We start from the raw sequence: 62,616 nt of genomic DNA on the forward strand, positions 1-62,616 counted from the left end.
CTCTATATAGATCTTTAGCTATAACTAGAGGGATCACCGGCAGGAGGAAGGAGGTCCTGTTTCCTCTATATAGGTCTAGTTATCACTAAAGGGGTCACCAGCAGGAGGAAGGAGGTCCTGATTCCTCTATATAGGTCTAGTTATCACTAGAGGGGTCACCAGCAGGAGGAAGGAGGTCCCGATTCCTCTATATAGATCTTTATATCACTAGAGGGATCAACGGCAGGAGGAAGGAGGTCCCGATTCTTCTATAGAACGTTAGTTAGACCTCATTTAGAATACTGTGACCAGTTCTGGAGACCACTTATAAAAGATATTGCTAAGATAGAATGAGTCCATGGACGGGCAGCAAAAATAGTGAAAAGTCTGAGGGATAAGAGATCCTCAAGAAAAGAGTGGTAAGGAGGGGCACAGTTTTAATCTTTAAATTCATGAAGGGTATGAATAAGTTTCAGGAGGACAATATTTTCAATACACAGCTACAACCAGGAACACAGGGACATGACCAAAAAATAGCAGGAGGAACATTCAGGGGTGAGCTTATAAAGAATTATTTTACAGCAAAATTTTAAAAAGTTAAAAAAGCTAAAAAGGGGACAGATTCGATGGACCACTCATTTTTTTTTCTATGGTACAATGGAGACATCTGGTGACTAGATGCAGGAACTACAAACTTCATTCACACACCCGAGATTGGTAATGTGGACAGAGCGCATCATCATTTTTGTTAGCAAAGTAAATTACATTAACATTTTATACACACAATCCTGATGAAGCCATGAGGGTATGGGATGCATATTTCAAGAAAATTCTACTGCGAGTTTACTTTTGGTCATTATCCCCAATGGAAAATTATTATAGGAAGAAATCTATTAAAAAAAAGTTCAATGGTCTACAACAGTAGTGGTCAACTTCATTGATATGGAGGAGCTTAAATGCGGCCCCCGACATCACCAAAGGGCCACACATAAAATTCAGTGAATATTCATTATCAGAGACAGCAGACACACACCGGGATATAGTCAAAGACTATGGGCATAATACAGGAGATGGTCAGAGACTTGTAGTCATGGTACAGGAGATGGTCAGAGACTGTGGACGTAATGCAAGAGATGGTCAGAGACTGCAGACATGATATAAGGGAGGGTCAGAGACTGTGGATGTAATGCAAGAAATAGTCAGAGACTAAACTATTTCTAAACAAATAGTCTGAGACTGCAGTCATGATATAAGGGAGGGTCAGAGACTGTGGATGTTAAGCAAAAGATTGTCAAAGACTGCAGACATGATATAAGGCAGAGCTTGAAAAAGCCGCTCGCCCGCTCGCCAAATGCGAGGAGAAATTCTCTAGCGGCGAGCACAGATGATGGAGCAGCTGCGCTCCAAGCCTCATTGTGAAGCCGAGTTCTGGTTTCCAAGTTCCGGTTTCCAGCTTCTTTGGCACTGCCGCTGAGGGGACAGGTGCAGGAGAGGTCCGCTCTCCTCTACTGAGAGGAGACACCCTCTCCACCGCCGTGGGGGACTCGAGGAGTAAGTACTGTATACATGTCATATCACTATAATGGAGTACAGGGGAGGGGGGATATACATTACTGTATACAGTTTTATATTTTGGACTCAAAATTTTAGGTCTAGACTCAAAATTTTAAGCCCTGATATAAGGGATAATCAGAGACTGCAGACAGGCTACATGAGACTGTCAGGGGCTGTGGTCATGCATTAGAAGTTGTTGGAGATTGAGGACATGCTGCATCCTATAACAGGGCAATAGGGACATACAGATTAGTGCCTACAGGGGCTCTGACAGCTGCACAAGAAGTGCCAAAGAATCACATGCAGGTCCCGAGCCACAGGTTGGACACTAAAGGCCTACAAACTATAGGACAGAGAACTGAGGAAGATGGACTAGAGATGGTAGAATAAGTTGAGGAACAAAATGAGTAATACCCTGTAGAATACAGGATTGATATTGTTGAAAGCCTATAATCATTTCTGGAGACCAGAGATATGAGGTGAACCAAAAATGGAAAAACAATAAATCATCTGGAAGTAGAGAGCAAGGTTTAGGATAAAGGAAGAAGGAGGCCATCATCCAGTTCAAAAAGAAAATGTAAATTAGCTAATCAAAGGTACGTTATAAGAAAGTCAAGTGTGGAAAGAGGCATGGGATTTGGTTGTGGAAACATGGCACTCAATCAAATATTTCACATTTTCACATTACATGAAATAAATGATCAAATAAAGACCCACCCCAATGTGTTTCGTCTAGTGATCTCTGCTGTCCCATGAAGTCGTCATTAGATGAAATGCATCAGGGAGGAGTTTTTGTCATGGCATGCGAGTCTTGTGTCACATGATTGATACTTGATTGGACACTTTCCTCTCAGTGACAGTAGCATAGGTAGTAAGAGTCTGGGACTCTCTATGGGTACACAGCTGGAGACCAGGCAATGATATGTAGCACAAGAGGTAGTAGACTAGGGCAGTCTATAGGTGCACAGCTGGAGACCATACAATGATATGTAGCACAAGAGGTAGTAGACTAGGGCAGTCTATAGGTGCACAGCTGGAGACCATACAATGATATGTAGCACAAGAGGTAGTAGACTAGGGCAGTCTATAGGTGCACAGCTGGAGACCATACAATGATATGTAGCACAAGAGGTAGTAGACTAGGGTAGTCTATAGGTGCACAGCTAGAGATCATGGAGCAATATGTGGCACCAACATAAAAGCGCTACTCACCCAGTCCTGGCTCGCAGGTAGTCCATTAGTGCAACCTCCAAAGAGTAATCCACCATCCAGCCCAGAAGTTCTCCAGGGGCAGGTATCCCCCTGAAGCTCAGAAATCTATTTCCAACTGGGGAAAGACCATCTCCACAATGCTACAGAATGTTTAACAGCTGAACCCATGGTGCTGATTGTTGGGGCAAGGTCAGATGACTCTGGGCATTTAAAACCTTTGAGTTTGACATCACCTGGTCTTCCCAGACGATGATTGAGAACAATCCATGACACTGGCAGGTCTCAGCTTGGCAAAGGGGGCAGTGCATGCTATAAATTCTGCAGGGTGCCCAAACTTTTGCAGACGCCATTTTTTTGTTTTCTGTTATTTTGAAAGTGTAAATGATGGAAATAAAATCTAACTTTTGTTGACATATTATAAGAATGTCTAATCTGTAATTTGATGCCTTTTGGAGATTTTTCCATCTTTCCTTGGCTTCTTTATGCACATTAATACAAATTTTTAGCTGGGGTGCCCAAACTTTCGATCCCCACTGTATGTCTTTGAAATTTTACATTGAGGAACATTATTCTGAAATTATTCAACAATTTTTACACGCAGCATTTCACAGATTGATGAACCTCAACCCATCTTTATTTCTGAGACACTCTAACTCTCTAAGATGCTGTTTTCATACCCAATCATATTACTGACCTGTTGCCAACAGGGGCAGACTGACCATTTGGAAACTCGGGCACTGCTTGAGGGCCCCATGAGATGCCCCTGGTTACTTTTTCATAGGCTTTTTTGAGTTTGGCCAAGGACACAGGGGCCCCATGATCCCCTATTGCCTGGGGGCCCCATGAGTTGTCAGTCTGCCCCTGGTTGCCAATTAACCTAATTAGTTGCAAAATGTCCTTACGGCTCATCCTGGCTAGTATTTTATTTATTTATTTCAGGTACTTATAGAGCGCCGTCAATTTACGCAGCGCTTTACATATATATTGTACATTCACATCACTCCCTAACCCTCAAGGGGCGTACAATCTAAGGTCCCTAACCCTCAAGGGGTGTACAATCTAAGGTCCCTAACCCTCAAGGGGCGTACAATCTAAGGTCCCTAACCCTCAAGGGGCGTACAATCTAAGGTCCCTAACCCTCAAGGGGCGTACAATCTAAGGTCCCTAACCCTCAAGGGGCGTACAATCTAAGGTCCCTAACCCTCAAGGGGTGTACAATCTAAGGTCCCTAAGCCTCAAGGGGCGTACAATCTAAGGTCCCTAACTCTCAAGGGGCATACACTCTAAGGTCCCTAACCCTCAAGGGGCGTACAATCTAAGGTCCCTAACCCTCAAGGGGCGTACAATCTAAGGTCTCTAACCCTCAAGGGGTGTACAATCTGTTCTGTTAGTCGATCCTGCTCAGATGCTCACACACTGTAGTTAACAGGAGACATTTTATTAGGTGCTTCTAGCTGCCATTATACATGTGTCTGCCCTAGAACTACAACCAAAGAGAGGCAATAACACAGTTGTACCAGTATCTAAGTAGTGAGACCCCTAGAGGCCATACACAGCATATAACATATTGCTACAACCTTTCTCTTTTAAATAAAAGAACAATGAAATATAACAAACACAAAATGGTGAAGTAGAACATAGCTATAAATTAGATATAATCCTTGAGGTGAGCCGGCTTTCTGATTGTTCTGCCAGCTCGCGTAACATATGAGGTTTCTTCACAGAAATCTTGGTGTTCTTCTGATTCTGGCAGTCTATTTTCTGGGACTGTCTCTCTCTGCCTAGAGACCTCCCTATGCTCCTCAGCAGTCCCTGTTTCTTTGTTGCTGGTATTCATAGTCTCATCGCTTTGAGTGTCCATATACTGTTCCCAGGACCCTGTATCATCTCCTTCTTGTGTTTTTCTCAGATGTCTCCGATTTCTCCTCCATCTTCTTCCTTCCTCTGTTATAATTTCATAGGACCGTGGTCCCAATTTCTGTACAACCTTCGCTTTTTTCCAGTGTTTGTCATATTTCCCTATTGGCTGAATCCGTACATTGTCATTGCTCTGGAGAACAGGCAGATCTTTTGCAGATTTATTATAATAGAAAGCTTGCCTATCTTGATTCTTCGTTAGTTTGGCTTTAACATTGCCCACAAGCATTGGCTTTAGTAGTTGACCTGCAGTTGGTAGGAGAGTCCTTGTACGTCTACTCATAAGCCGCTGTGCTGGACTGGTGTCTAGGCCTTGTGTGGGTGTGTTTCTGTGGTCCAGTATAGACAGGTATATCTCTGTACCTGCCTGTTTTGCCTTTTGCATGAGTCTTTTGGCTGTTTTTACTGCTGACTCGGCTTTACCATTACTCTACGGATATCCAGGAGATGATGTCTGGTGCTCAAATTCCCACCTCTCCCTGAATTTTTTGAATTCTTCCGATGTAAATTGAGCGGCGTTGTCAGAGAACACAATATCCGGAATGCCATATCTGGCAAAATGGGCCTTGAGTTTTTTAATTACTGTTTTGGCCCTTGTGTCCTGTAAGTAGTCTATCTCCCAGAAGTTGGAAAAATAGTCCACAGTTACCAGATATTCCTTGTCGTTCCACGTGAACAGATCTGTTCCTACTTTTGACCATGGTCTGTTTGGAATTGTATGTGGTTGCAATGTCTCTTTCGGTTGCTTATCATTGCACGATGCACATATTTCACACTGTGCTATAAAGTTTTTTATGTGGTCATTCATTCCAGGCCAATAAACATATTCTCGTGCATGACGTAGACATCCTTCTACACCTAAGTGAGACGAGTGCAATCTTTCTATAATGTCTCTTCTAAGGGATGTTGGTATGACAGCTCTTTCTCCTTTAAAGATGATTCCATGCTGCACAGAGAGTTCATCTCTTATGTGAAAAAATGGAGAAACCTCCATTGGAGCATGCTGCTTGTGTTTTGGCCATCCCTTCAAGATGACAGGCGATAGGATCTGTAGAGTTTTATCTTCCGCTGTGCAGGTCTGTATTTGTTTCAGTCTGTCTTTTGAGACAGACAGATATTCACACATATTGATGCTTTCAATGTCTTTTTCTTCTTCATTTGTGATGGGTAAGTAAGCTCTGCTTAGGGCATCTGCAATCAGTAAATCCTTCCCTGGACAGTAACAAATGTTAAAATAATATTTCTGAAGCCTTAACAGCATACGCTGCAGTCTTTTTGGGGCATTCAGTAGTGGCTTCTTTGTAATACTTTCTAAAGGCTTGTGATCTGAATGCACCACCACTTGTCGACCGTAGGTGTACTGGTGAAATGTCTCTAACCCAAATACTACCGCTAGTAGTTCCTTCTCGATTTGAGCATATCCTTGCTCTGTTAGAGTTAACGCTCTGCTTGCATATGTGATTGGCTGTTTATCCTGCATTAGTGTGGCTCCAAGGCCGGTTTCTGAGGCATCACATTGTACTACCACTGCTTGATCTGGATCAAAATATTTTAGCGTTGCTGCGTCTGCAATAGCATTTTTCACTGACTGAAAAGCAGTTTCATGGCTTTCTGTCCATTCACAGAGTACTTTGTGAGTTAGCTGTCTCAGTGGCTCACACATGTCTGATAAATGCTTGCAAAATTTGGAAAGATAATTCACCATGCCCAGGAATCGTTGTACTCCACGTATATCTGTAGGTGTCGGCATGTCCTGTATCGCCCTCACCTTCTCTGGATCGACTTTAACACCATTTGAGGTAAGAAGATGTCCAATATATGGTACTTCTGTCATTTTTAGTTTGAATTTTTCCAGGTTCAGTTTGATTTGTTTTTTTCTACATCTGTCTAAGAATTGTATCATCTTTTTATCGTGATCCTTTTGTTGCGGATTCTAGATCATCACCTTCCCCAACTATTAGTATATCGTCTGCTATTATTTTTACTCCAGACAGTCCTTCCAAAGCTTGCATCAATTTTTGTTGGAACACTTCTGGAGCTGGGCTTACTCCCATTGGCATTCTAAACCACTTATAGCGTCCAAATGGGGAAGAAAATGCTGTTAATAAACTTGATTCTTTATCCAGTTCCACGTGCCAGAACCCATTTTTCACATCACATACCGAAAATATTTTAGCCTTTGATAGATCTGGTAGAATATCTTCTATTGTTGGCATTGGATAGTGATTTCTTTTAAGGGCCTTGTTCAGTGGCTTAGGATCAATGCATATTCTTAACTTGCCTGATGGTTTTTTCACTATCACCAAACTGCTTATCCAGTCTGTGCTTTCCTGTACTGGTGCTATCATACCCCTGCTGTGCAAATCCTGCAGTTCCTCTTTAAGCGGTTGCATTAAGGCTACAGGTACTCTTCTTGTAGGCAGTCTGGTAGGCTGTATTGTGTGATCAATTTCTAGTTTGTATTTACCTTCCAGGCACCCATCACCTTCAAATAAATCAGCATACTCTGTTTTTATGTGGTGAAAATCCAAAATGTATTCTGCCTTTTGTGTAGGATTTTGAGTATTGTCAGAAACTTCCAGAGCCATGATGTTATGGGACTGCACCTTTATTAAGTCCATAGCCTGAACTGCTTTAACTCCCAGCAAAGGAATGTGATCGTCCTCCTGCAACACAGTAAACTCCACTCTGTAGCTCTTTCTGTTACGTGGATTTCTTAATTTTAGCTTGCATGTTCCCATGGGTTTCAGAACACTTTTGTTGTACATGACCAGTACCTTATCAGTGGGCTCAATGGGAACCTGTTTGTTAAGCAGAGTAAATGGAATGACATTGCAACTTGCTCCACAATCCAGCTGAAATCTTATGGGCTGTTCATCCACCATAAATATGGCAAAGAGCTGCTTTGCATCATTGGCTACTGGCTGTTTGACTACATTGACGTTCTCTGTTGCAGACTGCAGCTGCAGCCATGTGATGCCCTCTGTGCTGTCCTCGTCTGTGTCCTGGGTCACTGTGTGGACTTGTCTGTACTGTTTGCTGGTTTTGAATCTGCACACAGCTGAAAAGTGGTTCATCTTGCCACAAGTCCTGCAGGACTCCCCATACGCTGGACATTTCTCTTTGTCTCTTTCATGTCTTTTGCCACAGTATTTACACTGGACTGAGCTCACAGAGAGCCTGGACCTTGCTCTGCCTTTCACAGATAGTGCATGTACTGAGGCATCACTGGTGCCCTCCATCATCTTCAGCCTGTCTTTAGTCAGCTCTGCAGCCCTGCAGATTTGTATACATTTCTCCAGCGCCAGCTCTTCCTCCCTCAGTAATCTTTCTCTGAGGTGAGAGTCTCTGATGCCACACACTATCCTGTCTCGGATAAGGGAGTCCCTGATGTCCCCAAATCCACAGGTTGCAGCCAGTCTCCTCAGCTCTGTCACATATCTGTCCACACTGTCCCCAATCTCCTGATTCCTTGAGAAGAACTTGTATCTCTCCACTGTCTCATTCTTTTTGGGGACACAGTGCTTATCAAATGCTTGCAGTATGTCTGTCAGTGCCATGCTGTCTGTGAGCAGGGTCTCGGCTAGTTCTCTGCCTTTTTCCCCAATCAAGTAATAAAACAGCTTTACTTCCCTCTGCTCATCTCTGGGTGCCACTGTCAGGTCCACATACAGAGTAAACTCTTCCTTCCAGTGTCTCCATGTCTGTGAGAGATTGGAAGAAGTGACATCCAGTCTCTGAGGGGGTTTCAGGCCACTCTCCATAGTGCAGTCTGATAGGGACTCTGTACTTACAGTTGCTGATTCTCTGTACAGTTCCAGTGTCACACAATCTGTATTTGTAGACAGAAGACTTGCTATTCAGAGGTTCAGTGCCCAGCTGCCACCATGTTCTGTTAGTCGATCCTGCTCAGATGCTCACACACTGTAGTTAACAGGAGACATTTTATTAGGTGCTTCTAGCTGCCATTATACATGTGTCTGCCCTAGAACTACAACCAAAGAGAGGCAATAACACAGTTGTACCAGTATCTAAGTAGTGAGACCCCTAGAGGCCATACACAGCATATAACATATTGCTACACAATGTAAGGTCCCGTAACCCTCAAGGGGTGTACAATCTAAGGTCCCTAACCCTCAAGGGGTGTACAATCTAAGGTCCCTAACCCTCAAGGGGCGTACAATCTAAGGTCCCTAACCCTCAAGGGGTGTACAATCTAAGGTCCCTAACCCCCAAGGGGCATACAATCTAAGGTCCCTAACCCTCAAGGGGTGTACAATCTAAGGTTCTTAACCCTCAAGGGGTGTACAATCTAAGGTCCCTAACCCTCAAGGGGCGTACAATCTAAGGTCCCTAACCCTCAAGGGGCGTACAATCTAAGGTCCCTAACCCTCAAGGGGCGTACAATCTAAGGTCCCTAACCCACATTCATACATAAACATACTAGGGACAATTTAGACAGGAGCCAATTAACCTACCTAACCTGTCTATGGAGTGTGGGAGGAAACCAGAGTATCTGGAGGAAACCCACACAGTCACAGGGAGAACATGCAAACTCCCGGCAGGTGGTGCTGGGGTTGGGATTCAAACCAGCAACCCTGGAACTGCCAGGTGGAAGTGCTAACCATTTAGCCACTGTGCTGCCCGTAAGTACCACTTACTTTGCCAGCTTTTTGCTGTCCTAACTTTTCTGAGACATGTTGCTGTCGTCAGTTTAAAAATTTTTTCTTAAAATGATACATATTCTCACTTTAAATATTCAATGTTTTCTATTGTAAATAAAATATGGGTTTATGAGAGCTGCAAATGATTTAATTCTGTCATTATGTAGATTTTACACCACAGCCCAACTTTCTTTGGAATTGGGGTTGTAAATGAGAGCGCTGCCATTAACGCACATTAACGTTCGTGCAACAGTGTAAATGGTCCCTTAGAAATTATGTGCTAAAGTTTTAATAATTATATACGTTATGATCATTATTTTTTTTCCTTCATTATATAGCTCACTTTAGTTTTAAAAATGATATTTCTCACAATTATTAACATAGTCTATTTTTTTCCCTTCGTTTTACAGCGCACCTCAGCCTCACCATGGTTGCTGCGAGTCCTGTATCTTATTTTGGGATCGTTGGTCTCCTTTTTGCCAACCAAGTCTCCTCTTCCTGTGTCACAGAGGATAATCATAGCAAGGGCATGAAAGAGACGTCTTGTGTTCGACTTGCCTTAACCAGCGTCCCCATGAAGGAGATACCCCAAGATACAGGCATTCTTATCCTGAGTTTCAATAACCTGAAGGCCATCTCTACCTCGACCTTCAAGGGGATGAAACAGCTGGTGGAGCTGGATTTATCAGACAATGCTTTGACTAGCTTTAAGGTGGATCTTCCGGTTATGTTATGGGAATTAAATCTGGCCAATAACTCATTCAAGAGTATCCCAGATCTGTCCCAACTGTCCAGGTTAACCAGGCTGGTCCTGTCCAACAATCACATTTCCACCATCCCTGACTCGACGTTTAAAGGGCTGAATAGCCTGAAGGTGTTGGAGCTCCAGAAAAACACCATCAACTCACTTTCAGAAGAGTTGCTAACATGTATTATATATATTTTATTTATATTTTATATATATTTTTATATTTATATACATGTATTATATTTATTTAACATGTATTATATTTATTTTATTTATATTTTATATATATTTTTATATTTATATACATGTATTATATTTATTTAACATGTATTATAATTTTCTGACCCTTTCCTTTTTTTCTGTTTGCTTCATGATGTCGTATGTGGCAAATTAAAGTGAACCTGTCATTAATCAAACCTTGAAAGTGTTCTGATTTGAAGTGTTTAGTTTTCAGCTGAATGTGTTTTGCAGGGACCAGGGTGGGGAAATGCCCAGGAGAGAACAGAAAGTGAACTTGTACTTTTAAGTAATGTAATAGGTTCACCTAAAGCAGAACTCCAACTTCAACTTTGATGGAGGTTTAATCTCTTAATTTCCAATAGATAATATACATTTAGGTGGGATTAACCTAGCCCTACTTTTCTAGAGTGGACTGTTCAGTACTGCTGTTTGGCTGTAAGCAGCCTAATCTGTAATAAATGTGGTCATCCAAACTGTGCCAAATTGGATCAATACAGGCATTTAGCTAAGGTCAGGATCCCCCATACCATGTGAGGGCCAGTAGAAGGGGATTCAGTAAAACTGAATCTATGTGCCATTGCAGGCTTGCATTACTAAATCTTCCATGCCAACCATTACACATCTGAACAGTTGTCTGCCATCCCAACCCAGATAAAGACCAATTATTTGCAGAGAAGGTCTAAAATTAATAAAAGTCCAGTAATTGACCCATGTGTCATCTCCTTCCACTTTCAGTTCAAAAACTAGCATCCACTAAGATATCATAAAATTAATTGGCAAACAAAAATAATTGATTTGCAGATTCAGTCCATGTTTGTGTAGTGACCAAATAAGGAAATGTTTAAATATTCATTTTAAAATTTTCTTTAAAAAAAAAAGTTCTCAAAAACGATTGTTTGTATTTATTTAAACAGGTTTTTAAAGACTTGAAAAGCCTAGACCATCTGGACTTATCGTACAATCAGCTGTGGGAACTTCCAACCCATCTCATCATCAACCTTGTCCATCTTGAAAACTTTTACTTGACGGAGAACAAACTGACAAACATTCCAGACAATTTCTTTGATGGCCTGAATGCTCTTGCTTATGTCTATCTTGACAAGAACCCGTGGAACTGCAACTGTGCCCTGCACTATTTTAAGGAATGGGTGGAAGAAAATGGGCATAATATCTATTATCTGTCTGATGGAACTCCAGTTAATGAGGAGAAAAGTGTCCTCTGCTCTGACGGAACCCCACTTATTGAATATAGTATGGATGCTTGTAATGGCAAGGACCTTGGTGATGTGGACCAACATATAATGACACCAGAAAAAAATACGCCAGTAAGTAAAGTCACACAAGTGCAGCCAACCACTGCCATGACCACAAAACCATGGATAAGGACAATGAAGACTACGACAGCATTGTTAGCAAATACAACACCTGTGCTGACCACTGAAGGTCATCCAACATCAGTTGCTTCAACTACCAAAAGCAGAAGACTGACGACACCAATTGTCACTTCAACAAAACAGCCAGAGGCAACTCCAACAGCTATGCCGTGGACAGCAAGAAACATGACCACAAAAACATTTAAGACTTCTATAATGACACCTACTGAACAAAGGAAAACAGTTCCACAAACCACAGAAGTGCCAACATCTGATATTTCTTTAACAACCACTTTGCACCCAACTTCTGCTCTTCCCACAACAGTGAAGGTGGAACCCAGTACGTTGTTGCCCACCTCCGTTGTCTCAACACAAGAGCATCTTACAGAAACATTGCTAATGTCTATAGAGAATCAGTTATACACCATGCCACCAGCAGAAAATTCCAGAGCAGAGGCCTATGGCATGTCATGGCTGGAGTACAAGATTCGCAAAAACAGCTGGAGCACAAGTTTCTCAAAAACTTCTGCTTCCTCCACTTTATCATCTATATTCTGGGCATACTCTCCTAAAGTAAAAAAAATATCCAAAATATGCCCCCAAAAAGCTGTGTTCACAGGGAGGGAAAACACTCACACAGTAAGGCTGCAAGAAAGTTCTCTTGTCTATTCAATAACTTACAACAGCTTTAGTACAGCTAAGAGATAAGGATAGATCATGTTACAACCAGTTAAGACAATGCATCTCTATGGCTATATACAAAAAATGGTGTAGCGCTAAGAAAATCACACACGTTTATAAACGCATAGATCAACAGATAAATATAAATACACACGTGACCATTCACTCAAAAATAAACCCCAATGTGGGGATCCACCATCCACCATCCGTGTGTCTGTGTTCCTGCACCTATTTGGGTGTAACATATGGACTGTATTTATCTGAATACACAGTTTGGACATTTTTCACGTGTGTTGTTTATATGTTCCCCTGAGAGGAATCACTTGTCTCACTTCCACTTGATCCCCACATTGGGGTTTATTTTTGAGCGGATGGTCACGTGTGTATTTATATTTATCTGTTGATCTATGCGTTTATAAACGTGTGTTATTTTCTTAGAGCTACACCATTTTTTGTATATGTTCAGTGTGCTTTATGGTTGAAGTTAGGGGTTAGCTGCTTAGGGTAGGGTTTATCCATTTGCAGCGGAGGAGGTCCTTCCTTTCTTCATCTCTATGCCTAGCACCAAGGTCGTAGCTGGCTATATGCCTAGAAATACAAAATGTTATCTTCTATTTTCTCATAGCTGAAGTAAGGAAACTTTAGGGGAGAACTGTACGTGTATAACAAATAGAAAATAAAGTATCTAAAGCAGTGGTTCTCAACCTTCCTAATGCCGTGACCCTTTAATACAGTTCCTCATGTTGTGGTGACCCCCCAACCATAAAATTATTTACTCAGTAATTATAATTCATGAAGTGTCGTTTTACCTCCAATACTGCTGCTTTCAACACACTAGCTGCTTTTAACAGAGTAGCTGCTTTTAACAGAGTAGCTGCTTTCTACACAGTAGCTGCTCTTTACACATCGGAAATATGTGTTTTCTGATGGTCTTAGGGGACCCCTGTGAAAGGGTCGTTCGACCCCCAAAGGGGTCGCAACCCACAGGTTGAGAACCACTGATCTAAAGCATAACTCTGAGTAAGGCACCACTTACTTTTTTTCCCCCTTTTTGTCCAAACCTGGACAACTATTAGTCTATTATCAGTTCTTCAAGGTGCTTTCCGGTGGGTGGACTATTGATCGAACCGACCCATGGCAGGAGAACATCCCGGTCTTGAAAGCAAAAGCTCCATCCCTTCGAAGTTTTATGAAACAGTTTCAAACAGTCTTTTCCATGGGAGGGCATTTCGTCAGCCAAATGGGCTTCTTTTCAGGAGGAACTGTAGTTTTACACATTCGGAGGCCCAGACACATAAGCAACCTCACTGCAAGGTAAATAAAAAGTGTAAGTGAAATAGCCACGAAGTCAGCATCCCTACTCTTTAAACCATGAAAATGTGCTAATTAAAGCGGAGCTCCACCCAAAAGGGGAAGTTCCGCTTTAAGCCTTTGTCCCCTGCTCCCCATTAAGGATTGGCACATTTGGGAAGCGGGTACCCAAATTTGACAGGTACCCACTCATACTTCCGCTGCGATCACCTAGGCAATTGGAAGTGGAAGTTGTCCTCCCTCCCTGTAGTCTTCTGGGACACGTGACAGGTCCCAGAAGACTACGGGGCCATTCACAAAGCACAGCGCTTCTCACACATGCGCAGTGGGCACCCGTCTGTGAAGCCGCAAGCTGTCATAGCCGGGTGCCCACACTGAAGATGCCAGCACCGGGGAGAGAAGACGGCCAGTGAAACCAATGGTGGTGAGGACACCGCTGGACCGAGGGACAGGTAAGTGGCTGTATTTTAAAAGTCAGCAGCTACAGTTTTGTATCTGCTGACTTTTTTTTTTTCAGAATACCTGGAAACCGTGAAAATGTGGAACTTAAAAATTTGCCAAGACCTCCTAGATCTGTAAAAGGATTCCATCCAACATCAGCAATACTTCTATTCCTAGTTTGAAGGAAACCAAATACCTCTTTCCCATGTTGTTCAATTTGTTCATAAATAGAATTGGATTTACACTGGAAAGGAGCCTGATTGGTTCACAGCACTGACACATTTTGTAAACTGGCAGATGGGGTACCGCTCAAAAAGGATGTGATATTTGCTGGTATTGCCACAAGGGGAATCCTGAATGTACTAGGGTGCAATTGGCTACAAATCCAGAATTGCCTATGGTCAGGCTTCTGGACATATCTGTGTTTGATCTGCAATAAAAACTGACTTTTAAAAAGCAGCCACTCACCTGTTCCAGGACCCAGCAGTGTGCTAACCTGCCATCGGTCCCCAGTATCCTAAGGGTGGGAACCAGGGGCGGACTGACCATTTGGAAACTCGGGCATTGCCCGAGGACCTGGGGTCAGTAGGGGACCCCATGAGATGCCCCTGGTACCTTTTTCATAGGCTTTTTTGAGTTTGGGCAAGGACACAGGGGCCCCATGATCCCATATTGCCCGGGGGCCCCATGAGTTGACAGTCCGCCCCTGGTGGGAACCCGTCTGCGACAGCTTGTCGCTTCACAGCCGGTGGCCATTGCGCATTGTGAATGGTGCTACAGTCCCTGCGGGAGGGGGGAAAGAGAACTCCACTTCCGGAGCGGATGTGGGAGCGGGTACCTGTCAAAATCATCGGGTACTCACTTTCCCCCCAATCCCCAAAGGTGCCAATTCTTCACGAGGAATGGGGGACCAGTGCTTAAAGCAGGACTTCCCTTTTGGATGGAGCTCCGCTTTAAGGCGTATCAAGTTTTCTTGTCTCAGGTTGACTTCTTTAATGTCTTTACACTGCAGTGCACCTGATTTTATATTTTAAAATTCTGCAATATACAGTACCTCTCATACACAGTGATAGTGTGTACCGGGGCGGACTGACCATTTGGAAACTCGGGCACTGCCCGAGGGCCTGGGGTCAGTAGGGGGCCCCATGAGATGCCCCTGGTACCTTTTTCATAGGCTTTTTTGAGTTTGGGCAAGGACACAGGGGCCCCATGATCCCCTATTGCCCGGGGGCCCCATGAGTTGTCAGTCCGCCCCTGGTGTGTACAACCAAACAGAATATAACAGAAACCATAAAAGACTCCCCATCCATTCCAAGTCCCATCCCTAAGATTTACAATCATTTTGCAAACCTTTCACAGCGGCTAGTATGGACCCAGGTGGACTTCCCTTAACCACTTAAGGACCGCCGTATAGCAGATATACTGTTACAGGGTGGCACCTGTGCGCAAAATTACGTGTATATACTGTATACGTGATTTTGCATTGCCAGGTAGGGAGCGTGCACAAGTCACGCATGCGCCCTACCCGCCCCGCCATTCGCGGCCGCGGATGTCAATCACCAGGTCCCGGACGGTAATTTCCTGCCAGCGCCCGGTGATTACTGAGCATCTCCGACGGGGAGGAAGGTTGTTTTGTTTGCAAACAGTCTTCCTCCCTGTCAGCTCGGGCACACTGCTCAGGATGGCTGTGCACAGTACAGCCATCCCGATCAGTGTGCTTACAGTGAAGCACACACTCCCTGCCCCCTAGTAAAACACTCACAGCACACAGTTAACCCTTTGATCGCCCCTCACTTTAACCCCTTCCTGCCCAGTGCCATTAGTAAAGTGTCAGTGCTTTTTATTTAGCACTGATCACTGTATTGGTCTCACTGGAGATATCAGTGACACCAAGTTAGTTCCCCCCCAGTTTCAGAATGTCCGCCGCGGTCCCGCTAAAAGTCGCTGATCACCGCCATTACTAATAGAAAAAAAAATCCCAGTATCTATACCGCCATTTGTAGACGCTATAACTTTCACGTAAACCAATTAATTTACACGTATTGGGATTTTTTTTAGCAAAGACATGGAGCAGAATACATTTTGGCCTAAATTTATGCTAAAATTTGATTTTTGAAATTTTTTGACTGGACATGTTTAATAGCAAAAAATATTTTTTTTTTCTCAAAATTGTGAGTCTTTTTTTGCTTATAGCGCAAAAAAATAAAGAATGCAGAAGTGATCAAATACCACCAAAAGAAAGCTTAACTCGTGGGAAAAAAAGGACGTAATTTTCATTTGGGTGCATGACCGCGCAATTGTCAGGTAAAGTAACGCAGTGCTGTATCGCAATTAATGGCCTGGTCATGAAGGGGGGGGGGAATCCTCAGGAGGGCAAGTGGTTAAAGTGGTTGTAAAGCCTATGCATGAAGGTAAAAAAACTTCAGTATGCAGCTCCCCCCGCAGCCCACCTTAATACGTACCCAAGCTCAATCCTGATCCAGCAATGTGCACGAGAGCGGCTGCTCTCCCGTCTCTCTTGCTCCTCCTAGTTTCAGAGACAGCAGCAGGAGCTATTTGCTTCTGCTGCTGTCAATCACAGCCAGTGAGGAGGTGGGTGGGGCCAAGCCCCGTTCTGTATGTCTTATGGACACACAGAGGGAGCAAACACACACGAGTGCCCCCAGAGCAAGTGGCTTGCTATAGGGGCACTCAGCAGGGGGGAGGAGCCCAGAGCGCCGACAGGGTCCCAAGAGAGGAGGTCCGGGGCTGCTCTGCTGTTGCACAGAGCAGGTAAGTATAACATATTAAACAAAATTACCCTTAAATATCACTTAATTAACTACTGCTACAGATTCTGGAAAACAATCAGGCCTCTGGGATGCAGGCTGTGAGTTCCTATTACAGAGGAAGGATTTGGGATGGAGGAGTAGATCAGCTTGTGCATGTCCTCCAATCTCCTGTGGAGGCTTTGAACATACAAATAAAGATTATTGTTCAGAATAGACATTTCTGAAAATACATCCTAACCTAAGTATTGTCTCAAAAAGTATCTCGTAGAGAGAAAGTCCTGTCTTTACCTTGACCTGACAAGCAGAAGAGGGAGGGAGAACCAGAGGATGATGGGACATGTAGTCCTCTGAGAAGTGCTGTCCATTGAAGGTAATGGGGCATGGACTTCAGCCCCCATCAAGCCTGGGTGACAGAGGAGGAGGAAAGAGAATGTTGCTGGGAAAAAGTCTACAGAGTGGGAGAGTATAATAGAGAAAGAGAGAGTAAAAAGACGGTGCTGCAGGGTGCCATTCCAAAGAGAGAAGGAGAGACTGCGACTGTGCCACTGGAAGCCAGACCAGACCAATGTGTGGAGAGCCGGAGCTACTTCCAGGATACAGCCCCTATCCACTGCCCTGGGCAACGCAGAGCGAGCAGATACCTACCCAGAGGGACCGCTACCACTGTATTGTCAGGTGTATTGTCTGGTGAGAGCACAATGTGGCCCAGGGGCGGACTGACCATTTGGAAACTCGGGCACTGCCCGAGGGCCCGGGGTCCGTAGGGGGCCCCATGAGATGTCCCTGGTACCTTTTTCATAGGCTTTTTTGAGTTTGGGCAAGGATCCCCTATTGCCCGGGGGCCCCATGAGTTGTCAGTCCGCCCCTGATGTGGCCACTAAGTTCTACCACCGCTTGAGACTGAGATACTAGGAACTACCTAACCAGCTATCCTATAGCTCTAATACTGCCTGCAGGTCTTGTTGATTGCTTTAAAACACGCCAACGGTTACTGGGCCCCAACGTTTAGCCGGCTGAAAAGTCAGGACTAAAATCTGCCCCTAACCAGGGGTGGACTGACCATTCGAGCACTCGGGCACTGCCCGAGGGCCCAGGGTCAGTAGGGGGTCAGTAAAATGCCCCTGGTACCTTTTGGGTGTATTTTGAGTGTGGGCAAGGACACAGGGGCCCCATGATCCCGAATTGCCCGGGGGGTTCCTTGAGTTGTCAGTCCACCCCTGCCCCTAACAATTGCTGCCCTGAGGTCCTTGTCCCTTTGCTTAGTTAAAGAGGTGCCTCTTAGAAGATGCCAATCCCTCGGAGTGCACTCCAAACCGGTGTAGTGCTGTAATCAGTTGTACTGCATTTAACGTTTATCTGCATTGTTTATCGCTGATTTGCTAATTCACGTGTTGATTTCAGTTAGAGGTGTAGCACCTGATTTTAGCCACTTTGGCATAGTTATTACTCTGTCTAGCAGACTATGGCATCATTTTCATGCTGTGTGCTCATTTATGTTCAAACTGCCATTTTTTCTAACCCATATCAATAAACGAAATTCATTTTTATCACTACACGGGTGTTTGTCTGCTTACTGGTAGCAAAGCACAGCCAGGTAAGAGGTATCTATACTTGAGTCTCTATACATGCTCGCAGTGATTTTTATTCAAACAGGCGTGTCAGAGGAGCTGAGGCTGAGGAGGTTCAGAGCCGAAGCACAGAACAGAGAACCCAAAATGACCTAGCGGCTCCTTTGGGGGTGGTGCCAGTGAAACTCCGCTGGCTCACTAACAGTACACAGGAAAAAGCTCCAGGCATCAATCACTGGCCCCCCACAGCACACAAGGACAGCTCGACTAGTACCTCTCCATCAAGGATAAATGTTGCTAAAAAGGATACAGTATGTTCCAACTTAAATGAAATGGCTCGCAAATACAAGCCACAACGGGAGTACTGATAGTGTAGTATTTTATTGTAAAGAAAGGACATCCACATGGATACAAAAGTATTGGCAGCACACTTGCAAAGATGGCGGCTGGCCTTCCATGAGGCCTCGGCGGCATGATGTCATTACGGAAAGGCTCCTTCCAGACGCGTTTCGTGCACATGCACGTTGTCAAAGGGACCCAGCTTTGCTGGGGTTTTTTTGCCTTCCTCTGGATCAACTGTGGGTGTAGGATTATAACTTTTTTTTTAATGGTTGAACTGGATGGACTTTTGTTTTTTTCAGCCCGACTAACTTTGTAACTATAGGTAAAACACTCTACTTAAGTTTTACCCGTCTCTTTAGTCAGTGGATTTTTGATCATCCCTTTTTTAAAACTTACCACTACTCTGAGACAGTAAGGGATGTGTAACACTTAATTGATCAAAATGACAGTCATGATTTCACTTACAAAGTTTGAGTTTCCAAAAACCTCAAGAATACATACAGACAATTTCTGAAAAATACCTTCTATCCAGGCCCGAGCTGGGACAAAAAAAAAAATAGGCATGGGCATTTTAGACTGTGCAGCCCACTCTAAAATGCCAGTGGGGGGAATTAAAAAAGAACAAGCATCAGGTGAATGGGAGGGGGGGGGAACGCACACAGACCTCCACATAAATTCCCCCCCCCTGCGCATTTCCGCGCACACAAACACACTCATATCCACATAAATATCATTGTTCTCTATGGGGAAGCAGATGTTACATAGTTACATAGTTAGTCTGGCTGAAAAAAAGACAAAAGTCCATCCAGTTCAACCATATAAAAAAAAAAAAAGTTATAATACTACACCCACAGCTGATCCAGAGGAAGGCAAAAAAACCCAGCAAAGCACGATCCACTTTGCTCCTGCAGGGAAAAAATTCCTTCCTGATCCCCCTAGGGGCAATCGGATATTCCCTGGATCAGACATGTCCGAATAGATAAAAACAGATAGATGGAGATCCAATCCCCACCTGTCTGGCAGAGCGGATCGCATGACAGTCTAATGTAGATGTACAGGTGGGCCATTTACATCCGACTGCCCCATAGAGAACAGCAGGCTGTGTCCATGTCTGCTCTGCACAAGTGGAGCAGACATGGACCCGTCAACCGCCTGCTCAGCAGGGATCAGCGGACAGATCCGCCAATGTGAAAGGGCCCTAAAATAGGAAATATCAGAACATTTGTTCTATTGGGAAACCCCCAGAATCAATGATCATTTTGTCTGTTATCCCCCCATTCCATCACACCTTCCTACCACAAGGTCAGCCATGGAAACAGAAAGTTAAGTGTGAACGTAGCCTTAAAGGGAACCCATTTAATGGTGCAATCTTTATGAGGTATTGTACCTGTGATAGTGTGCAGCGCCTGCAGCATTAGCCATTCATGTGCTGGGTACACACACAGTCTGACAAGGAAATCTTATGAAGATTGCACCAGTAAATGGATTTCCTTTAACTCCCAAACCTTCTGTTCCATAGCTGGCCTTGTAGTATAGAGGTGTAATAGGATTGGAGGGGGGGGAGATCACAGACAAAATGATCATGAATAATCTGATCTGAGGTTTTCTTATATCCGGCCTCACAGAATCTTCACCCCTCATGGGGACTGGGAATTTTTACTATTGTTGACTCCACAATACACTGTGAGATCATGATGGAATGGGATGGAATGGGAAGGGATGAAATGGAATGGGAAGGAATGTGTTTGAATGGGATGGGAAGGAATGGGATGGGATGAGATGGGATGGGGATGGGAAGAAATGGGTTGGAATGGGATGGGAAGAAATGGGTTGGAATGGGATGGGATGGGAAGGAATGAGTTGGAATGGGATGGGATGGAATTGGATGTGATGGGATGGGAAGGAATGAGAAGATCAGGTGTTTGCAGTGGGGGAAACAGTAAATGGATTTACTTTAACTCCAAACCTTCTGTTCCATAGCTGGCCTTGTAGTATAGAGGTGTAATAGGATTGGGGGTGGTGGGGATCACAGACAAAATGATCATGAATAATCTGATCTAAGGTTTTCTTATATCCGGCCTCACAGAATCCTCACCCCTCATGGGGACTGGGAATTTTTACTATTGTTGACTCCACAATACACTGTGAGATCATGATGGAATGGGATGGGAAGGGATGAAATGGAATGGGTTTGAATGGGATGGGAGGGAATGGGTTAGAATGGGAAGGAATGGGTTGGAATGGGAAGGAATGAGATCAGGTGTTTGCAGTGGGGGCAACAAACTGGCATTGTGTGTAAGCTGCTGCCTGCTAATGGTAGTCTGTGTCAGATGAACTCTCAGTTTTTACAAAGCCCGGGAAGTTACCGCTGTCAAAAGGCACATGGGCACAGATTAAAAGGCACCCTCAAGGAGGACTAAGAGCCACCTTCCCTTGTGTAGCTTACTATTGCTGGACTATTCGATGTCACTAGAGGTGCCACCCCCGTCCCTTTACAACTGAACACATATTAATTATACAGGTTGTTTGGCTGATTAACCTCTTCATGCCGGCGCCTCCCGGCCTTAAATCCTTGGTTCCCATCTGTGCAGGTGGTGCCACTGTGGGACCCACACAAAAGTACCTGCAGCCACACCACCCGCACAGAGGAATGCAGGACCCGCGGGCGGGTGCCATTCATTCTAATGGTTTCTGTGCGGGCTGTGTTTCCCGAATAAATGCAGGGACTTCTTCCCTGCATGTGTCTCGGGGCATGGGAGTCCATTTAAATGCATGGGCTCTCATGCCCATGCAAAATGCGGCCTGCACGGCTGCACAAATGTGAACCTGGCCTTAAGGGATTTCAGACGCTGGGAGGTGGGGCGGAGTTTTAGGGACATTTGACTGCCATGATTTGCTGTGACGGTAGTCACATGATCGGAAAAGGTCCTGATCGCAAGGGGAGATCGGGAACTTTCCGTGAGACACCGACTCATGTGCTGGGAGTGCGCAGGGCGTGCGCTCTCAGCACAAATATGCGGCCGCTCGGTGTCAAGGCCCAGCCTCCGAGCAGCTGCCTATTTGCGTACGGTCGGCGTCAAGGGGTTAAGGTGGTAATTACTTAGTGCCTTCTCTGCATTAAATTAGCATCGGAACCTGTGTCATTAATATGTGTTCAGGTTTAAAGGGATGAGGTTGCAACCCTAGATGCCGCCCCCACCTTGGATAAAGTCGAACATCGGTCCTGTCTCCCCCTACAGGGCAGGGTCCGTGGGGATCTCTGCAGCTCGGTAACTCCGGAGACCAAATCCGGATTGTGCACGGTTAATTGTGTGAAGGCGGCAGGCATCTAACTCCCTACTCCAGCATAGTGCAGATCGCTGGTTGTGGGAACGGCAACCACCACTTCACCACTCCTGGACCCCCCTACTGCCAGCCAAGGTAGTGATTGCAGCATCCTCCTCCATCGTCGCTCTAAGTATCTGACATCGTCGTATTCCCCATCAATTCCCATCCTCAGGCATCAGTCACCACAGAGGAAAGACAAGCCTGTGAGGCCCCTCTCTTTGCTATACGGACCCTGGGCTGGACAAATGCCCACTATACCGGATGGCCTGTTTCTAACCATGGCCTTGGGTGTTGCTTTTGACATTGGCCATGCTTTAGGCCAAAATAAAGAATGTATCAAATCCTTTCCTTTTTCGTTTTATATATTTTCCTGATGCCACAACATAATATATAGACACTACCATGTGGTCATACAGAGATGCCTGTAAATTTTAGTTTTCTCTTGAGTTTGCCACTGTACCCAGAAATGGAACAGATACACCCTTTCAAAGTCTACACATACCGCTTGGAATAAAAAGGTAACAAACAAAAAAGTATAGAAGCAAAAAAGGAAAATCATCAACCAAATCAAAAACTATAAAACAGCTGGCTGCAGGCGACATCTATCCTAATAGAGTGTGTGGACATGGCTCAATGAGGGTATGAACAACTCTCATTTATTACTCTCACACCCTGGACCACACATCAAGTTATTCTCAGACCTTCGTAGAAAATGTTCTCAATAACCTGTCCATCTAAGATCCATTAAGTATTATGATCAGAGGTGTAACTAGAACCTTCAGGGCCCCAGTGCAAGAAACTATGAACGGCCCACCTTACCCCCAGCCAGAGCCCGCTAGTCCCATCGTGGCACCCTTAATTATGGTCCTGCAGTGGGCCCAAATTTGTGCCATCTTGGGGCCCTCCCTTGGGGACGGAACACCAGGGCCCGGTTGCAAGTGCAACCTTTGCGACCCTTGTAGTTCCACCACTGGTGTCAGTAGTTTTTTATTTATTTTATTTTATTTTTCCATTATTATTTGTTACGGTTTTATTTTATTATTTTTTTTTACAATTTTATTTTTTATCTACCCCAGTTGGGGGGCTTTGGTGAAATATCAGGGGTCTAAACAGACCTCTGATGTTTCACCTTTGAGACAGAGAAAGGAGATTAAGGACACAGCCCTCAATCTCCATCTCTGCAGCCTCAGCAGCACAGAATAAATGGACAGGAAGAGTGCTGTACAGAGGCTTCCTGTTCATTCACAAACTGAAGCATAGTAAACAGCATTTACTATGCCTCAGTTCTAGATGAACAGAATCAGTGATCAACACTGACCACTGACTCTGTCCATTCAGAAAAGGAAGGGACCAGTAAATAACATATTTACCGCCCCCTTCCACGCTCTCCATCCTGACACATTCATGCAGCACTTCTGGTTTTCCCCCTCCCACCGGCTGCTGTGGGGGGGGGTGTAAAGTACAGGGGTCCTGGAGGCAGCAGGAACTGGATAGGAGGGGTGGCATATAAAGGAACCAATGCCTGCCATTTTCCTCCTGCAGCCGCTGAATGCCTGCAGGAGAAAGAGGTGGAGAAGCAGGCTTTCAGCGGCTGCATGAAGGGCATTGGTTCCTCTATATGCTACCACCTCTACTATTCCAATCACATCTAATAGCCATTTTTCAGTAAATGTAGAGGGATTAGAGCCCTCCATGTGTTGAGGGATTAGAGCCCTCCATGTGTTTTGGAAGGCCCACCAGCCTGATATTGTCAATTTTGTGCATGGCTACTTTGATGTCTATGCATAGACGGTGCACCACATCTTCCAATTCGCCAATGTGACCATCCATGGCTGATATGTGCTTTCTGGAGGTTGTGTCTATGAAGGGACAGTTCCTCCGTGACACCATGTACCTGGCCTGCCAGGGTGTGAATAGAGGCATTGCTAAACTGCTTGGAACACATCTACCATGGTGGGCTCAGCAGCCTTTCTAAGGTTCCAGGCAGAGGGAGAAGAAAGGAGGCAGTACTCACCGTGCAATAATGGTCTATAGCCCGGGCTCCAGGTACTGAAAAGGTAGCTGCTGTAGAAGGTCCAGAATCTGGTTGGGTATCAGGTGGTAACAGGGGAGCTGCATGATGAGAGGTCTATCCCTCCCTTTCTGTCCTCAGGAGCCAGATGAACTGCTCCAGCCTCCAGCTTGGCTGCTTCTGTCTCCCTCACTTTCTCTCTACTTGAGCGGCTGCTATTAGGAGTCTCCAGCACACTGCCGCCAACTTGTATGCCCTGTTAGCAGTGATGGAGCCATCCTTCCTCCTGGTCATGGAGGCAGATCAAGCACTGGAGGTTGGCAAAGGGTAAAGAGAGGGCTGTAGAGAGAGGGGTAGTAAGACGGAGGAGAGAGGAGTTGCTGTGGAGGCAGAAAAATCTACAGGATGGGTTACCAGAGCTCTGAGGTGCGCTTCCGCTCACATGTACCCCCCGGGCACATCCTGCCCCTCCTATCAATGTATAGGGGAGACGCACGGGCCCCCTGGAGCATGGGGTCAGGTTGAAATTGTGACCCCCTGCAACCCCTGTTGCTATGCCCCTGATTATAACAGTTGTAGTGTAACCACCTCATCTTAATCTAAAAAAAACTCATATCATAGATTTTCCTCAAAACCTATATTCCATTTCCTATAGAACCAAAGGTTGTACAAACCAATTATAATATATCTATGTCCTTAATACACCATGTTAGAAATGAATACTCAAGTGATAGTCTCAATATCGCACCCTAATTTCAGTCACACAGATACAGCTCCTTAAAGGAGGACACTTTACCTTAAAAAAACTGTTTTTCCGTTTTATTAACCCATTCTTGCTGCCTGTTCGACGTATTGGGATGCCTGCCTTTACACGCACATGACCTTTAATGGCCCCCCAGTCTTAGTCCGTAGGGTTCAATATTGAGTTGGCCCCGCCCTTTGCAGCTATAACAGCTTCACCTCTTCTGGGAAGGCCGTCCACAAGGTTTAGGAGGGTGTCTATGGGAAGGTTGGACCATTCTTCCAGAAGCACATTTGTGAGGTCAGGCACTGATGTCGGGGGAGGAGGCCTGGCTCGCAGTCTGCGCTGTAATTCATCCCAAAGGTGTTCTATGGGGTTGAGGTCAGGACTCTGTGCAGGCCAGTCAAGTTCCTCCACCCCAAACTGGCTCCTCCATGTCTTTATGGACCTTGCTTTGTGCACTGGTGCGCAGTCATGTTGGAACAGGAAGGGGCCATCCCCAAACTCTTCCCACAAAGTTGGGAGCATGAAATTGTCCAAAAATGTCTTGGTATGCTGACGCCTTAAGAGTTCCCTTCACTGGAACTAGGGGGCCAAGCCCAACCCCTGAATAACAATCCCACACCATAATCCTTCCTCCACCAAACTTTACACTTGGCACAATTCAGTCAGCCAAGTACCATTCTCCTGGCAACTGCCAAACCCAGACACGTCCATTGGATTGCCAGACAGAGAAGTGTGATTGGTCACTCCAGAGAACACATCTCCCCTGCTCTAGAGTCCAGTGGCGGTGTGCTTTACACCACGGCATCCGACGCTTTGCATTGCACTTGGTGATGGAAGGCTTGGATGCAGCTGCTCGGCCATGGAAACCCATTCCATGAAGCTCTCTACGCACTGTTGTTGGGCTCATCTGAAGGCCACACCAAGTTTGGAGGTCTTTAGCTATTGACTCTGCAGACAGTTGGCGACTTCTGCGCACTGTGCACTTCAGCATGCGCTGACCCCGCCCTGTCATGTGACGTGGCCTACCACTTGGTGGCTGAGTTGCTGTTGTTCCCAGTTGCTTCCACTTTGTTATAATCCCACTAACAGTTGAGCGTGGAATATTTAGTAGCCAGGAAATGTCACGGATGGACTTATTGCACAGGTGGCCACCTATCACGGGACCACGCTTGGAGTCACTGAGCTCCTGAGAGCGACCCATTCTTTCACCAATGTTTGTAGAAGCAGTCTGCATGCCTAGGGGCTTGATTGTATACACCTGTGTCCATGGAGGGGATTGGAACACCTGAATCACATGATTTGGAGGGCTGGCCCAATACTTTTGGCAATGCAGTGTATATGCGGCCTCACTGAAGTGGGTCCTTTTCCATAAGGCTGCATATATGCGTACTTTTGCATGTGATGGGTGCGTGCTGCACAGCGTGCTCCAGTACAGAGACCAGACTCTCACCGGGGGCCCCAGGTCTCCTACAAACGTTCAGGAACCAGGAATCCCAGTACCCAATCACCTGATTGCTGTAAAAGCCTCAGACTGATTATCACAGCGATCAGTTACTGTGCAGCCCCACCCTGGAGTTTTTTCTCCTTTGAATGGAGAGGAAGATACATTGTATACATACAGGACACATGATATTATACATTGTATACATACAGGATACATGATATTATACATCGTACACATGCAGGATACATGATATTATACATCGTACACATGCAGGATACATGATATTATACATCGTACACATGCAGGATACATGATATTATACATCGTACACATGCAGGACACATGATATTATACATTGTACACATGCAGGATACATGATATTATACATCGTACACATGCAGGATACATGATATTATACATCGTACACATGCAGGACACATGATATTATACATCGTACACATGCAGGACACATGATATTATACATCGTACACATGCAGAACACATTATATAATACATTGTACACATGCAGGACACATGATATTATACATCGTACACATGCAGGATACATGATATTATACATCGTGCACATGCAGGACACATGATATTATACATCGTACACATGCAGGACACATGATATTACACATCGTACACATGCAGGACACATGATATTACACATCGTACACATGCAGGACACATGATACTACACATCGTACACATGCAGGACACATGATATTACACATCGTACACATGCAGGATACATGATATTATACATCGTACACATGCAGGACACATTATATAATACATTGTACACATGCAGGACACATGATATTATACATCGTACACATGCAGGACACATGATATTATACATCGTACACATGCAGGATACATGATATTATACATCGTACACATGCAGGATACATGATATTACACATCGTACACATGCAGGACACATGATATTATACATCGTACACATGCAGGATACATGATATTATACATCGTACACATGCAGGATACATTGTAATATACATCGTACACATGCAGGATACATGATATTATACATCGTACACATGCAGGATACATTGTAATATACATCGTACACATGCAGGACACATTATATTATACATCGTATACATGCAGGATACACGATATTACACATCGTACACATGCAGGACACACGATATTACACATCGTACACATGCAGGACACACGATATTAAACATCGTACACATGCAGGACACACGATATTACACATCGTACACATGCAGGACACACGATATTACACATCGTACACATGCAGGACACACGATATTACACATCGTACACATGCAGGACACACGATATTACACATCGTACACATGCAGGACACACGATATTACACATCGTACACATGCAGGATACACGATATTACACATCGTACACATGCAGGATACACGATATTACACACCGTACACATGCAGGATACACGATATTATACATCGTACACATGTAGGATACACGATATTATACATCGCACACATGCAGGATACACGATATTATACATCGCACACATGCAGGATACACGATATTATACATCGTACACATGCAGGACACACGATATTATACATCGTACACATGCAGGATACATGATATTATACACCGTACACATTCAGGATACATGGTATTATACATCGTACACATACAGGATACATGATATTATACACCGTACACATGCAGGATACATGATATTATACATCGCACACATAAAGGATACACGATATTATACATCGTACACATGCAGGACACACGATATTATACATCGTACACATGCAGGACACACGATATTATACATCGTACACATGCAGGACACACGATATTATACATCGTACACATGCAGGATACACGATATTATACATCCTACACATGCAGGATACATGATATTATACACCGTACACATTCAGGATACATGATATTATACATCGTACACATGCAGGATACATGATATTATACATCGTACACATGCAGGACACACGATATTATACATCGTACACATGCAGGATACACGATATTATACATCCTACACATGCAGGACACACGATATTATACATCGTACACATGCAGGACACATGGTATTATACATCGTACACATGCAGGATACATTATATTATACACCGTACACATGCAGGATACATGATATTATACATCGCACACATAAAGGATACATGATATTATACACCGTACACATGCAGGATACATGATATTATACATCGTACACATGCAGGATACATGATATTATACATCGTACACATGCAGGATACATGATATTATACATCGTACACATGCAGGATACATGATATTATACATCGTACACATGCAGGATACATGATATTATACATCGTACACATGCAGGACACATGGTATTATACATCGTACACATGCAGGATACATGATATTATACATCGTACACATGCAGGATACATGATATTATACATCGCACACATAAAGGATACATGATATTATACATCATACACATGCAGGATACATGATATTATACATTGTATCTCTCTCCCTGCCAGGTGTGAAAAATGTAACAAACAAAATTGTGTAAAGAAAAAAACAAATAAAGAAAAAAATATGAAAAAAAAATTTCTAGATCAAGGTTTGATTCACTGTCAGGGTTAGTATTAGGGTCAAAGGTCAAGGTAAGGGTCAAAGTCAGGGCCAAAGGCAAGGGCAGTATTTTTTGGGATTTTAGGATTTTTTTTTAAGCATTTTTTAAATTAATATCAGTGTCAGTTGTTTCTGGACCATACTACAGGTACAAACAACAAAAAACACACACAAGTTGTATCACTGCAACCATCAGGAGCTGGAGAATTTATTTTGGGCTGTTCTTTGGTAGTAAGTTATGGTAATAGCAAAAAATATACAGCTAAATTTAAAAAAAAAATTATTGTTTCTGGCCAGTTTTCCTTTGATAAAAATAAAATTAAATAATAAAATTAAATTAAAATAATCAGGAGCTATCCTGGCTCAGAGTTATGCGTTAAAGACTCTCTCCTATATATGTTACATGTGGGGTTCTCCCTTAAACTATTTTCTAGGCACAAGCTGTGACCTTGTAAGGAAGACAACTGTTTTGTTTCAGGCAAACGACACATGATCTACCCTTATCTCTTAGCTGTACAACAGTCTTTGTCTATTGTAGAGTAAATAGATAAAATAAATATTATTTTTTAGATGTAACTGCCCAGAAATTAGTTACATAGTTAGTCTGGCTGAAAAAAGACAAAAGTCCATCCAGTTCAACCATAAAAAAAAAAAAGTTAGTGAACATTTTACTTTTTTATACATCCTATCAGGGGTGTATGTACCAGAAGGCAAACAAGGCATTTGCCTAGGGCAGCATTTTTCAGGGGGGCAGCAGCATTTTTCGGGGGGGGGCAGCGCCTCCCCCCAAAAGAAAAGCTGGAAGAATGGACACACGTAGCATGGGACCAGGCGGGATCTGAGAGATGCTGAGGGCTGCTTGATGGTGTATGTAGAGCCCGATTCTTGTTCCCGGGGATGTCCGGAGCTGTGAATGTAAGTGCCTTATCTCTTGCCAGGGTGGGGAGGGTGGGGTTGCCAGTGTATGGGGGGCTGGGGTGTTGTTGGTCAATGTCTCTTCGTGGGGAGGGGGGTGTTGGTCGGTGTCAGGGTCTCAACATGGGGGGGAGCCAATTTTTGTGTTGCCTAGGGAAGCATGAAACCTAAATACACCACTGCATCCTATAATACACTGACGTCACGTGATAATGATACTAAAATGGGTTTTTTTTCGGCCTCTTGCAGACCTTGTACAGCAGCGCAGAAGTGTGAGAAGAAGCAGCACAAGAGTCTAAACAGTTCCTGTGCTTATCAGCATGCTGATAGGAGGAGAGAGCAGAGTGACAGAGAGAGGACCTCCTTATTGTGTTGCTTCTCCATTCACTGTACAGCCACATCTTGGGGGGGCAGGTCCAGGATGACCTGGGCTCAGAGGAAGTGGGTTGAATGATGCTGGCCATCATTTTGAGGAAATCTAATAGCAGAAAAAAAAGTATTGTGGGGAAAATCTGTGGACTGAGGGTGAATATTACATCAAAAGCTGGATTTGGTATATTATCATGGGCTATTACATTTCACCCTGGTATGTAGAGTTCTGCCAGTTTTGGCTGCACATACATTTTATTGCCTTGATTTCAGTGTCCACATACTTTACACTATAGGGTGTACTCCTGGTATCGGGGACACGAATAGCCCTGGCTTGGGTTCTCTTGATCCTCAGGAGAACAAACTATTTCGGTTCCTCCCAAATCACGTTTACAAAGAACACAGAATGTGAGCCGTGGAATTTATGTCCACTCCCTGATAGACAGCGGCATGTGGGCAGCTGCCAGCGGCACGGCGAGCGGGATGACGTCTAGGATATAATGTGACGGGAGAACTGAGAGCCTTATGGTGTCTGTGACTCCTTCAAGGTCAATGAAGATGTAAAATATCGGAAAGCTGTAAGTGCCTCCCCCCCCCTGACAGCTATGGCAGGGGCAAGAAGGTGACAACGCCAAAATGAGGACACAAACATTGTTTTTCAATTTATATACATATACTTGTCCATAGTCATTCTTTATGGAAGATATAGGAGGGTTTACAGCTGAAGGCTCAGTCCATGCAGTCTGATACTTGGGTGTTAGAGAGGTAAGCTCCTCGGCTATCTCTTCTGTTTCTTAGGGACTCTATTGGTTAGATCCCTACACTGAATTCCCAGGTCTGCGCATCTGCCCATTATGAGGGGTTCACACCATCCCTGTGCTGAGTTCCCGGGTCTGTACACCCGCTGTGCCCATTATGAGGGGTTCACACCATCCCTGTGCTGAGTTCCCGGGTCTGTACACCCGCTGTGCCCATTATGAGGGGTTTCCACCATCCCTGTGCTGAGTTCCCGGGTCTGTACACCCACTGTGCCCATTATGAGGGGTTCCCACCATCCCTGTGCTGAGTTCCCGGGTCTGTACACCCGCTGTGCCCATTATGAGGGGTTCCCACCATCCCTGTGCTCAGTTCCCGGGTCTGTACACCCGCTGTGGCCATAATGAGGGGTTCCCACCATCCTTGTGCTGAGTTCCCAGGTCTGTACACCCGCTGTGCCCATTATGAGGGGTTCCCACCATCCCTGTGCTCAGTTCCCGGGTCTGTACACCCGCTATGGCCATAATGAGGGGTTCCCACCATCCCTGTGATGAGTTCCCGGGTCTGTACACCCGCTGTGCCCATTATGAGGGGTTCCCACCATCCCTGTGCTGAGTTCCCGGGTCTGTACACCCGCTGTGCCCATTATGAGGGGTTCCCACCATCCCTGTGCTGAGTTCCCGGGTCTGTACACCCGCTGTGGCCATAATGAGGGGTTCCCACCATCCCTGTGATGAGTTCCCGGGTCTGTACACCCGCTGTGCCCATTATGAATGGTTCCCACCATCTTTACGCTGAGTTCCCAGGTCTGTACACCCGCTGTGCCCATTATGAGGGGTTCCCACCATCCTTGTGCTGAGTTCCCAGGCCTGTACACCTGCTGGGCACATTATGAGGGGTTCCCACCATCCCTGTGCTGAGTTCCCAGGCCTGTACACCTGCTGGGCACATTATGAGGGGTTACCACCATCCCTGTGATGAATTCCCAGGCCTGTACACCCTCTGGGCCCGTTATGAGTGATTTCCACCATCCCTGTGATGAATTCCCAGGCCTGTACACCCTCTGGGCCCGTTATGAGTGATTTCCACCATCCCTGTGATGAATTTCCAGGCCTGTACACCCTCTGGGCCTGTTATGAGGGGTTCTCACCATCCCTGTGATTAATTCCCAGGCCTGTACACCCTCTGGGCCCGTTATGAGGGGTTCTCACCATCCCTGTGCTGAGTTCCGGGTCTGTACACCCGCTGTGGTCATTATGAGGGGTTCCCACCATCCCTGTGCTGAGTTCCCGGGGTCTGTATACCTGCTGTGCCCATTTCTGGGTTCGTAGATGGACAGTCCTGATAAAAAGTAAGTTGAGCCCATGAAAATGACTTGTTCCCCATATTTGTAGAGTCAAACATTAGATATTGATGCAAATAGTCCCTACAGATATAGTCGAACAAATCACACATACAATTGGGAAAAGTTGTGGAACCCTAAGAGTCCAGCAAGGGATTGATTTTGAAAGATCGTAAAATGATTTGAAATCAATCCTTCCACCGCAAGGAAAATAATCTACAAGTGGCATAGATTCCACACAACTACTAATTGGTCCAGGACAGGACTGAGCCAGCAAATCCAACCTCCACAGCTGATTGGTGCTAGAAGAAGTCTCCAAGAACCCCAAAAAGTCATTGTGAGGTGTTCAGGAAGCCCTTGCTTGGGGTCAAAGTGTATGTATCTCCAATCAGAAAGAGATTGTCCAAGTTCAACCTGGAGGAAAGGTGTGTAAACCCGTAATGACTGGGAGCAGTATGGGTTCTGTATCATGTGATCACTGTGATTGGCTCTTCATCACATGATTGGGAGCTTATCCTGCTGGTTCACGATCAGAAGCCATGACTGAGAGCTGTCGGTGACAACCAGGGCGGACTGACCATTTGGAAACTCAGGCAATGCTCAAGGGCCCGGGGTCAGTAGGGGGCCCCATGAGATGCCCCTGGTACCTTTTTCATAGGCTTTTTTGAGTTTGGGCAAGGACACAGGGGCCCCATGATCCCCTATTGCCCGGGGTCCCCATGAGTTGTCAGTCGGCCCCTGGTGACAACAGAGTGTGGAGAGCACGTAGCATGATCTAAGCACTCAGAAGCTCATACCACGGTGGAGCCATATGCGTGGCCGGCAATAAAGCCCACTTTTCTTACCGCCACACCCAGATGTCAGCAAGATGTCAAAAGCCAGCTTTTGTAGCCTATTTCAGCCTCGATAAACACCAGACCAGGGGCGGACTGACCATTCGAGCACTCGGGCACTGCCCAAGGGCCCGGGGTCAGTAGGGGGCCCCATGGTACCTTTTTTATAAGCTTTTTTGCGTGTGCTTTGAGTGTGGGCAAGCACACAGGGGCCCAGGGGCGGACTGACTATTTGGAAACTCGGGCACTGCTCAAGGGCCCGGGGTCAGTAGGGGGCCCCATGAGATGCCCCTGGCAGCTTTTTCATTGGCTTTTTTTAGTTTGGGCAAGGACACAGGGGCCCCATGATCCCCTATTGCCCGGGGGCCCCATAAGTTGTCAGTCCGCCCCTGCACCAGACTTCTTTACCAGGGGTTGGTCAACCTATCAGTCATGATCTGCCCATCAACTACTAGACCATCAGGCTAGTCCCGGAGGGTAGTAGCATAGTGCTGGTCCTGCCCCTCGCTGTCATCCTTACAGCAGAGCGGAGAGGGGGAGGCAGCACAGTTCTGGACAGAGGGTGGGAGCGGGAGCTGCCCCAGGTAACCTTTCAAGTTAACTAGCAGATGATTGGTTGCTAGGATGCAGGGCTGTCCTAACAACCAATCACCAGTTTGTTATTATGAAAAGTGAACTCCGGCAGATTCTGCTCCATCCAGAACTGTGCTGCCTCCCGCTCTCCACTCTGCTGTACACTTGATACTGCTGTGTTTGTGTGTGCGGAGGGGCAGATGACACCGCTAGGGCGGGAGAGAGGACACTACTATGGGGGGGGGTACAGGAAACTGCTAGGGAGGGACAGAGGACACTACTATGGGGGGGGGTGTAGAGGAAACTGCTATGGGGAGCAGTGGACACTGCTTTGGAGAGGCACAAGACACTACTGGAAGGGGGGAGGGGTGATGTGAAGGGGCAGAGGACACTGCTATGGAGGGGGGAAGTTGTGAAGGTGGCAGAAGACACTGCTTTGGAGGGGGGGGTTGTGAAGGGGGCAGAAGACACTGCTTTGGAGGGGGGGGGGGTTGTGAAGGGGGCAGAAGACATTGCTTTGGAGGGGGGGTTGTGAAAGGGGCAGAAGACACTGCTTTGGAGGGGGGGGGGGTTGTGAAGGGGCAGAAGACACTGCTTTGGAGGGGGGGGGGGGGTTGTGAAGGGGGCAGAAGACACTGCTATGGAGGGGGGGTTGTGAAGGGGCAAAAGACACTGCTTTGGAGGGGGGGGTTGTGAAGGGGGCAAAAGACATTGCTTTGGAGGGGGCAGAAGACACTGCTTTAGAGAGGCACAGGACACTACTGTGGAGGGAGGGGGGTGATGTGAGGGCGAAGAGGACACTGCTAGGGAGGGATAGCGGACACTACTATAGGGGGGGCAGAGGAAACTGCTATGGGGAGTAGTGGATACTGCTTTGGAGAGGCACGGGACACTCATGTGGGGGGGGGGGAGTAATGTGAAGGGGGCAGAGGACACTGCTATGGGGGGGGGGTTGTGAAGGGGCCAGAAGACACTGCTATGGAGGGGGGTTGTGAAGGGGACAGAAGACACTGCTATGGAGGGGGGTTGTGAAGGGGACAGAAGACACTGCTATGGAGGGGGGTTGTGAAGGGGCCAGAAGACACTGCTATGGAGGGGGGTTATGAAGGGGGCCGAAGACACTGCTATGGAGGGGGGTTGTGAAGGGGGCAGAAGACACTGCTATGGAGGGGGGTTGTGAAGGGGACAGAAGACACTGCTATGGAGGGGGGTTGTGAAGGGGGCAGAAGACACTGCTATGGAGGGGGGTTGTGAAGGGGGCAGAACACACTGCTATGGAGGGGGGTTGTGAAGGGGGCAGAAGACACTGCTATGGAGGGGGGTTGTGAAGGGGGCAGAAGACACTGCTATGGAGGGGGGTTGTGAAGGGGGCAGAAGACACTGCTATGGAGGGGGGTTGTGAAGGGGGCAGAAGACACTGCTATGGAGGGGGGTTGTGAAGGGGGCAGATTTTCATATATTGTTGATTAGTCACAAACTTTTTTTGCACGATTCACGTGTTATTCACTGTTGAATCTGATCCCATTTTGTGCACTTATTTTGCACGGATACATTTATACACGAGTAAGGTAGTTGATTTATGATTTAGAAGGCGATACACTATTGTAAGTTTATTTTTTCGAGGTATCACAAGGATTGGAATAGGAATTGGAAGGTCAACCTACTGGACTATACATTTTTGGAGGACTATTGTATCGTTTGGACTATTTTTATTTACATTTGGACATTTATTTATATTTATTTTATTTTACTTTGATCTATTTATTATTTTTGGATTATATAATTCTATTATTATCATAATTGTATTATCATCATCATTTATTTATCGATTTATTCATTTATGAAATTATTTATTATATATTTGGGATTTAGAATATTTATTTAGGTGGTTGGGATAGGTTGCAATCCTATCTTTTGGATTTTGGGAGATTGGTATAAGAAAGGTATAATATTGTCATAACCCTCTATTGCTTCTATTTGAGCCATTCCTTAGTGGAAATGCTAGTGTGCTTTGGAAACTTACTGTATTGTGTTGTGAGATGCATTTCTGGTTCAGCTTTAGCTTTTGGACAGATAGCCCCACATTCTGATTAAGCACACTTTGATTTGATGCAGAGTGTATAGGTGACTTGATGACTGCAAGCTGCTCAAACCCTAAAGCACAAAGCCACCCGAAACTATAATATTTTCACCACCATGTTTCAAAGTTGGTATGAGATTTTTCTGAAATGCCATCTTTGGTTTGCAGCAAACCTCCACTTTTACTTTGACCAAACAAACCTACCTTTTGATTGATCAGTATTCAGCATATTGTTTTAGAACAGGGGTAGGCAACCTTTGGCAGGTGGAGATCTACCTTGACAACATGGAAGAGTTTAAAGATCCCCATGGTGTGGCACCCTTTTTTGAAAAATAAATTAACTATTAAGCCCCCAACAAAAAGATGGCATAAAGAACACATAGGGCATAATAATTGTATTATCATCATTTATTTATCAATTTATTCATTTATGAAATTATTTATTGTATATTTGGATTTAGAATATTTATTTAGGTGGTTGGGATAGGTTGCAATCTTATCTTTTGGATTTTGGGAGATTGGTATAAGAAAGGTATAGTATTGTTGTATTTACTTTCAAGGGTGAAAGTGTCACTTTCTTTATGGGATGATTAGGGGGGTATTTTATGTTTGTAAGGTGACCGAGATATTATTAATTATAATAGAGGGTTATGGACCGTCCTAATCAAAGCCCTGACTTTATTCCCATTGATGTTTTGCGGGGGGAGTTGGAAATTGGAATTTCATGCAAGGAAACCCACAACTGAAAGAATTTTGCATGGAGAAGTGGTCAAAAATTTTGGGTTGAATAGTTTGTTTCTGACATGACATACAAGATATATATATATATTTTTTTATTTATTTAATTTTTTTTACATGGTTTTAACCGCATGCCGCCCAGCCACTGTAGATATACGGCGCAGGGCGGCACTCGCAGGCAAAACCACGTTTTAAAATGTGTGTTTTGCAAACAAATAGGGGGCGCGCGCGAGGCGCGCCGCCGCCCTATCTGTCCCGCCGATCACCGCCGCATATGTGAGTCGCCAGGTCACAGCCGGTCCTTAGCGGCTGTTTTCCGGCGATCGGCAAACAGTGACAGAGAGCACAGCTGCAGTAGCTGTGCTGTCTGTCACTTCCCTGTCAGCTCGAGGATGAGCTGATCAAGAAAGAACAGTTTCTCTTTCTCGATCAGCCTTGTCCCACCCAGTACACACCCCGCCCCCTAGTAAAACACTCCCCCTCACTCCTATAACCCTTCCCTGCAAAATAAAGTTAACCCCTTCCTCCCCATTGCCATTAGTACAGTGTCATTGTTTTTTTTTTTTTGCTCTGATCACTGTTTTTGGGGATGTCAGTGACCCCAATTCAGTACCCCCCAATGTCAGAATGTCTGCCGCAGTCCCGCCATAAGTCGCTGGTCACTGCCATAAGTCCCTGATCGCCCCCATTATTAGTATAAAAAAAAACCTAAAAATCCCAGTATCTTTCCCGCCATTTGTAAACGCTATAACTTTCACGTAAACCAATTAATTTACACGTATTGGGTTTTTTTTTTAGCAAAGACATGTCGCAGAATGCATTTTGGCAGAAATTTATGACTAAATTTGATTTTTGCTTTTTTTTTTACTGGACATGTTTTATAGCAAAAAGTCCAAAATATTGTTTTTTTTTCCTCAAAATTGTCAGCCTTTTTTTTATAGCGCAAAAAATAAAAACCGCACAGGCGATCAAATACCACCGAAAGAAAGCTCAATTTGAGGGGAAAAAAAGGATGTAAATTTCATTTATGTACCGTATTGCATGACCGCGCAATTGTCCGTTAAACTAGCGCAGCGCTGTATAGCAGAAAAATGGCGTAAATTGCAGTATCTATACCATAGTTTGTAGACGCTATAACTTCCACACAAAGCAATCAATATACACTTATTGGGATTTTTTTTACCAAAAACATGGAGCAGAATACATTTGGGCCTAAATTTATAACCAACTTTGAGTTTACTATATATTTTTTATAGCTGAAAGTAAAAAATATTGTTTTTCTTCAAAATTTTTGGTCTTTTTTTGTTTATAGCGTGAAAAATAAAAAGCGCACAGGTGATCAAATTACACCGAAAGAAAGCTCTACTTGTGTACTTGTGTGAAAAAAAGGACATAAATTTCGTTTGGGTACAGCATTGCATAACCGCGCAATTATCAGTTGAATTAGTGCAGCGCCGAGTAGCAAAAAGAGGCCTGGTCATTAAGGGGGGTAAATCCTCTGGAGCTCAAGTGGTTAATAGACCCACCATGAAATGTCCTAGAATGAGTTACGAAATACTGAGGCAACTTTCAAGTTTATATTATTTTTATCTTTATAAGTGTGGCATCAAAAAATTCTGTGAAAAAACAAGAGATACACAGTTTTTCAAGTATTGAAATTTTCAACCATTTCCTCTACGTAGGAAGTGAAATTAGGTCCAGGAAAGAGCTGGAAGTCAAGATAAGACACAACGCTATATGAAAACCATAAGTAGAAGGAAGAAGGACCATCAGACACTTTATGGCATTCTCTCTGGGAGGTGAGTACCTACACTGCTGATTTGCACTTTAGCAATTTAATTCTGCAGTATTTTTTGTTAAGGGTCAATCCATACAAAAATGAGATTTAATTTTAGGCAACTGCTGTATTTCTAAACTATATAACAGTTCTTTGTACTCTATTAGGCCACATTTTTTTGACACCTATCACATCTACCTCTATATGGTCAAACGGCAACCGTCAAAACGATGAAGTCCAAGTGTGTTCAGCCCTGTTTGGAGAAAGTCCTTATCTGTTCCACCATGACTATGTCACTGTGTACAAAACCGGCTCCATACGTGACATGGTTTGATGAGTTTGGGGTGAAGGGAACTTGAGTGTCCTGCACCGAGCCCTGACCTTAACCTAACATCTTTGGGATAAATTGAAACACAGGTCTTCTCATCCAGCATCAGTACCTGACTTCACAAATGTTCTTTTCATTAAATGAGTACAAATTTTCACAGACATACTCCAAAATCCAGTTTTCCTAGAAGAGCAGAGGCAATTATAGCTGGAAAGCGGGGGATAGTTCAGCTTGATATTAGGACCCATAATTTTGGAATGTGATGTCCAACAAGGTGTGATGGTCCAGCATCCATATATCCTGATTGGTAGACTGGAGGTACAACAGGGGGCCAACTCCATATTAATGGCTGTGGTTTTGGAATAGTTCACAAACTTTCATTCATAGAATGCATATTTTGGGGGTTCCTTTGGTGAGATAATTGCATTTGCACTGTGTTCCTGAGTCTACACATCTGCATCCATAATAAGGAGGGGATGAGGTGGTCCCACCTTGGAGTTGCTTTAGGTCCTTTGGTGGTTTAAGCTGGAAGGTGGGCTGCATTTACAAAACATTTTGGCTGCAACTATAAGGGTGTCCCCCCCCGTCAAAGGCTTTTGAATGAGTTTCCCTTTTTCTCAAATACCGTCGTAATTGCGTTGTCGTACCTTTATAGATTTTTACTGTTTGGTGGAGATGAGCAATGTTTCAAATGTACACCATGGTTTGGAGGGATCATATCTCCAGGGTACCCTGGGAACACGCTGGAAGTGCCATGGATAGGGCTTTTTTTACAGCAGGAATGCATGGGATTGCATTTCTGGCACCTCCAGTACAGAATGAATGCACTGGCAAAGGGAGTGGGATGCGCTGGAGGATCTATTGTAGCTGTAGGTTGTAGTCTTGCTGTGTAGTATCATTTGTTGCTAAAGAAATCTATTGTTGCAGGTGCTGATGGGGGATCTTTTGCTTGGGGGGTCTTATGTTGTTGGGAGGGGTGATACTTGGTTCTGTATTCTCTAAAAGAAGTGGTACTAAGTGGTGGACAGTGGGCAGAGACAACATACGGTACTCAGAGATAGGCCAGGGTGGAGAGAGTACCGGCACATATTCTTTGAGAAAGAAAAGCCCTGTGTGACTAAACGTGGTGTCGGACCACCGCCCTCTTCACCAACCTGTGACACAAGACTGGTCTACCTCACACCGCGCTGTCACTTATGCAACAATGCGACTCTCAACCCCACACTGCACAAAGATTCTCCAGCTTGCGGGACCATAATCTAGGTGGCAACAGACTGCGAGCGATTGTTACTGGGTTTAGTTAACTAAGCAATTACCTCTTTAAACTGCCACCACTGACTTTTACTGAAAATTTCACAAGATTAGCAATACAATTATGATTTTAAAATAAACGTCACTGTCACCCCAGACAGGTATATTCAGAGATTTATCATATACAGTAGCACTCTTCAAGAGACAGGGATGCTTTTAGTTTGCATTAAAGCCTTAGAGACAATTTCAACACTTTTCAAAATAGGGTTTAATAATGAAAAGGTCAAAATGGTGCAAATAATATATTTACAAAAAAAAAGATATTATAAAAAAACAGAGAGACAACAAGCAACAGATAGATAAAGCTGTGAAAAATGAAGAATAATTGCAAGTCCTGTTTCAGCTGATTTCAGTCAGTGAGCAAGATGTTAGATTGACTGCCATAACTTGACAGGGCTTCAGTTGCCTGATGGTTCCCGAGAGCTGCCAAAATGTGGTAGCATTCCACTTCTCTACACATCAAGGGGGTTGTTGACAGAGACCATCTGACCATCTAAGGGAAGGTTGCTGGGAGGATCAAGTCCCAGATACAGTTCTCTATAGGTATTACTATCTCTGAATACTTACAGGTTACAACCTGCTAATGTACATGCTATTGTCCAGCATGAAATTAGCTATGAAATGGCTATAAATACAATAGGTATCTGTTGCCCAGTTCCCCTAGGAAAGGAATTGGGCAAGTTCTGTTCCCGGTACTCCTAGGTTAATGATGTTTGGGCTCAAAACACTACATATTAACTGAGGGAGGTAAATACGTCTATATTCTGGTCGAGCTGTTATTTCGAGTTTCGAAATATACTAACGTTTTAGAGTTTTGGCTGATAACCATGCTATCAGGAATTGTGTATTTGTAAGGATGTCCTATGACGGAGACCGTAGGTCAGGTGATTTAGGATAATATGATTGCGCACTCACCAGATACGCAAATCAAATGCGCATAAACTGTAGAAATCACAGGTCATCCAATATCATCAGAAGGATCTGGTCAGATCTGGTCACTGTATACCACACTCCCTGACGACACTGCCACACTCCCTGACGACACTGCCACACCTGAGGATCACCTTGCAATGGATGTAGCTTGCTCTGTGTAGTCAGCTCTGAAAGGAGCTCAAAAGAACAAAGGCGCCCACATAGTGCAGTATTTTTAGGATGTTTATTCCGTTCACAGGTAAGTGGTACATATAGGAGTAAAATAAAAGATTACTGACCATAAACGTAAGCAAGATGGCCGCCGGGCCCCTCGTGGTGCCGGCGGCATGGCGTCACACCTGCTGTAGCTCTGCCCGGACGCGTTTCGAGCTACTGCTCATAGTCATAGGGGTTCAGCTGAACAAAATGGCTGTTACACACACAGCTATTCGTGTGCCCAGTACACGCAACCATCACACCCTGGTCATGAAATAGCTGATGCAAGGCAGGGGTAGTCTGAAATTCCCTTGATCGCTTCAATAACTTCAGTCTGGCAGCTTTAACTATGAGGGACGTTCAAGTCAAACCGGGACTTTTGAGTTTATATAATGAAAGAACAAATTTCAAGGAGTGGAAACTGCATTTATTTTTCAACATACTCCCCTGCTACATTTATTCACTTATCCCAGCGTTTAACTAATGCCTGGAAAGCTTCAGCATAGAAAGACTTGTCAGTACGCCTGAACCATCCTAGGACAGCCGGCTTCACTTCGGCACCATTGTGTTCACCGTTTCCACAGACAGATTCGTCTCTTGTACGATATCAGGACAGGTTATACATCGATTATCCAGGATCCGGTGTTGCACGAGCTGAATGTTCACAGGAATGACTGCTGTGGGCTGGGAACCACCACGGCCGGGATTGTCACTGATGGGCGTACAGACATCTTTGAAACATTTACACCATTCAAATGTCTTACCGCGGCTGAGCGTCTCATCCCTGTACTGTGCTTGAAGTCTTCTGTAGATATCCGCGGGTTTTACGTCTTCGTTCACAAGAAACCTCATCACCACACGCGGTTCCATGCACGCATTAACACTGTTGTCTGCCATCTTGATAAACGGTCTCTGGCCTGGCCGATGACATATGTGCTGCCTATCAGTAATAGGACACACGTGTCACTTACTACTGCATGTAGTACCGCCACGCTAGCGTCCCTTTTTATACCTGTCATGTTGAAAGTCCTAGTTTGACATAAACATCCCTCGTATTTTATATGGGTTGCTGCAAATATCTTGTAATGGTCTTAATCTCTTTCTCTCTCTTGTCCCACTTGATATTAACCCCCCTGGCGGTATTCCCGAGTGTAGCTCGGGGTAAAGTTTCAGTACCACAAGCGGTAACCCCGATCTACACTCGGGAATACACTGCAGCGCTGCTCCGGGATCCCTGGATCACTTACCTTGTCCTGCGCTCCCGCGATGTCCCCCCTGCAGTGTCCCCGGCTATGTAATCCAGCGGATGCCGGCATCTGTCAGCTGGATTCCGTTCCCTGCGAGCGTCGGGACGTACGGGGATGGAACGCGGGAAATTTGAAAATGACAAAAAGTGACATTCACTAAATACACTAAAATCACATAGTATAACATTCCTGTATCAAACCATTTCACATACATTTTGTCCCGAGTGCTTTGTCCGGCGCCCTGCCTGCATTTTTACTGTTCTTTCTGCCTGGAAACTGAGAAACGTCCATGGCGTCCAAAAAGCGTCCCTTTAGGTCAAAAGCGGTTTTAGACCGGCTAGAGAACAGCGATAGTAAATCAGAACCACTTGCAGAATTGAGTGATAATGATTCGTGGGGGAAATTCCTCATCAGACACTGAAAACGATTCTGCGACTGAGCTCAGTGATGTGAGAACTTGGCGCTCTATTTCACATTTCAGTGTTTTTGGTTTGATTATATTATTGAATTAAATGTATTATTATTATATTATTATTTTTATGATTATTTATTAAATTATAATTTATGATTTTGTGTCAAGTTTTATCATACCCGGGATGTTTACTAGACTCTTGTTCAGACAGATTTCAGTGAGTTATTCCTATATATTACAGCCTACAATAAAAAAAACAACATATTTCCATGCAAAAAAATGTACCGCTTTGAGCACAGAAATACTGACATAATCAGACCACTAGGGAGGTTAAAAGGCAGAACGAGAAGAGATTTTTGAGGGTAGACACTGGAACAAGTTAGCAGTGGCAGCTCCCATATTTCTAACCTGACAGGTCCCCTTTAAATTTATTAGAGGAGCCCTGTGCTGGAAGAAATATGGTGGCTGCTATTAGTGTTCTCAGTAGGAAGGTGAGCAAAAGCAGAATCCAAAGGGAAACTTGTGCTGAGAAAAAATACAGAAACTGCTGTTGCTAACCAATACTTTTGAAAATGCTGGCTGCTTGGCCTGCTGATCCATTGCATTCAATCCTTTCTGAGACACTGACCCAGACTCAGGAGTACTCACTTTAGTGCAGTGTTTCTCAACTCCAGTCCTCATGGACCCCCAACAGGTCATGTTTTCAGGATTTCCCTCAGATGAAACAGCTGTGGTAATTACTAAGGCAGTGAAACTGATCAAATCACCTGTGCAAAATAATGGAAATCCTGAAAACATGACCTGTTGGGGGTCCATGAGGACTGGAGATGAGAAACACTGCTTTAGTGTGATGTCACTTGTATACTTCTAGGTCAGTGCCCTAGGCTAGAGGTTCACACCTATACAGGTTGCATTTGAACCGTTTCTGTATTGCGTTGCATTTTGCACCCATGTTTTTGACGCATTTTGTGGTTTTTTTTTTTTCCGTTTTTTTAAATTTTTCTTGTTGCTAGGCAGATTTAAAATGCAATAACGCACTACATGCTTTTCTGCGGCGTTTCCATTGAAGTCTATAAACCCAAAAACGCAACTTTTTTGCGTTCAAAAAAGTCCCTGACCCTTTCCAAAAAACGCACCGGGTGAAAACGCGGAGATGTGATCATGTCCCATAGGAAATCATGTTAAATGGACTGTACTGTGTTCCTGCAAAACGCTGCAGAAAATGCTTAGGAGTGAACTTAGACTTAGAAAAAGGAAAATCTAGAGACAGTCAGACATTTTTAGAAGGAGGTTGGCAGTGAGGGCTTCTTTCAATCTTTTTGCTGCCAGAGCTTTTTTTTGCACACATGGTAAAAGGCTTGTTTCAGGCCTGAAAATTACTTAAAAAACCCAAAACATTAGTGTGCAGGATGGTTGGGTCTTACTGATTACGCCATTACTTTGGTTGGGGCCTACTGCGCCCCCCACTAGGGGTAACTCACCAAAGCCCAGGACCAGGTGGGAACTGCAAGCCTCCCAACTTAGAGATGAGCTGGCACTGCCTGTAGAATGAAACTGAATTCTGGAGAAAGTGTTGTCCCATAGTTCTACATTCCATGGCTATTATGTGTTGCATTCGGAGTGACGGGTAGAGCCGCACCACCTCCACCTCCTAGTGTACCTCTGTTACCTCACTCTCAGTAACAGAATTGGATTACGCCGGATACATAGCACAGATCTCATGCGTGTCCTATAATTATTCTTCCTCTTGCATACCATACAGTTAGGCTGAGCACCTCTGTAATGGTGGACCAGTCCCGGTTCCTATGGGAGACAGATAGCTAGGGGAGCGAGCCCAAATAGAAACTCCCTCATTACTGGAGGACACATCACCGTACAGAGGTAGCACACCTCGACTGGTTGCTTTGGGGTTTATTTACTAAAGCTGGAGAGTCCAAAATCAGACTCCCTTCTGCATAGAAACCAATCAGCTTCCAGGTTTCATTGCCAAAGCTTCATTGAACAAGCTGAGGTTAGAAGCTGATTGGTTTCTATGCAGAAGGGAGTCTGATTTTGGACTCTCCAGCTTTAGTAAATAAACCCCTTTGTGTCTTGAACCTAGTTATCCTTGGCAACAACCTGGCTCTTCTTTATCATACTGCATTGACACTGTAGTGTGGTGTTCTTCTTACCGAATGCAATAAAAGAGATTTTAGTGAGCGCTACCAAAAGAACAACAAAAAGTATATATATATATATGTAAATACATATATACACACATACATACACACATATATGTATATGTATTCAAATAAATAAGCAGCTGATACACCGAAAGGCAACCAAAAGAAAACCTCCAATAGTATATATGTTCAAATAAGTTGGTGCAGCGCTAAACAGTAATACATATTAATAAACATACTGCCATGCAATTTCAAATAAATGTGGATAGGTGATATCACCTTAAGGTGATTAATCGTGATATATAGTTCAAAATAAACGTGTGGATCAATCAGAGATCACAATTCCAAAGTGTGTGGACGTCCTGATCCGGGAGTGACAACAGGTGCAAGCCACACGAATGGGTAAAAAACGCACTCACCAGATGTGCGTTTAGAATGCACAATAATAAATCCTGCGTCATCAGGTTATAGAAAGGTCATCAGATCTCGGGTCAGGTTACCATACGAGTCACTATCCCAGCTCCACAGAAAAGGTCACCAGAAACCGCTACCAGGTATCACCATCAGGGTCATCTATCCTCCAAAAGGGCACTGTGAATGATGACACTCACACAGAGTGCCCAATGAGAGACCACATAGTGTGATATTGCTTAAGGTACCTTTTATTCAAGGATAATAGGTGCAATGGTAAAAACAAACTTTCAAAAAGTTCCAAAAAGTTACTGACCATGTATTCAGGGTATGCTGTGGTTAGATGTCCAGTTGCTGTTGCCCCCACTGACGCGTTTCGTGCATTGCACATAGTCATAGGGATAAGGGCTTACCTGACCCGAGATCTGATGACCTTTCTATAACCTGATGACGCAGGATTTATTATTGTGCATTCTAAACGCACATCTGGTGAGTGCGTTTTTTACCCATTCGTGTGGCTTGCACCTGTTGTCACTCCCGAATCAGGACGTCCACACACTTTGGAATTGTGATCTCTGATTGATCCACATGTTTATTTTGAACTATATATCACGATTAATCACCTTAAGGTGATATCACCTATCCACATTTATTTGAAATTGCATGGCAGTATGTTTATTAATATTTATTACTGTTTAGCGCTGCACCAACTTATTTGAACATATGTTCTTCTTACCCCTCTAGTGATTTACAGGCCCAGGTTCTTCTGTATAAAGCAAAACTCACAGACACCCTTTTTGAATAACTTCAGACCAGGCTCAAGGACAAAGTTTAACAGCCTTTACTAATCAACTGCAGTGCAAACATGATAAAAGTGAAATTATTATTTCCCTAATTCTGACTAACTGATGGTGGCCCAGGGATACCTTAACAGGCCCATGGTGGCAGAGTCCATACGTGGTGGTGACCTCGGTGGTAGGATGTCACACAGTTCCATCTCAGCTTCCTTGCGGCAGCACAGCAGGTGACTAGAACACTCTCTCTCAGGCCTGAGCAAGAGACTGAGACCTCATCCTTCCTCCAATTTTTGCCATAGATGAGTAGCTCAAGCCCCAAAAAGCCCGTGCATTGGAAGCAGTGGACTTAACCCTTTCCCAACCTAGCCTGGGCTGGTACCTAACTAACTAGGCAGTTTTCAACCTGCCTACAAGTAGTACTTGCAATTTTTTATGTCACCCAATATTATTGCAACTGTTTATCAAACTACAGTAAAAAATACATTCAATTTTAGTGCAAACAAAGACAATAGAATTACCATTTTTTTTATATAAAAAGATTATAAAAATAATAAGGATTATTATTGTTGGCTTCCATGAAACCGAGACAAACATTGGTACCCAAAACTGTCTATGGGTGACTCTTTCAAAGCCTTTACAGCTCATCAGTTTACAGTTAACCAAGAATAATGACCCTAGAATTATTGCTCTCACTCCAACGTGCACAGTGATACCTAATATCATTTTCATACATCACAGTGCATTAACACATTTACATGCATATGGGTATGTATGTGGGAACTGGGGGATTTTAAAATGTTTTTGTTTTTTTTAATTAAATCTTAATTTTTTAACCTTTTTTTTTTAAAACTCAACTTTATTGCTTACAAGGGGACTACAGTGAATGACAGCTCTGAACCCAGTTGTGATTAGAGCTCGTTGCTGGGCTCCCACTACTCTTCCTGCGGATACCTATCATGGATGCCGCGGGCACCCAAAAGGGACCGGTGGGCCTGGGATATAGGGTGGATGGCACTGCTGATTCCTCTACATAGATCTTTATCTCACTAGAGGGGTCACCAGTAGGAGGAAGGAGGTCCCAATTCCTTTGTATAGATCTTTATATCACCAGAGGGGTCACCAGCAAGAGGAAGGAGGTCCTGATTCCTCTATATAGATCTTTATATCACCAGAGGGGTCACCAGCAGGAAGAAGGAGGTCCTGATTCCTCTATATAGATCTTTATATCACCAGAGGGGTCACCAGCAAGAGGAAGGAGGTCCTGATTCCTCTATATAGATCTTTATATCACTAGAGGGGTCACAGCAGGAGGAAGGAGGTCCTGATTCTCCTATATAGATCTTTACTTATCACTAGAGGGGTCACCGCCAGGAGGAAGGAGGTCCCGATTCCTCTATATAGATCTTTATATCACTAGAGGGGTCACCAGCAGGAGGGAGGAGGTCCAGATTCCTCTATATAGATCTTTATATCACTAGACGGAACACCAGCAGGAAGAAAGAGGTCCTGATTCCTCTATATAGATCCTATCACTAGAGGGGTCACCAGCAGGAGGAAGGAGGTCCCGATTCCTCTATGTAGATCTTCATATCACTAGAGGGATCACAGCGGGAGGAAGGAAGTCCCGATTCCTCTATGTAGATCTTTATATCACATGAGGGGTCACCAACAGGAGGAAGGAGGTCCCGATTCCTCTATGTAGATCTTTATATCACTAGAGGGGTCACCAGCAGGAGGAAGGAGGTCCCGATTCCTCTATATAGATCTTTAGATATCACTAGAGGGGTCACCAGCAGGAGGAAGGAGGTCCCGATTCCTCTATATAGAACTTTAGTTAGACCCCATATAGAATACGGTGTCCAGTTCTGGAGACCTCACTTACAAGATATTGCTAAGATGGAACATGTCTAGACACAACATTAAAAATGGTGGAAGGTCTAAGGGGTAAGAGATATCAAGAAAGACTACATCCTCAGGAAAAAAAGTGGTAAGGAGGGACACGATTGTAATCTTTAAATTCATGAAGGGTATGAATAGGTTTCAGGAAGACAATATTTTGAATATGAAGCTACAACCAGGAACACAGGGACATGACCACAAAGCAGCAAGAGAAACGTTCAAGGGTAACCGTATAAAGTATTATTTTACAGCAAAATGTTAAAAAAAATGTAAAAAGTAAAAAAACAAAAAAAAACTAAAAAAGGGGACTTATTCAATGGGCGACTTTTTTAATCTCTATGGTACAATGGAGACATCTGGAAGACAATATTTTGAATATGAAGCTACAACCAGGAACACAGGGACATGACCACAAAGCAGCAAGAGAAACGTTCAAGGGTAACCGTATAAAGTATTATTTTACAGCAAAATGTTAAAAAAAATGTAAAAAATTTAAAAATGTAAAAAGTAAAAAAACAAAAAAAAACTAAAAAAGGGGACTTATTCAATGGGCGACTTTTTTAATCTCTATGGTACAATGGAGACATCTGGTGACTGGATGCAGGAACTGCAAAATTCATTTATACACCCGAGATAGGTAACGCTGAGGGAGTGCACGGTCATTTTTGTTAGCAAAGTAAATTTCATTGCCATTTAGTACACACTCCTGATGAAGCCATGTAAATGGTGAAACGTAGGATTTAGGGGATGCATATTTTTACTGTGTGCGTTTATTTTAGGTCATTATGCCCAATGGAAAACAAACATAAGAAGAAATTTTAAAATCTATTAAAAAGGTTCAGCGGTCTACAACAGTGGTGGTCAACTTCCTTGATATGCAGGAGCTCTAGTGCGGCCCCCGACATCACCAAGGGTTCACACATAAAATTCAGTGAATATTCATTATCAGAGACAGCAGACACACACCAGGATATAGTCAAAGACTAGGGTATGATCCGATAAATGGTCAGAGGGCGTAGACATGGTGCAGGAGATGGTCAGAGACTGTGAATGTTATACAAGAGATGGTCAGAGACTGCAGACATGGTACAAGAGATGGTCAGAGACTGCAGACATGGTACAAGAGATGGTCAGAGACTGCAGACATGATACAAGTGACGGTCAGAGACTGCAGACATGATACAAGTGACAGTCAGAGACCGCAGACATGATACAAGTGACGGTCAGAGACCGCAGACATGATGCAAGTGATGGTTAGAGACTGTGGGTGTAACACAAGAGATGGTCAGAGACTGTGGGTGTAACACAAGAGATGGTCAGAGACTGTGGGTGTAACACAAGAGATGGTCAGAGACTGTGGGTGTAACACAAGAGATGGTATGTGACTGCAGACATGATACAAGAGATGTTCAGAGACTGCAGACATGATACAAGAGATGGTCAGAGACTGCAGACATGATACAAGAGATGGTCAGAGACTGAGGATGTAATACAAGAGATGGTCAAAGACTGTGGGTGTAACACAAGAGATGGTATGTGACTGCAGACATGATACAAGAGATGGTCAGAGACTGCAGACATGATACAAGAGATGGTCATAGGCTGTACATATGGTACAGTAGATGATCAGAGAATGTGGACATGATACAAGAGATGTTCAGAGACTGTAGATGTAATACAAGAGATGGTATGAGCCTGCAGATATGGTACAAGAGATGGTCAGAGACCACAGACATTATACAATAAATGTTAGAGACTGTGGATGTAATACAAGAGATGGTCAGTGGCTGCAGACATGATACAAGAGATGGTCAGAGACTGCAGATATGATACAAGAGATGGTCAGAGACCGCAGATATGATACAAGAGATGGTCAGAGACCGCAGATATGATAGAAGAGATGGTCAGAGACTGTGGGTGTAATACAAGAGATAGTCAGAGACTGCAGACATGATACAAGAGATGGTCAAAGACTGCAGACATGATACAAGAGATGGTCAGAGACTGCAGACATGATACAAGAGATGGTCAAAGACTGCAGACATGATACAAGAGATGGTCAGAGACTGCAGACATGATACAAGAGATGGTCAGAGACTGCAGACATGATACAAGAGATGGTCAGAGACTGCAGACATGATAGAAGAGATGGTCAGAGACTGCAGCCATGATACAAGAGATGGTCAGAGACTGCAGACATGCTGAAAGAGGCTGTCAGTGGCTGTGAACAGGAGTTGCTGGAGATTGGGAAAATGCTTTGAGAGACAGTCGTAGACTAGAGAGTTATTACATAAGACTGCTATAAATCACAGCTATAATATAATCACTGCTATAATGAAGTGCCAAAGAATCAGCCCCCGAGTCACAGGTTGGACACTAGGGGTCTACAATCTATAGGACAGAAGAGGGACTAAAGGCAGTAGCATGAATTGAAGGAGATGAGGCATACCCGATAGAACACAGGATTGATATTTATAAAGGTCTATAATGAGTTCTGTAAACCAGAGATATGAGGAAAACCAAAAAGGAAAAATAATCTATAATTTGGAGGTAGAGAGTAAGGTATAGGGTAAAGGAAGGAGGAGGCCATGATCTAGTTCAAAATGACAATGTAAATGAGTTAATAAAAGGTACTTTATAAGAAAGTCCAGTTAGGAAAGAGGAATGGGATTGGATGACGCATGACATACAATTAAATATTCAGAATTTTGAGCAACCCCTAAATGCCATTTAGAGTCCATTGCACTCTTTAAAAAAAAAAAAACCAAAAACATTGGTTTCTCCTTCCCAGTTGACATCAAAGCATTTTGACAAAAGTTAGGCAAACTTTTCCCAAAATGTCCTAAATTTCACCTAAAATTATGGGAAAATTAAAAGTTAATTTCACTCATTGCTGATAGTTACTCAGAGGTCCCACCATTAAGTTGCAGTAAACGCACATTCTGTGTGTTGGTGCATCGCGTTGCCATTCATTCTGAATGGCATCCTAATTATTATTATTACTATTATACAGGATTTATATGGCGCCAACAGTTTGCTCAGCGCTTTACAATATAACTGGAGACAATACAGCAACAATACAGTTCAATACAAGAGGTAAAGGAGGGCCCTGCTCCTCGGAGCTTACAATCTAAGAGGGAGGGGCTAGTGGTACAAAAGGTAATAACTGTGGGGGATGGACTAGTAGGAGGAATAGAAGATTCTGTTATTAGCTGAGGGCAGGATAGGCTTCCCTAAAGAGAGGTTTTTAGAGATCACCTAAAAGTGAGCAGAGTAGGCGATAGTCTGATAAATTGGGGTAGAGAGTTCCAGAGGATGGGGGAAGCTCTGGAGAAGTCCTGGAGATGAACATGGGAGGAGGAGACAAGGGAGCTAGAGAGTAGGAGGTCGTGCGAGTAGCGGAGAGGACGGTTTGGGTGATATTTGGAGACAAGATTGGTGATGTAATTTGGGGCAGAGTTATAAATGGCTTTATAGGTTATTGTTAATGTTTTGAATTTTATCCATTAGGCAATGGGAAGCCAGTGGAGGGATTGGCAGAGAGGGATTAAGGACACTGAGTGGAGGGATTGGCAGAGAGGGGTGGCGGACACTGAGTGGAAGCCAGTGGAGGGATTGGCAGAGAGGGGTGGAGGACACTGAGTGGAGGCCAGTGGAGGGATTGGCAGAGAGGGATGGAGGACACTGAATGGAGGCCAGTGGAGGGATTGGTAGAGAGGGATGGAGGACACTGAGTGGAGGCCAGTGGAGGGATTGGTAGAGAGGGATGGAGGACACTGAGTGGAGGCCAGTGGAGGGATTGGTAGAGAGGGATGGAGGACACTGAGTGGAGGCCAGTGGAGGGATTGGCAGAGAGGGGTGGCAGATACAGAACGGTTAGTAAGGTGGATGAGTCTGGAAGCAGCATTCATGATAAACTGAAGAGGGGATAGCCTGCGATGAGGTAGTCCAATGAGGAGGGAGTTACAATAGTCAAGGCGAGAGATAAAAGGGGAGTGAATAAGTTGCTTAGTGGTTTCCGAGGTTAGGAACGGGCGTATCTTGGAGATGATGCGGAGGTGAAGTCTACAAGATTTGGACAGTGATTGCATTTGGGGCTGAAAGGACAGATGGAAGTCTAGGATTACACCTAGTATCCTGGCATGAGGGGAGGGACTGATGGTTGTATTGATCTTGGTGGAGAAGTCAGGGGAGGGGGCACGGGCTGGAGGGAATACTAAGAGCTCAGTTTTGGAAAGATTGAGTTTGAAGAAGTGGAGTGACATCCATGCCGATATGTCGCTTAGTAGGTTAGTAATGCGAGAAGAGACTGAGGGGGTGAGGTGAGGCGTAGAAATATAGATTTGTGTCATCAGCACAGAGATGGTACTTAAAGCCATGGGAGTTTATCAAGTGACCAAGGGAGGAGGTGTAGATGGAGAAGAGAAGGGGTCCAAGGACAGAACCTTGAGGGACCCCTACAGAAAGAGGAAGTGGAGAGGAGGAGCCAGAGTTATAGGTAACGCTGAAGGAGTGCTGAGATAGGTAGGAGGAGAACCATGAGAGAGCAGAGTCTCGGTGGCCAAGACAGTGGATTTTTGAGAAGGAGGGGATGGTCAACAGTATCAAAAGCCGCAGAGAGGTCAAGTAGTAAGAGTATGGAGTAGTGGCCATTGGTTGGGATTAGTACGGAGTAGTGGCCATTGGTTGGGATGAGTAAGAAGTAGTGGCCATTGGTTGGGATGAGTACGGAGTAGGGGCCATTGAATGGGATGAGTACGGAGTAGTGGTCATTGGTTTTAGCAGTTATTAGATCATTAGTGAGTTTTAGTAGGGCAGTTTCAATGGAGTGTAGTGAGCGAAAGCCAGACTGTAAAGGGTCAAGAAGGTTGTTGTCAGTGAGGTGGGAGCTCAGGCAATTGTAGACTAAGCCTTCTAGGAGTTTACAGGTAAATGGCAGCAGGGAGATGGGTCTTAAGTTTGTCAGGTTGGTGGGGTCCAGGGAGGGCTTTTTAAGTATGGGAGTGATGTGCGCATGCTTTCGAGGGGAGGGGAAGGTACCATTAAAGAAGAAGAGATTGCAGATGTGAGTGAAGGAGCATAGGATGGAAGAAGAGGGTGAACATAGTAGTTGTGAGGGGACAGGATCCAGGGGGCAGGTAGTGAAACGGGCTTCTGAGAAAACTTTAGTGACCTCTTCGGTAGTAGCGAGGTCAAAAGAGGAAAGTGTTGAGGGAGGTTTAGTATAAGGTATGCTAAGTGGGATAGATGTCTGTGCAGTGGTGATGCCCCTACAAATTGCATCGGTCTTGTTTTTTAAATGATTTGCAACCTCGTGAGCAGTCAGTGAGATACTGGGTGGAGGTGGAGAAAGTAGAGAGTTAAAAGTAGAGAAGAGACGATGAGGACTGGATGACAAGCTATTGATGAGAGTGACAAAGTAGGCTTGTTTGGCAGCATGAAGGGAGGAATTGTATGTTAAGAAAGCAGATTTATATAGGGTGAATGCTTGGTGAGATTTGGTTTTACGCCACAATCATTCCAGCGCACGACTATGTTGTTTAAGATTTCTGGTGTGGTCAGTCTGCCAAGGTTGTAATGGTCGGGGCCTGATGCTTTGTGTAGTTAAAGGAGCAAGTGAGTCTAATGTGGATGAAAGCAAACGGTTGTAGACAGCAGTGGCCAGGTCAGGGCAGGACAGGGGAGAGATTCTGTCATAGAGTTGGTCAGTTGCAGAGTGGAAAGGAGCCGGGTTCAAGTTGTGAAGGTTTCTGTGGGTAATTGTTTGCTGCTTGGAGGGATACGTGAAGACGAGGACACTGTGAAGGTGATGAGATTGTGATCAGAGAGAGGAAAGGGGGTGTTTGTGCGGTTGTAGGGAGTACAACAATGGGAGAAAACAAGGTCTAATGTATTACCATCAGAGTGAGTGGAGGACTGTATACATTGTGTTAGGCAAAAGATGAGGTTATGTTGAAGAGTTGGGATGTAGCCGGGTTGTTCACATTAATGGGGATGTTAAAATCTCCAAGAATGATAGTGGGTAGTTCAGAGGAGAGAAAGTAGGGTAGCCAGACGGAGAAATCATCAAGAAAGCGCAACCCCGGTCCAGGAGGCCGATAGATCACTGCAATCCTCAGAGAAATGGGAGAAAAAAGCCGAATGCAGTGATTCTCAAAAAAAGAGAAGGACAGAGAGGGAGGGTTATGGAGGACTTGAAAGGTGCTCAGTGGGGAGAGAAGCAAACCAACCCCACCTCCTTTCCGAACACTTGGTCTGGGTGAGTGGGTCCAGATGAGGCCTCCATAGGAAAGTGCTGTGGGAGAAGCAGAATCTGCTGCTTGAAGCCAGGTTTCTGTAATTGCTAGTAGGTTAAGGGATCCTAATGCACTTTCCCAGCAGATATGCGTTACAGAACATCACAAAGCACAGTAATGTCCTACTGTGGGCTGTATTGTGCTATATTACAAAAAAAATTGGACCTGCATTTTTATTTGCGCAGTTTGGTACTGTATATTAAGCAGTCCATAAAAATGAATGGGTTGCCTGCCTTAACGCAACACACATGGACGTGCGTGTGCTAACACAGTGCAACAGTGTAAATGGTCCCTTTAGAGATTATTTGGTAGAGTTTTTAGTTTAAAAAATATTTGTCATAATTATTAACATAGTCTATTTTTTTCCCTTCGTTTTACAGCGCACTTCAGCCTCACCATGTTTGCCACGAGTCCTGTATCTTATTTTGGGATCGTTGGTCTCCTTTTTGCCATCCAAGTCTCCTCTTCCTGTGTCACAGAGGATAATCAAAGCAAGGGCATGAAAGAGACGTCTTGTGTTCGACTTGCCTTAACCAGCGTCCCCATGAAGGAGATACCCCAAGATACAGGCAATCTTATCCTGAGTTTTAATAACCTGAAGGCCATCTCTACCTCAACCTTCAAGGGGATGAAACAGCTGGTGGAGCTGGATTTATCAGACAATGCTTTGACTAGCTTTAAGGTGGACCTTCCGGTTATGTTACGGGAATTAAATCTGGCCAATAACTCATTCAAGAGTATCCCAGATCTGTCCCAACTGTCCAGCTTAACCAGGCTGGTCCTGTCCAACAATGACATTTCCACCATCCCTGACTCGGCGTTCAAAGGGCTGAATAGCCTGAAGGTGTTGGAGCTCCAGAAAAATACCATCAACTCACTTTCAGAAGAGGTGCTAACATGTATTTATAATTTGCTGACGCTTTTCTTTTTGCAGGGACCATCATAGGGAAGTAACCCAACAGGAAATAGAGAGTGAGCTTGTACTTTATAAAGTAATGTAACAGGTTCACTTAAAGGAGAAAGTTCACGTTTTGGACAAAAATAATCAATGCACATTTTTTTGCAGATAAAAAAATGTGCATTTATTATTTTTGTCATGAGGAGCCTGTAAAGCATTGCACCAGCGATCAGTGGATTGCTGATGCAATGCAGGTCTCCTGCAGACCTGTCAGAATATCTTCTTGCCGTATGGGATGTACAGGCAAGCAGATATACTGACAGGAAGCTTCAATGAACTACCACGGTGCTCCACAGCGCCGTGGTAGTTCCTTAAAAACTACAAGCCGACAACCGCTAAGACTGCTGGGATCTGTAGGCACTCACAGAACTCTGTGAATCAGTGACGCAGCCATGTGGGCAGAGCCCCGCACAGCCACGCTGTTTTCAAAGTTTTCAAACTTCTGCCTGTACTATCTATCAGAGAGAGGGGGGATGGTGGACGCAACTGCAGCTATGGGAACATGTTACATGTTCCACCCTAAAAACGGGTGGAACATGTAACATGTTCCCAAAGGTGAACTTATCCTGTAAAGAACAACTCCAGCCTAAGTTTTGATGGGTAGGTTCCAACCTCATAAGTTCCAAGAGATAAAATAAGCTTTGGGTGGGAATAACCTAGCCCTACTTTTCTAGACTGGCTGTTCAGTACTTTTCTTTGGCTGGAAGCAGCCTAATCTGTAGCAAATTCATCCATCTAAACTGATTTGCCAAATTGGATCAAAACATGCATTTAGCTAAGCTCCTGAGATCCCTCATACCTTGTGAGGGAGAAGAGAAAGAGATTCAGCTAAACAGGATCTGTGAGCCATTGCAGTCTTGTATAATGAAATCTCCCATCCCAAGAATTACACATCTGAACAGTTATCTGTCACACAACCCAGATAAGGGCTAAATATTTGCAGAGAAGGTCTAAAATTAATAAAAGGCCAATAACTGGCCAATGTGTCATCTCCTTCCACCTTTAGTTCAAACACTGGCATCTACTAAGATGCCATAAAATTAGTTGGCAAACAAAAATAATTGATTTGTAGATTCAGCCCATAATTGTGTAGTGAACAAATAAGGAAATTTTTAAATATTTATTTTAAATTTTCTTTAGAAAAAAGTTTTCAAACGTAGTTGTTTCTATTTGTTTAAACAGGTTTTTAAAGACTTGAAAAGCCTAGACCATCTGGATTTATCATACAATCAGCTGTGGGAACTTCCAACCCATCTCATCATCAACCTTGTCCATCTTGAAAAATTTTACTTGACGGAGAACAAACTGACAAACATTCCAGACAATTTCTTTGATGGCCTGAATGCTCTTGCTTATGTCTATCTTGACAAGAACCCGTGGAACTGCAACTGTGCCCTGCACTATTTTAAGGAATGGGTGGAAGAAAACGGGCATAATATCTATTATCTGTCTGATGGAACTCCAGTAAATGAGGAGAAAAGTGTCCTCTGCTCTGACGGAACCCCACTTATTGAATATAGTATGGATGCTTGTAATGGCAAGGACATTGGTGATGCAGACCAATATACAATGCCACCAAAAAAAAATATGCCAGTAATTAAAGTCACAAAAGCGCAGTCAACCACTGCCAAAACCACAAAACCATGGATAACAACAATGAAGACTACAACAGTGTCGTTAGCAAAAACTACACCTGTGCTGACCACTGAAGGTCATCCAACATCAGTTGCTACAACTACCAAAAGCAGAAGAATGACAACACCAATCGTGACAACACCAATTGAGACCACACCAATCGTGACAACACCAATCGTGACCACACCAATCGTGACAACACCAATCGTGACAACACCAATCGTGACAACACCAATCGTGACAGCTCCAATCGAGACCACACCAATCGTGACGACTCCAATCTTGACTTCAACAAAACAACCAGAGGCAACTCCTCCTTGGACAACAAGAAAAATGACCACAAAAACATATAATATTACTATAATGGCAACTACTGAACAAAGAAGAACAACTCCACAAACTACAGAAGTGCCAACATCTATTATTTCTTCAACGACCACTTTGCATCCAACTTCTACTCTTCCCACAACAATGAAGGTAAAACCCAGTTCATTGACGACCACCTCCATTGTGTCAACACAAAAGCATCTTACAGAAAAATTGATGATGTCTACAGATAAGTTATTATACACCATGCCACCAGCAGAAAATTCCCGAGCAGAAGCCCACGGCATGTCATGGCTGGAGTACAAGATTCTCAAAAACTGCTGCTTCCTCCACTTTATCATCTATATTTTGGGTATATGCCTTCTTATTGCCCAGATGATCCTATCAGCATGCCTGTTGGTTTGGACCCACACACATCTCTACAGGCATTATCAGGCGCTTATGGAGAAATCACCAAACATACGCCTGATCCGGTACAGTCTACGGGCCCCAGTGAGTGAGGGTACAATACTACTTGTCCACGATAAAGCTATTGAATCCAACTTCAGTGACCAGTCATTTTCTGGGGTGACGAGAATGTTGGTGCTGGAGGCCAATACCAGGGACCAGGAGAGGATATACACATCCGCCATTTTGTAGTGAGACAAAGTGGAAACTAAATATATAACAATGAAGTGGAGTATACTATGCTGTATTACAAAAAAAGGTTTATATATGTTTAAAACACAATTAATAAAATTATTACCTCTCGTGAACACATCTATTTTGTGGTGAACTGTGCAGTAAATTATTCATAAAAAAGGCTTCCTTCTTGAAGAATATGAAATGTCTCAGTGATGTCACTGGTCTCTAGTGATTGGATGGGCTGTGATCTCATGAATATGAAGCGTCGGTGATGTCATTGGTCTCTAGTGATTGGACGGGCTATGTTCTCATGAATATGACATTTCAGTGATGTCACTGGTATCTAGTGATTGGACGGGCTGTGTTTTCATGAATATGACGTGTCGGTGATTTCACTAGTCTCTAGTGATTGGACGAGCTGTGTTCTCATGAATATGAAGTGTCGGTGATGTCACTGGTCTCTAGTGATTGGACGAGCTGTGTTCTCATGAATATGAAGTGTCGGTGATGTCACTGGTCTCTAGTGATTGGACGAGCTGTGTTCTCATGAATATGAAGTGTCGGTGATGTCACTGGTCTCTTGTGATTGGACAGGCTGTGTTCTCATGAATATGAAGTGTCGGTGATGTCACTGGTCTCTAATGATTAGACAGGCTGTGTTCTCGTGAAAATGAAGTGTCGGTGATGTCACTGGTTTCTAGTGATTGGGAAGGCTGTGTTCTCATGAATATGAAGTGTCGGTGATGTCACTGGTCTCTAGTGATTGGATGGGCTGTGTTCTCATGAATATGAAGTGTTGGTGATGTCACTGGTCTCTAGTGATTGGATGGGCTGTGTTCTCATGAATATGAAGTGTCGGTAAGGTCACTGGCCTCTAGTGATTGGATGGACTGTGTTCTCATGAATATGAAGTGCTGACAGCCTTGCCAGGTATCTGCTGTCTTTTCCCTCACACAGACACAGCGTGTGAGGAAAAGACTGCCGATAACCAGCAAGTCTGTTTACATGTGATCAGCTGTGATTGGACACAGTTGATCATATGGTAAAGGGCCGCTGTGATTGGCCCAAAGGACACAGCAGTCACAGATCACGTCCGATGCGCGTTCTAGTAGGACATCTATAGACACCCTCCCAGAACATGAGAACCGCACTGTAGCTGTCTTTTGGCTATAGCATGATACTAAGGTGGTTTAATTGTTTCAATGTGTTTTTATGCTTACTTGCAATGTCCCTTAGGAACACCCTAAACTCTCCTTTTTCCCCCCTTATTTTGAAGGAGTAGTACATTTTAGTTGCAGTTGTGCACTGCTCTATGTACACTACAAATCCCATAGTTCCTAGCTCATCTCAGGAGTGGGCAAAAGGGGGTGGCTACATTCCTACATCCAGAGGGACCATGGAGACTGAAGGTAGTCACCGTCTAACAGGAAGTCAGATCACAGCAGCAAAAGCCGGAATTAGGCTTACTGGTAACTCTTTTTCCAGGAATCTTCCAGGACAGCCCCCTGAGATATAGCTCCTGCTCCTTGAGGGCAGGATACACGTTGCCTTTAATATAAAAGAAAGGCCTCCCGCCTTCCCCCTCAGTTATCAAGATTACCGACTGCTGGACCTGAAAAATATAGTAGAAAGAACATAACACATGCCAATTTAAAACAATTATACCAACTAAAAAATATGGGTGAGAAGTTTGGCTATCCTGGAAGACTCCCAGAAAGAGAGTTACTGGTAAGTCTGACTCCAGCTTTCCCCCAGTCGTCTTCCAGGACAGCCCCTGAGATGATAACCAACAAACTACTTACTTAGGGGGGACCACTGCTTGAAGCACTTTCCTTCCAAAGGACTGGTTTTGAGATACAAGCAGGTCCACTCTGTAATGGCGTGCAAATGTCGAGTAAGAAGTCCAGGTAGCCGTTCTACAGATTTGCTCCGGGGAGGCGCCAGCTCTTTCCACCCATAAGGCAGATAGTGCTCTACTAGAATGTGCCTTAAACCAGGCTGGTGGAACTTCCTTCATTGCTTTATATGCTTCACTTATAGCTTGCTTTATCCATCTTGCCAGTGTAGGTTTGGAGGCCTGGTTTCCCTTCTTGTTATCTGCGTATAAAACAAAAACAGAGCCTGCGAGGAACGAAACTGTTTGGGTTGTTCTAGGTAAGCTAAGACACACCTTCTCATGTCCAGGATGCTGAATTTCCATTACTTTTAATTTTCAGGATTCTGGAAAGTTGGCAAAACAATCTCTTGGGTTCTGTGAATCTTGAAGAAATCCTGGGCAGAACACCAGGGTTAGTTCTCAAAATTATTGAATCTTCTAGAACAGACATATAGGGTTCTCTGGTAGAGCTTGGAGCTCTCTAATTCTTCTAGCAGTCGAAACTGCTACTAGAAAAAAACAAAACAAAAAAAAAACCTGTCTTCCAAGTCAAAAAATTTAGACTAGCTTCCATTAAGGGTCAAATCCAAATTGGGGCAGTAAGATATTCTGACTGGTCTTTTCCTCAACAAAGCTTTGCAAAACCTTTGGATCAAAAGGTTCTTCTTGTGGTGGTAACTATAGATAAACACCGAGAGCAGCTATCTGTACCTTTAAAGTGCTAAAATTCATATCTGCGCCGTCCTGCATAAATTCCAAAATGACAGGAATAGAGGGTTCGTCTATCTTTCTTCCTATAAGCCAGGAATTAAACTTCATCCAAATATTTGCATATATAGGCCTAGTAACTGGCTTGCAGCTCTCCAGAAGAGTTGAAATCACCCTTTGTGATACTCCCATCTTCATTAAGATATCTTCCTCAGAAACCAGGCTGCAAACTTTAATCTCTCTACCTGAGGGTGAAGCAGATGGCCCTGGCTCAATAGATTGGCCCTGAGTAGCAGAAGCCAAGGTGGGGTCTCTGTTAAAGATTGCAGGAGACTGAACCATGATCGTTTTGGCCAGTGAGGTGCAATTAGAATCAGATTTGTCTTCTCTTGGCAACATTTTTGCAATACCCTGAGGTAGCAGTTCTATAGGTGGGAATGCATAGCAGAGAAGAAACTTAAAACCGTGTTGTACTGCATCTATTCCTAAGGCTGTGTTTTTCCTTGCCAGAGAAAAGAAAAGGTTTGTCTTGGAGATTTCTTTTGTTGCAAATAAATCCACGTCTAGCTGTCCACATACATCCACCAATTCCTGAAAAACCTGTGGGTATAGAGACCTTTCCGCTTGGTTTATCTGGTGTTGACTCAGGACACCAAAGACAAACTCGTGTGCCAGCATTATCAGGGGCTGGCTTCTTGTGCCGCCTTGGCGATTGATATATGCCATAGTGGTGGTGATGTCCATCAGAATCTGCAAGTGGTGTTCCCTCTCTCCAAAGTTCCCTCCAGTTTAACAAATTTCTTTTCTCTTGGGAAGACCCGGAAACATTTTGGTCTTTAAGTGGGCCCGCCAGGCATTGGCATACATTATAATTCTCATAGAGACTTGTAGTCTCCACACTAAACCTTCTTTTAGGTTCTCCACCACCATAAGTTTCTTTTTACTGTCTGAGGAATTAAGAGTTATGAATCCTATCATTCTATCTTGCCATCCCAGTATTCTAGGAACCATTTCTACAGGGGCCTCTTATGCAATCTGGCCCATTGTACTGCAGGGAAGATGGATGTCATTAACCCTAAGATGGACATTACTCTTCTGTTGGCTACTGGTTGATTGTTCTGGATCCGTGAAACCAGATTGGCTATTCTGTGTATTTTGTCTGTTGGCAAAAACACTCACTGATCAGTAGAATCCTGAATGTATCCTAAGAAAAGAATCTTCTGGGAAGGAATAAGATTGGATTTCTCCAGATTTATTTTCCAACTTAGCTTTGTTAGCCAGTGCTGGGCCACTAGGATGTTCTTTTTAAGCTGTTCTTGTGTTGCTGCGTTTAGTAAAAGATTGTCAAGGTATGGGATAATTGTCAACCCCTGCAAACGCAAAGGGACTAGGGCTTCCACCAATACTTTGAAAAAAATCCTTGGAGCTGAGGAAAGACCGAAAGGCAATACTCTGCATTAAAATGTAGGACTTCTTCTCCCAACCTGAGCGCAATGCAAAGAAATATTTCTGTGATTCCTTTTGGATTAGAATATGTAAGTTAGCGTCTTACAGATCCATAGCTGCCATGAAGCAATTGAGTTGTAGAAGGGCTTGTATTGAAAAAATGTATTCCATTCTGAATCCTTAGTACTTTGGTTTAAGGGTCGGAGGCTCAGGATTAGTCTAAATTTTCCTGAAGGCTTTTTTATCACAAACACACGTGAATAAAATCCCCCTCCTCTTTCTTTTTCTGGAACTTGAATTAATACTTCCTGGTCCAGGTCCATCAATTCTCATATTAAGTCCAGTAAGGCCATTGCTTTTTCCAGAACCTTTGGCAAATTTGTAACCAGCAATTTTGAAGGGGGGCGTTCAAATTGAAATCCAGCTAGTAACCCTTTTCTACTAAATTTAAAATGAAAGAGTTGGAGGTTATTTCGTGCCACCTTGTAGTGAAATTTTGGAGCCTTCCTCTGACAGCGGCATAGTCGTTGCCACTTGGTGAACTTGTCATGAGGATTGAAAAGGATTCTCGATCTACCTTTCCCTTTTTGGCTTGCCCAATGCTTCTTTGGTCTTTCGCTATTATTGGTCTGTTGACACCCTTGCCCACAAAAAAGATTTTTCTGAAAAGGTCTTTTCTTGCTTTCCCGGA

The 62,616-nt window shown here is 44.1% G+C and overlaps 1 protein-coding gene across 1 annotated transcript; it reads left to right on the top strand.

Annotated features, from left to right (window-relative positions):
- The first annotated feature begins 1,311 nt into the window (after window positions 1-1,311).
- GP1BA (glycoprotein Ib platelet subunit alpha) lies at window positions 1,312-58,026 on the top strand. Its single transcript, XM_089688969.1, has 6 exons — window positions 1,312-1,530; window positions 9,737-10,244; window position 10,553; window positions 11,229-11,853; window positions 54,735-55,240; window positions 56,492-58,026. Exons 2-6 carry the CDS (start codon window positions 9,754-9,756, stop codon window positions 57,908-57,910), a joined length of 3,042 nt encoding a protein of 1,013 aa, XP_089545095.1. The 5' UTR covers window positions 1,312-1,530; window positions 9,737-9,753; the 3' UTR covers window positions 57,911-58,026.
- Window positions 58,027-62,616: the final 4,590 nt, after the last annotated feature.

Source organism: Staurois parvus, unplaced genomic scaffold (genome assembly GCF_062004578.1).
Source record: "Staurois parvus isolate SC_StPar_1 unplaced genomic scaffold, SC_StPar_1.0 ptg000463l, whole genome shotgun sequence".
Taxonomy (NCBI): domain Eukaryota; kingdom Metazoa; phylum Chordata; class Amphibia; order Anura; family Ranidae; genus Staurois; species Staurois parvus.

Bases quoted from the DNA above. Each gene is read 5' to 3' on its own strand.
- GP1BA (XM_089688969.1), top strand. From the start codon at position 9,754: ATGGTTGCTGCGAGTCCTGTATCTTATTTTGGGATCGTTGGTCTCCTT. The intron at 11,854-54,734 runs TGCCGTGGACAG...GTTTTACAGCGC, and splicing joins AGAGGCAACTCCAACAGCTA to ACTTCAGCCTCACCATGTTT. The intron at 55,241-56,491 runs GTGCTAACATGT...TTGTTTAAACAG, and splicing joins TCAACTCACTTTCAGAAGAG to GTTTTTAAAGACTTGAAAAG.